Below are 72,089 nucleotides of genomic sequence, written 5' to 3'. Positions count from 1 at the left end.
AGGTTTATGTGTCTGGCTGTCCAGGGGCAGTTGCGGGCAAATTATACAGCAAATAACTCTGAAAAGCCTCAGCAATGTCTAATGTAGATGTCTTAAGCTGGTTTTGAGAGTTTTTAATTCTAGCAATGAATGTGCGTTCTAGTTGTTTCTTTCATATGTTCTTGCGGCGGCTCCTGTTTTCTTCATCTTCAATGAGGAGAAATACTTGGTTCAGATGCTGTTGATGGTAAGCAGTTTGAGCATCTGAAGCCGATCAGAAAGACAGCGAGGTACTTTGCATCGCATCCTGGACTTCAACTTTATTTCCTATTTGTTGATTATCTGAGCGTATATAAGCCATCTCTTGAAGAACAGGGCCCATGGCATGGGCAAGAGCCCTTTGAAGGAACGATCTGATGATCCGGTCTCCTCCCAACACAGCTAGTTCTATGTCTGTATCTCCCACACTGTGGTGGTAGGAGTCGTCTCCTGCCTCAGAGTCAGCATTTTATCCTGTTCTGAGCAATGCTTCTAGGAGAGAATTACTTAGTAATACAGCATCCAATGGAGCACTATGGTATCTGACAAAGGAAAACTCTGTAGGCCTCCATATGAAATTGCAGAGGTACAGTAAGGCCCAAATAGAAATCTGTGGGTGCTCTATTATGGCTCCATACTATTCGAATGTTGTACAGATCAGTAATATGGCCATTGGCAGAAGGACTTACATTATTGGGGAAAAGAGTAGAATGGAAAACATGATTTGTGTGTTCTGTGCCTGTTCCCATATACTGTGATGATACACAGTGATACAATGGTAATGTTACAAGCAGCAGGTCTGTTCCTGTAGGTATTGTTATATCCTAGCTATTAATTAGCAGCTGGGACGGTTGCTAAGGTAACTGCTGCACAGCTAAATCATCAGCGCAGGTCAGATGGGCACACTGATTTAAGCCACTGAGGTTCGTTTGGAAAAATGGCCTAACTGGTCTGCCTTACCTTAAGAATCCCTGGCCTCAGTATTAGTGTGTTGGTGATAGCGTATGTTATGTGATTGCTTGTGCTTCTTTGTACTAAGTGCAAGATCATATAAACTACGCCATCTAAGTACTAAAAAGGCTGGGATCTGAGTTATCTCTGATTCTGGCAATTAATGTGAAGTGTCAGCTGTAATACACAGCTGACACCTCACAAATTGATCAGAGCTTTTCATGCTGCTAATTTTGGAAAACTAAGTGTTAAGGGCTCTTTTACCTTCCCTGAAATGGGTTCACTGTAATGAGCGGCAGGTCTGTTGCTCGTCATCTCCTGGCTATTAAACAGTAGCTGCTACAAAGCCGATGCATCAGTGCAGGTTAAATGACAATACTGATGTGAGCCACCTAGACTCATTAATAGATAAACCTGATTTGTCTGCGTCTGCTTCCAAATCCCTGGCTTCAACATTATGGTGTTGGTGATACTGTATGTTATGTGTGTTTGGTTGTGCTTCTGTGTACTCTGTGTGCAAGATTGTGTGCTACCAGCCTTGTCTTACGTTTTTCCAGCTCTGTCTTGTATTTCCTCAGTACTTGTTTGCTTCAGTATTTAGTCTTGTTTAGTTGTTCAGGTTCATCCTATCTCAAAAGTTCTCTGTTCTGCTTGCCTTGTTTGACTAGGTTTTGGAACCTTTTAGTTTTAGTATTTTCATCGGCCTTAGTTTCTAGTGTTATTCCGGGTGTTGCGTTAGGGACAATATGTGCAGATCAGAGACTCCATTAGGGACAGTGTTTGGGGGCAATGAGGGTAAGTGGTGTCTGATGGGGTCAGTGCTTAGGGATATCGGACGAGCTAGAGTTAGGGTCAGCTTGTTACCATCACCCATTTGTTACTATCATTTGACTGTTATTATTACCCATTATCTGTTTGTTACCATCATATAATTGTTATCTTTACCCATCATGCATTTGTTCCCATCATCTGTCTGACATCATCATCATCTTGTTACCATCTCTGTCCTCAATCAATGAATTCCTGTTTCTTGTATTCCTGATGCCTGCCTGTATTGTGATATGTGCTTCATATTTTTCTTTACTTCAACATTCTGGTTGGCTCAGAATTCGACCCTACTGTAACTCCTAGGGATAACTGAGTACCGGAAGACACTGTTTTCCCCCAGTTCTGATGTAGCCAGTTGGCGTCACAATAGATAATAGTCCATTAGATCTATATAGTAGTCTACATGATCTGTGTACAGAAAAATTCTGAGAAAATACAGGTTGTCTGGTCTCAGCATGCCTTGTAGCTCCCTTTGCCACACAGAATGGCTGTGATGTCATCTGTAACATCTATGGCCACGGCCCGTCGTTCTGACTTAACCCTTGACGGCCGTGGCCATGGACATCCGAGTTGCTTACAGCGTCGTCCTCCTGTGAGGTGCCGGCACTCACTTCCGGATATCGAGACTGTCTCCGGAGGGTGCGCGCGGTGGTTCCCCCCATTCTTTATCTTGTTCCTCATCAATGACAAACATTGTCTTGAACCTTTTAATTGGAATGGGCGCCTTGTCTGGAGACTTCCATTCATTGACCATTAGTTTCTTAGTGATGGCGTCAACGTTGAATGCCCTAACTTTTTTGGACAATCCATCTTTCCCAATGCCATATTCATCTGAACAAATTAATTTAAGGAGTCTGGACATCTTCTCTATAGAAAAGAGATTAATCTCCTCATTATCATCACTTTCAGATGTGGAAGTATTAATTTCACCAATGACTTTGAAACCATCCACAATGTCTGACTCCCTAGGGGATAACACGCATTCCCTCAATGGTCTAGACCTGTGGGGATGAGATTGAGAGGATTCCCCTGATTTTCCTCACTCACGGGAGAAGGTTACTTTAAATTCAGAAATGGAGTCATAAACAACATATTCAATCTATAGTAACATTTCTCTATTGGACATAGTCTGGTCTTCTATGGGAAATTAGTTGGATCTGCAATCAGCGCAGAAAAGATATTTGCTATCATCTGGCAGCAGAATATCACATGCCCTACATGACAGATGCCTGTTTTTCCCAGCAGATTTCCTTGCAGATCCTCTATCCCCAGAGCCTTGACTAGACTTCAGCGGATAGAGAATGTGCAGTCAGGATAGCTTCTAGAAAGTAATTGTTCAAACATACAGTAACTTTAGAAAAAAACAAGGAACACATGTACCTTACTAATGTAAGTGCAATACCAGGATCAGTCAGGACGAGCAGTCATAGAGGAGCGTCCCCGGCTGATTTAAATAGTCCCCCCTTCTTTTATGTCCTTGTCATGGATGCCCCATCAGCAGCCGCAAATCCGCACATGCACGGCCGCTAAGAGTATAGAAGAACAATCCGGCTACAACAAAATGGAGCACCAGCGCATGCTCAGACACGATCTGACCCGGAAACACAGCTGGTAAATCTGCAGCTATGTTTACAATAAAATTTTATGGAGTATTCTTTTCTTAGGTTCTGACACAGACCCAAAAAAAGAAACCCCAGAACTCCTCAAACCACCTACACATGCACCCATAATAAACAAGCAGAAATTGGAATAATATTTAGATAAATTAAAATATACTTCCCAACCCTGCAGACACCACCTGCCCTTTCGGAGAAAGGACAGAAAAAACACAATGTGACCACTGTGATACTAGCTCTTATAGATTAGCCAATTAATTCAAGTGATTGATTCCACCCGTCCTGTCTTCTAGGTGGATAGAATATCCCCATGGGTGCTGCTACTGAGAACGTCAAGGAAAGTTAAACTGTGCCTGGTCCTGAATACTCAAAATACCCTGGACCTGAATGAGTCACATCTCGTTGCCATTTTCACTGTACTTAGCTAGTGATGGTCCTGCTTCAGGTGGCTGCAAAGATTATTTTTTCAGCTTCAGAGATGAAATTGAAATAGCAGCAATCTGTACCTTTATTTCCTTTATAAAATGTAACCATTTGTTATAGATTGTGTAGCACAGAAACGTCATTGCTTCTTCAGCTATCCAGATGTGGTTCTAGTTAAAGGGGTTGTCTCGGCATGGGGCGGTTTTCATGCTGATGACCTATAATAATAATAATAATAATAATTTTTATTTATATAGCGCCAACATATTTCGCAGCACTTTACAGTTCAGGGGGTATATTGTACAGACAATATCAGACATTACATATTGACAAAACTCATTTACAATTCAAACAAGAGGAGTGAGCACCCTGCTCGCAAGAGCTTACAATCTATGAGGAAATAATGGAGACACAAAGTGTAAAATATGCTTAAGTACAATGGTCCAGCCATCTTTTACACACACAAATGAGGTAGTACACATAATGCTGCATAGGCCGGTCACCAGCCAGTGCCAGTGTATGACAGACATGAAGTGTATTAGGGTGCAAGGTGTGTGGGGGATACTGCTGAATGAAGGAGCCTCATTACTAATGTAAAGGGGGGCCAGGGAAAGGAATTAGATTAGGAAATGTTACACGCCTGTCTAAAAAGATGTGTTTTCAAGGCACGTCTAAAACTGTGGAAGTTGGGAATTAATCTGATTGTCTGGGATATTGCATTCCAGAGGATCGGTGCAGCAGGAGACGGGTGTGAGATGTTCGGATTATGGCGGATGTTAATCTGAGGCCGTTGGTAGAACGTAGAGCGCAAGTAGGGTGTTAGACAGAGATAAGGATGGAGATGTAAGGTGGTGCAGCACTGTGGAGAAGCTTTGTGGGTAAGAGTAATAAGATTGAATTTAATTCTGGATGGTATGGGCAACCAGTGCAGTGACTGGCAGAGGGCAGAGGCGTTGGTGTGGCAGTTGGTAAGAAACATGAGGCTGGCTGCTGAATGAAGGATCAATTGGAGAGGGGAGAGTTTAATGAACGGAAGACTGATTAGTAATGAGTTACAGTAATCAAGACGAGAGTGAATCAGAGCAACAATGAAAGTTTTGGCTATTTCCTCAGTAAGAAAAGGGCGGATTCTGGCGATATGTCTAAGGTAAAAGTGAGAGGAGCGTGACAGTGATTGAATGTGTGAAGTTTAGGAAAGATCTGAGTCAAAAATAACCCGAAGACAGCGGGTGTGCTGCCTAGGACTTATGGTAGTGCCACACACTAAGATGGAGACATCAGGTTAAGGTAGGTTAGTAGATGGTGGGAAAACAATGAACTCTGTTTTAGAAAGGTTCAGTTTCAGATAGAGGACATGATGTTAGAGACAGTGGACAGACAATCGCTGGTGTTTTGTATTAGGGCAGGGGTGATGTAATCGGAAGAGGTATATAGTTGAGTGTCATCAGCGTAGGGATGGTACTGGAAGCCAAATCTGCTGATGGTTTGTCCAATAGGTGCTGTGTAGAGAGAAAACAGAAGCAGACCTAGGACTGATTCCTGGGGAACCTCAATAGCAAGGGGAAGTGGAGAAGAAGTAGAACCAGCAAATGACACACTGCACGAGCGGTAAGAGAGATAGGAAGAAAACCAAGTGTGAGCTGTGTCTTTAAGGCCAATAGAGTGGAGCATGTTAAGTAGGAGTTGGTGGACTACAGTGTCAAAGGCTGCAGAGAGATCCAGAAGAATCAGTAGAGAGTATTTGCCGTTAGATTTAGCCGCCAAGAGATTGTTTGAGACTTTAGTAAGGGCAGTTTCTGTGGAGTGTAGAGTGCGGAAACCAGATTGTAAGGGGTCAAGAATGGAGTTAGCAGCAAGATATCGGATAAGGTGAGAGTAGACCAAGCATTCCAGGAATTTTGAGATGAAGGGGAGATTAGAGACATATATGATTAGAGACGTAAATGATCGGTGGAGGTCCGACACCCGAACCGCGCACCGATCAGCTGCTCTGGCTACCTCCAGGCACCGGATGTTTTTGCAGTGTTTAGAGCCGGAAGCAGATGGCACCATACACTGCATAGTGGCTGTGCTACAAAACTGCAACTCTGCTCCTATGCACTTGAATAGGAACAGAGCTGCAGTACTACAGCAAGGCCGCTATACTGTGACCTGAACCATCTGCTTCCGGCATAGACATTCGGTTCCCAGAGGCAACCGGAGAAGCTAATATCCTTCTTTGTCATGATTCTCTCCTGTCTCATACTACAATAAAAACTTTAAGAAATGTATATAAATAATAATTCTGTATGTGTCCCAGTAGATCATCCATTCCCCTCCATCCCACTCAGTTCAGATAACATCTCTCTATAGCATTAAAGGCAACTAGCTACCAGATGTCTCCTCCACTTTGGGGTCTGCTGTAGGAAAGCACAATTTGTAAACCCCTCTCCGTCAATTAACCCTAACACCTCAGCCACCTGCTAGATAAAAATGGAAGGAGCCAGAAGAAAATAAACACCTGTGTTCTTTGCAAGATTTCTAGAGGAGACAGTCTGTTTTTAGGGTCATATAGAAGATCCTGCAAACTGATAAACTGTGACTTGTTTCCAGTCCAGAACTTGAAATGTTGGGGAACAAATGTTTAGTACCTTGTTTATCTGCTCTGGTGCAGCAGACAGAATTGGGCAAATGTAATAATACGGTCTAAGTTTTAGACTTAGTAAACTTAGACAAGGCATTTAGAAAATGCGCCAAATAGATCACTGTAATGCATGTTGTATGATAAATTTGGCACATCTTACTAAACATACTGAACACTTTTCTCTTCCTTATATCACCTATTAGTTAGCTAAGTTTGCGCCAGATTTCTGCGCTAAAATTTGAACACTTGCCGCTTTATGTTACACCACACCACATTTCCCACTTAGCCATGCCCACTCGTCGAGCACAGCACAAAAAGTGTCTAACACTGTTATAAATGTGGCGCACAGCCATCCAAAATATGGCTCAATTTAAGAAAGAATTCTGGCGCGTGTTGAATATTAAATCTGCCTCAATATGAGCAGAATTAATAATTATTAGCATTCTGCGCTATGACTGCAACATAAATTAAGGGGAATATATCATGAATTTCATTTCGGTTCCAATTTAGCTGAAATATGTAGAGGAGAAATACTCTATTATGGTTTTCTAAATGTAGATTTTTCTTTTTTTTTTTCCAAATCTTCCCTCCACATTGCTGAAACACGCACCCTTCCTGCATTGTCTGAATCGACAGTGCAACAGGATGTGTCTGCATTATGACCACCACAATGAATGGGAGTTAATTGACAGAGAAAGATCCATAGAATACCACCGTCTCCAGGAAGTGTTTGAGTACTTTTTTTTCCCCCCATAGTCCAAGGAATGGAAGGTGAGCTGCAAGCATAGCCTGTTTGTATAGTGTTTGTATCCGGCATTGCTGTTATCTAGGCTTCTAGCAGTACAAATTAGCTGTTATCTGTCATTAAATTCTCACACTCGAATAATAGTGAGATCACTCTGCTGAACCTACCCCAGTCTACAGAGCAAAACAGAAAACAGAAAATTTTGTGTGTGCTCTATTGGATAGTGAGAAAGCAGAATATTTTAGTGTTTTTGTTTTATGTGGATTTTTTTTAACAAATAAAGAAAATGATGTATTTTTCCAAAAACATGTTTATAATAAAAACCTGATTTAAAAATATTGAATTTTCTGAAGATACATTCCCTTTAAAGTGCACATGTTCTTAAAATATGGGTCTGGTATAAATTTCATTACACAGCATTTTTTCATTAGTGTTCCTAGACCAACATATGACATGAAATGTGTTGTGATTTCTCTTGTGGTGAAATTGCAATATTTTAGGCCACATCTGCTATGTGTTTTTCCCATGAAACATAATATTGTACAGTATTTCTATTAACTAAGAAAACAAGAGTATTTTCTTAGAAAACTATTAAAAATGTTTTTTTTTCCCTGAAATTATTTCTTAAGTAGTGACTGACTTACTAGCAAAAAAATCTAGTATAATGAAATTTGCTTAACCCTTTCATGACGGTGTCTTCTTGCTTTAACCCCTTGGTTGCCTCAACCGATTTTCATTTTTGTTCCATTCTCCCCGCGTTCTGCTTTTAATTTAATAAGACCAGACATGATGAAAAACAAAATGGAATGTATGCATATAAATAGGAGAGTTTCAAATTGGATATGTGATTATTTGAGAGGGCGCCCACAGTATGTGCGTAGTGTCTCTTGTAGGTCACAGATTGAAATTAGTGATTTGGGGGCGCCTCAGGGAACTGTACTATCACCCTTTTTATTTTCGTTATATACGTCAGATTTTACATATCGTTCAAAAAATTTTCATCTGCAGAAATTCATTGATGACACTAATTATGGGGGCAGTAAAGAAAGGCTGGGAAAAAGAATATAAGGATTTGATATCGGATTATGTAAGTTGGAAATGAACCAAAGAAATTATTATTGATCTATTTTTGATCAGGAAGTGGAATGGGTGAAATCGTATAAATATTTGGGAATATATTTGGATAAAAAGTTTAATTGGATAGAAAATACAGAGAAGGTGTAGAGAAAGGTAATAAGTCGGTTATATTTCTTAAGGAATTTGCGCTCTTTTAATGTGTGTAACAAACTCTTGATAACGTTTTATGATTCTGTGGTGGCGAGCGTTATATTTTATGGTGCGGTCTGTTGGTGAGGAAATATTAGGAGCGCAGAGATGAATAAGTTAAATAAGGTCATTAAAAAAGGAAGATCTATCTTGGGTGTTGGAGTACCGATGTTTGAGGATATTTTAAGAAAGAGAATGTTAGTGAAGATTTATGCGATTATGTCTAACGAGTCGCATCCATTACACAATATTTTAGATGAGCAGCGCAGTTGTTTTAGCCAAAGACTGCTACAATTACGGTGTAGTAAGGAGAGATTTAGACGATCCTTTATGCCTACTGCAATTGCACTTTATAATATGTCTGTGATTAAGAATTAGCATGAATATACTGTATGTTTTTATGTTTTTATTTAGATTTATATATGTGTATAGAATGTTTGTATTATATCTTATGTGGTTATGTATTGTAAATAGGGGAGTTGTGACAACAAACGAATTTCCCTTTGGGGATAAATAAAGTTTTACCTATCTATCTATTCCAAAAGCCATAACGTTTTTATTTTTCCGTCGACATAGTCATATTAGGGCTTGTTTTTGTGGGACAATGTATGTTTTCAATGCCGTTTAATGTACCATATATAATGTACTGGGAAACTGAAAGGAAATTTGTTGTGTGGAGTAGGGAATAAACCAGCAATTCCTAAATTGTTGTTTGGGTTTTACAGCGTTCACCATGCGGTAGAAACAATATGTTAACTTTATTCTGTGGAAAGAGGGGACAGCCCTGTCTCGTTTTGTTAAAAATGTTGAAGCCTTTATAAAGAGTGCCATTAACCCGAATGTTTGAGCGAGGTCAGGAGTAACGGGACAACACAGCTGGTACGAACCGCTCAGGGAATCAGTTTGCAATGTTTTAACCATAGAAGCCTGTCGAAGGCCATTTCTATGTCAGTACTTAGAAGATTAAGAGGGATTTTGTGTTCTTTAGTCTGGTGGATCAAATGCAATAATCTGGTGGAGTTGTCCCTCCCCTTCCGACCCGCACAAAACCTGTCTGCTTGTGTCCAATAATTTGTGGTAATAAAGAGCTAGTTTGTTGAGCAAGCAGTTTAGAACGAAATTTGACATCTGTGTCGAGCAACAAAATTGGTTGATAACGGCTGCAGAGCTTTTTATCCTTTCCTTCTTTAGAGAGGATAGCAATATGTACTTCTACAGCATGGTGGAGAAAGGGATCGCCGCGCAACAGCAAATTAAATAGCGTCACAAGGTGGGGAAGCAACTTTTTGTAATAAACAACAGGAAGTCCATCTGGACCAGGGCTTTTCCCATTAGGTATGGACTTGAGGGTATCCAGAATTTCTTTGGGGAAGAGAAGAATGAAAACTTGATCCTGGGAGGATATTTGGGGGAGGTGCGACTGAGACGCAACAGGTTTATGTGTCTGGCTGTCCAGGGGCAGTTGCGGGCAAATTATACAGCAAATAACTCTGAAAAGCCTCAGCAATGTCTAATGTAGATGTCTTAAGCTGGTTTTGAGAGTTTTTAATTCTAGCAATGAATGTGCGTTCTAGTTGTTTCTTTCATATGTTCTTGCGGCGGCTCCTGTTTTCTTCATCTTCAATGAGGAGAAATACTTGGTTCAGATGCTGTTGATGGTAAGCAGTTTGAGCATCTGAAGCCGATCAGAAAGACAGCGAGGTACTTTGCATCGCATCCTGGACTTCAACTTTATTTCCTATTTGTTGATTATCTGAGCGTATATAAGCCATCTCTTGAAGAACAGGGCCCATGGCATGGGCAAGAGCCCTTTGAAGGAACGATCTGGTGATCCGGTCTCCTCCCAACACAGCTAGTTCTATGTCTGTATCTCCCACACTGTGGTGGTAGGAGTCGTCTCCTGCCTCAGAGTCAGCATTTTATCCTGTTCTGAGCAATGCTTCTAGGAGAGAATTACTTAGTAATACAGCATCCAATGGAGCACTATGGTATCTGACAAAGGAAAACTCTGTAGGCCTCCATATGAAATTGCAGAGGTACAGTAAGGCCCAAATAGAAATCTGTGGGTGCTCTATTATGGCTCCATACTATTCGAATGTTGTACAGATCAGTAATATGGCCATTGGCAGAAGGACTTACATTATTGGGGAAAAGAGTAGAATGGAAAACATGATTTGTGTGTTCTGTGCCTGTTCCCATATACTGTGATGATACACAGTGATACAATGGTAATGTTACAAGCAGCAGGTCTGTTCCTGTAGGTATTGTTATATCCTAGCTATTAATTAGCAGCTGGGACGGTTGCTAAGGTAACTGCTGCACAGCTAAATCATCAGCGCAGGTCAGATGGGCACACTGATTTAAGCCACTGAGGTTCGTTTGGAAAAATGGCCTAACTGGTCTGCCTTACCTTAAGAATCCCTGGCCTCAGTATTAGTGTGTTGGTGATAGCGTATGTTATGTGATTGCTTGTGCTTCTTTGTACTAAGTGCAAGATCATATAAACTACGCCATCTAAGTACTAAAAAGGCTGGGATCTGAGTTATCTCTGATTCTGGCAATTAATGTGAAGTGTCAGCTGTAATACACAGCTGACACCTCACAAATTGATCAGAGCTTTTCATGCTGCTAATTTTGGAAAACTAAGTGTTAAGGGCTCTTTTACCTTCCCTGAAATGGGTTCACTGTAATGAGCGGCAGGTCTGTTGCTCGTCATCTCCTGGCTATTAAACAGTAGCTGCTACAAAGCCGATGCATCAGTGCAGGTTAAATGACAATACTGATGTGAGCCACCTAGACTCATTAATAGATAAACCTGATTTGTCTGCGTCTGCTTCCAAATCCCTGGCTTCAACATTATGGTGTTGGTGATACTGTATGTTATGTGTGTTTGGTTGTGCTTCTGTGTACTCTGTGTGCAAGATTGTGTGCTACCAGCCTTGTCTTACGTTTTTCCAGCTCTGTCTTGTATTTCCTCAGTACTTGTTTGCTTCAGTATTTAGTCTTGTTTAGTTGTTCAGGTTCATCCTATCTCAAAAGTTCTCTGTTCTGCTTGCCTTGTTTGACTAGGTTTTGGAACCTTTTAGTTTTAGTATTTTCATCGGCCTTAGTTTCTAGTGTTATTCCGGGTGTTGCGTTAGGGACAATATGTGCAGATCAGAGACTCCATTAGGGACAGTGTTTGGGGGCAATGAGGGTAAGTGGTGTCTGATGGGGTCAGTGCTTAGGGATATCGGACGAGCTAGAGTTAGGGTCAGCTTGTTACCATCACCCATTTGTTACTATCATTTGACTGTTATTATTACCCATTATCTGTTTGTTACCATCATATAATTGTTATCTTTACCCATCATGCATTTGTTCCCATCATCTGTCTGACATCATCATCATCTTGTTACCATCTCTGTCCTCAATCAATGAATTCCTGTTTCTTGTATTCCTGATGCCTGCCTGTATTGTGATATGTGCTTCATATTTTTCTTTACTTCAACATTCTGGTTGGCTCAGAATTCGACCCTACTGTAACTCCTAGGGATAACTGAGTACCGGAAGACACTGTTTTCCCCCAGTTCTGATGTAGCCAGTTGGCGTCACAATAGATAATAGTCCATTAGATCTATATAGTAGTCTACATGATCTGTGTACAGAAAAATTCTGAGAAAATACAGGTTGTCTGGTCTCAGCATGCCTTGTAGCTCCCTTTGCCACACAGAATGGCTGTGATGTCATCTGTAACATCTATGGCCACGGCCCGTCGTTCTGACTTAACCCTTGACGGCCGTGGCCATGGACATCCGAGTTGCTTACAGCGTCGTCCTCCTGTGAGGTGCCGGCACTCACTTCCGGATATCGAGACTGTCTCCGGAGGGTGCGCGCGCCCGCGCGTGCACAGCCTTAAAGGGCCGGTGCGCACATAATTGCAGTAAGTCTACAATCTAGCTCAGAATGCTCTGGGCTATAAAAGGGGCTCTGCCCTCTTGTTCCTTGCCAGAGCATTGTTTGTTACCCAAAGTTTGTTATGCTAATGGTCCCCTAGTGTCTTCCAGCTCCCTAGTGTTTCCTGTTCCTGTATCCTGTATCCTGTTCCCGTGCTAAACTGATCTAGTGCCGTGCTGAGCTGTTGCTGTGTTGTGCAGCGTTCCATGCCTGTTCTGCTACGCCACGTCTGATGTCTACCTGCCGCCTGGTCCCAGCCGTGCCTGCCTTACTACTGTCTACATTGCCTCAGGTATCCTCTCTGAAGTATAGACTCTGTACTTTACCTGTTTGGCCAGCTGCCATCCCGCTACGTGGTATGGCCCAGTGAGTTTACACCCCGCATCGTGACAGTACGCTCTGGCCATGGACTCTGCATGTCACCCTCCCAAGCCATGCAGGCAGACCTGCAGGATCTCTGAGCTAGACAGGATCAACTTCTTGTGGCAGCGGACTCCATGGAACAGCAGCTAGGGACGCTAGCTGCTTCTCTTCCTGCCTCTATGCAAGCTCCTCAGATCGACCCTCCTGCTACACATCCTGGCAGTTCCGGCTCGGATCCTCGGTTCTCACTGCCATTACCTTCTCGGTTCTATGGAGACGCCAGCACGTGTCGGGGGTTTCAAAAGCAATGCTACATTTTACCCTGCAGACCCGAGTATTTCCGTCGGACAGAACCAAGATCGCCTTCATCATGTCTCTACTTGCCGGCAAGGCCCTGGCATGAGCAAACCCTATCTGGGAACGTCAGGGACATGAGACTTCAAGGGGTTCGTGCGGTTATTCTGGACTGTTTTTCGAGGAGCCAGGGCCGGTCTCGTTGGCAGCCACTGCTATCTTCAACCTTCGCCAAGAGGACACCTCCGTGGGCGAATACACCATCCAGTTCCGGACCCTGGCAGGAGAACTATCCTGGAACAATGAGGCCTTTGTGGCATCCCTTTGGTATGGTCTATCGTCCGAGATCAAGGACGAACTGGCCGCTCGAGATCTGCCACCTGCCTTGGACGACTTGATTCTGCTTGCCACTCGGGTGGACATAAGGCTGAGGGAGAGATCTCATGAAGTTCGTCAGGAGAGACAGCTTCCTAAGCTGGCGCCCAACTTCTAACAACCGCACTTGACCCCTTCTAATGCTTTGCCCGAGGTTCCGATGCAAGTGGTCTGGCTAAAATTGTCCGTCCAGTAGAAACAGCGCAGGCGCACCTTTGGACTGTTTATATTGCGGCCCCGCTGGCCATGTCGTTCGTCTGTGTCCTCACAAGCCAAAAAACCCCAGCACCTAGGTTTGGTTGGAGGGACAACCCTGGGCGTCACTGCATTTAATCGAGAACTCTTCCAAACTGTTCATTCCCGTAACCATCACTACTGGCGAGAGGTCCCATCCGGCCTCTGCCTACCTGGACTCTGGCTCTGCAGCCAACTTCATCTGCCAGGACCTTGTGGATCTTCTTCAGTTGCCTACTGTTCCTCTGGAAAGGCCGTTGATCGTTGACTCGGTAGATGGACTGCCATTGCCTGACCCAGTTGTGTTTGTGACTAAGCCGCTAAGACTCCAAATAGGAGCTCTTCATGCTGAGTTCATCTCCCTGTTTGTCCTGTTCAAGGCCGTCAACCCCGTGCTGCTGGGGTTGCCTGGGCTCCATCTACATGCCCCAGTCCTGAAGAGGTTCTCCAGTGGGGTCCGAAGTGTCTTGACCGCTGTCTGGTTCATATCCAGCCACTGCAGTCTTCTCCACTTCAGTCATTGGCTGGGCTGCCTTCTTGTTTCTCTATGTTCTCCGATGTCTTCAATAAAAAGGAAGCTGAGACCTTGCCGCCACACCGAGTATATGATTGTCCGATCGACTTGGTCCCTGAGTCGTCTCCTCCTTGCGGTAGAGTGTACCCTCTCTCCTTGCCAGAGACCCAGTCTATGTCGGCCTACATTAAAGAGAATCTGGAGAGAGGCTTCATTCGTAAATCCTCATCCCCGGCCGGAGCTGGGTTCTTCTTTGTCAAGAAGAAAGATGGATCGCTATGACCCTGCATTGACTACCAAGGCCTCAACCAGATCACGGTGAAGAACAGGTAACCATTGCCTTTGATTTCTGAACTGTTTGATCGCATGCGGGGGGCAATTTTTTTTCCTAAACTGGACCTGCGGGGGGCCTGCAATCTGATCCGGATTCGTCGAGGTGACGAGTGGAAGACTGCTTTTAATACTCGTGATGGGAACTACGAATACCTAGTTATGCCCTTCGGCCTATGTAACGGCCCCGCAGTGTTTCAAGAATTTGTCAATTACATTTTTCGTGATCTCCTTTATGTTTGTGTTGTGGTGTATCTCGATGACATATAGATTTTTTTCCCCAGATCCAGTAACTCATCAAAGTCATGTCCGCCAGGTGTTGCTTCGTCAAAAGGAGAATCATCTTGTCGCCAAGCTGGAGAAGTGGGTGTTTGAGAAAAAGTCTCTATCCTTCCTTGGCTATATCATCTTCGATCAGGGCCTCAAGATGGACCCTGAGAAGGTAAAGGCTGTCCTGGAGTGGCCACACCCCCAAGGCTTAAGGGCCATACAACGCTTCCTGGGATTCGCCAACTTCTACCGGTTGTTCATTCCTAACTTCTTATCTTTGACTGCTCCCATTTCTACCCTCACTAAAAAAGGTATGAATGCCAAAGTGTGGACTCCGGAGGCAGAAGCCGCAGGTGGACATTTCCTCTGTTGGTGCTGGTGCACTGTTGTTCCAGAGAGGTTCGAAAGGCAAGGCTGTGGTATGTGGCTACTATTCCAAGCTGTTTTGTTCTGCAGAGCGCAACTACTCGATTGGGGATCGGGAATTACTGGCCATCAAGCTGGCTCTGCAGGAGTGGAGACATCTACTGGAGGGCGCAGTCCATCCTATCCTTGTCTTCACGGATCACAACAAATTGACCTACCTACAGACGGCCCAGCGGTTGAATCCTCGTCAAGCCAGGTGGTCGTTGTTCTTTGCTCGGTTCCGGTTCGAACTCCACTACCGACCTGCCGACAAGAATGTGAGGGCTGATGCCTTGTCTAGGTCTTTTAAAACTGAGGACACTATGGAGTCTACACAGAATATTATTGATCCTTCCAGCATCTTCTCTGTGAACCCCCTGCAAGTTAGAGACATTCCTCCGGGAAGGACTTTTGTACGTCTGGCAGACAGAGGAAGAATCCTTCGCTGGGGTCACAGTTCTAAGCTGGCAGGTCACGCGGGTGCTCATAAGACTCAAGATCTAATCGCCTGTCAGTTCTGGTGGCCCACGCTGCCCAAAGTCGTTATGGACTTTGTCTCCTCATGCACAGTATGTGCAGCAAATAAAGTTGCTCACTCCAAACCTGCTGGTCTGCTCCAACTACTGCCCGTGCCTGATGCCCCCTGGTAGCATGTCGCTATGGACTTTGTCACAGATCTTCCTCCTTCTGTGGGTTGCAGTGTGATCTGGGTGGTGGTGCATTGATTATCTAAGATGGCTCATTTCGTTCCCTTGACCGGTCTGCTACGCGATTAGCTGACCGCTTCATTCAACACATCTTCCATCTGCACGGCTTGCCCCTACATATTGTCTCGGACCGAGGGGTCCAGTTCACCTCGAAGTTTTGGAGAGCACTCTGCGGTCTCCTCGGTGTAAAGTTGGACTTCTCTTCGGCCTATCATCCCCAGTCTAATGGGCAAATCGAGAGGGTTAACCAGATTATGGAGAACTATTTGCGTCACTTTGTTTCCAGGTGGCATGATGACTGGGTGCAGCTGCTCCCGTGGGCGGAGTTCTCTTATAATAACCACACTAGTGAGTCCACCACTTACAGTCCGTTCTTCATTGTCTATGGCCAACATCCTCGTATACCTCTTCCTGTCTCTACTATGTCCCAGGTGCCTGCAGCTGATGCTACCTTCAGGGACTTTCTGCAAATATGGCAACAGACCCGATCTTCTATCCTGCTGGCAGTGGACCGCATGAAGAGAAAGTCAGATACAAGAAGAAGGGCTCCTCCTCAGTTTCTTCCAGGTACAAAGGTCTGGTTGTCTTCAAGGAATATCCGGCTGAGGGTGCCGTACTGCAAATTTGCTCCTAGGTTCCTCGGACCCTTCGAAATCCTGCTACAGATCAACCCGGTATCTTACAAGCTGCGGCTGCCTCCTACCCTCAATATTCCTAACTCCTTCCATGTCTCCTTGCTGAAACACGTGGTCCTGAACCGCTACTCCAGGACTCCTATTTCTGCAGTGGTTCCTGGCGGCTCATCTGGGACTTTTAAAGTAAGGGAGATTCCGGCCACCAAGAAGGTGGGAGAAAGGACGTTTTATTTAGTGGATTGAAGGGGGTTCGGTCCAGAAGAGAGGTCTTGGGAGCCAGAGGAGAACATCGATGCTCCTGTCCTCATGAAGAAGTTTCTCTCCCGCTCTGGTCCAAAGAAGAGGGGGCGTAAGAGGGGGGATACTGTAACGTCTTTGGCCAAGGCCCGTCGTTCTGACTTACCCCTCGTGGCCATGGACATCCAAGTTGCTTGCAGCGTCGTCCTCCTGTGACGCGCCGGCACTCACTTCTGGATATCGAGACCGTCTCCGGAGTGCATGCGCGCCTGCGCGTGCACGGCCTTAAAGGGCCAATGCGCGCATAATTGAAGGAAGTCTGCAATCTAGCCCAGAATGCTCTGGGCTATAAAAGGGGCTCTGCCCTCTTGTTCCTTGCCAGAGCGTTGTTTGTTACCCAAAGTTTGTCATGCTAATGGTCCCCTAGTGTCTTCCAGCTCCCTAGTGTTCCCTGTTCCTGTATCCTGTTCTCGTGCTATTCTGATCTAGTGCCGTGCTGAGCTGTTGCCGTGTTGTGCTGCGTTCCATGCCTGTTCTGCTACGCCACGCCTGACGCCTACCTGACGCCTGGTCCCAGCCGTGCCTGCCTTACTACTGTCTACATTGCCTCAGGTATCCTCTCTGAACTATAGACTCTGTACTTTACCTGTTTGGCTAGCTGCCATCCCGCTACACGGTACGGGCCAGTGGGTCCACACCCCGCATCGTGACATCATCAATAATATCACCGACTCCATAGCAACTTCCTAAATGCAGTACCAATGCTCAATATGACAGCTATGTTTAGAAAATTCTTATGACAGGGAATAGACTAGTTGAACAGGAGGCTGATGGCAATGTGAGCTAATAAATTAGTAAATTATTGGCAATTTGTGAATTGAGTGATGTGGGTGCTGGAGGGGAGAAGAGGAGTGGAGAGTATATATTTTTTTCTTTTTATTTAACTACGGGGAATAGACTGATAAAGGGGTGGCAAGATAGGGACCCAGCATGGGCCTTTACCTTGCTACACCCCATAGAGTGAAATCTATGCCAGCTAGGAGCTTTTTTTTGCAACTTTTCTATGCATGTTAACTGGTGTAGAAAGGTTAATAAATTAGCCCCAGAGTTTTTAAGGGAGTAAGTATGGAGTTCTTTTTAATTTTCTGTATTATATAATCAGGCAGGACCAGATCAAGAAGTAGTATGACTTTTTTCCCATATATTTTATTTACTTAAAAAAGGTTAAATTATACATATTACATATTATTACATATTATTGTGAGTGTAAAGTGTGTGCAAAATTATTTTTAATGATTAGTGAGTAATAAATAGAAAAAAACACACCTGTATTTCGAGAATACAGTTAACAAGGTGATAAATCCCAGTTTATATACTTATGAACAATAATATTCTTTGACATTATGATGTGTGATGTCTGTAAATCATCTTCATTAGCTAGGAAATATGTCTTATACAGAGCTTCAGGCCAACTTGGAGTCTGCACCTGGACTTTTTGCATTTTGCATCTTGACTTTACCTAGGCCAGCATAAGAAATCTGAGCTCAGTGAGGTTTAATGTGAATATGAATGATGTCATTTAAAGATCTGTTCATGACTTCACATGAAATGAATCACTCCATTAGCTAATCGATCTTCAGACATACAACTCATAAGTTAAAAAATTTAATCACAACTGTATATAAGCAGACATGCACTGTCTGTTCAATAATCATTACTTGCCCTGGAGTAATAATGGGGTGTTCTTCTGGTAGGCTCCTCAGACCTGTCCTGTCAGGTATCCATTGCGTAGTAAGCATTACAAATCATATTTAGGGGGAGTTCATACAGTGTTTTTTGTCAGTAAGAAAAAAAATCTGCCTCAAAATTACTTGAGGAATTTTGAGGTAGATTTTGAATTGCCAACATTTTTTGACGCTTTTTCTACGCCACAAAAAACAGAGACAGATACCGCTCAAAGAAAGAGCATTTGTATCCCAAATTATAAGTTTAGACTTACGATATCACTTTAATGGTGACTTGGATCTTGAGGCCTTTTGCCAGATGCTACATTGCTCATACAGGCAAGTCTATATATTTTACACTCTCTTTACCTGATGCCAGCACAGTGTTTATAGGAGAACAGAAACATCTTAGGCCTTGTTCACATCTGCGTTGGAGGCTCTGTTAGGGGCCTCTGTCGCAGATCCGGACGAGATTAGCGGAACCAATAGTGCAGAATGCTGCACTATGGCTTCCAGTAAAACCATGGACGGAAAGCCGACAGAACCCATTGACTTTAATGAGTTCTATCAGCCGTCAGTGGTGTCCCTGGTGTGTTTGCACACACATATATATATATAGAGAGAGAGAGAGAAACCATAGTACGCTGTAACGGCACCAGGACTTCAAAGTAGATGAAAACAGGGTGGCTTTAGTCACCTCAAGACAGCGACGTTTCAGTTCAACAGGAACCTTGCTCAAGCTTGCGGGGGGGGGGGCTATGGTTGCTATGGCTGCCTTGGGGCTTAATGAATGCCCCCAGTTGCGCCCCCAGGTCCGCCATCTTTGTACACCTATTAAGCCTTGCCTCCGGCAGGGCTTAATAGGTGCCTGTCAGAATCACGATATACTGCAATACATTAGTATTGCAGTATATCGTGCAAGCGATCTAATGATCGCTGGTTGAAGTCCCCTAGGGGGACTAATAAAAAAAAGTAAAAATTAGTTAAATAAAGTTTTTTTTGTGTAAAACAAAAAATTAAAATGAAAAGTTGAAAAAAAAAACCTTTTCCCATTTTCCCCCTAGAGCATAGTAAAAAATTAAATAAACATAATTGGTATTGCCGCGTCCGTAAAAGTCTGAACTATTACAATATATCATTATTTAACCTGCACGGTGAACGCTGTAAAAAAAAAAATTGTAAACGGCAGAATGTCTATTTTTTGGTCACCTAATCTCCCACAAAAAATTAAATAAAAAGTGATCAAACCGTCGCATGTACACCAAAATGGTATTATTAAAAACTACAGCTTATCCAGCAAAAAATAAGCCCTCATACCACTTAATCAAGGGAAAAATAAAAAAGTTGTGGCTCTCGGATTTTGGCGACACAAAATAAATTTTCTTTTTTACACTTAGGTTTTCACATGTAAAAGTAGTAAAATATAGAAAAAACTATATATATTTGGTATTGCCGTAATCGTATTGACCCACAGAATAAAGTTAACATGTTGTTTTAATTGCACAGTGAATTCTGTAAAAACGGCGCGCAAAAAACCATGGAGGAATCGCTGTCTTTTTCATTTTCTACCCTACAAATAATTATTTTGCCGTTTCCTAGTACATTGTATGGCATAATAAATGGTGCTACAAAAAACTACAACTCGTCCCGCAAAAATCAAGCCCTCATAGTACTATATCGACGGAAAAATAAAGATGTTATGGCTTCTGGAATGTGGGGAGGAAAAAACTAAAATGAAAATCTGAAAGTTGTTTACGACGGGAAGGGGTTAAATAGACAGGGGTGTGTCTTTCCAAATCATGTACAATCAAATGAATTTACCACTGGTGGACTCCAATCAAGGTGTAGAAACAAAGATGATCTAGAGAGATGAGAGGCCACCAGAGCTACATTTTAAGTATCATGGCAAAGCGTCTGAATACATCCATGTGAATTTTTAGTTTTTAACTTATAATAAATTTGCAAAAATGTCTAAAATTTTGTTTTTACTACGTCGTTATAATAGTATTGAGTGCAGAATAATGGGGAAAAACTTGATTGTTTTTAAAATTTTAGCACAAGGCCTCAACATAACAAAATGCGAAAAAAAGTGAAAGTGTCTAAAGATTTTCCGAATGCACTGTAGTCCCTAATAATGGACACTTCATTAAACATCATTTGAGAATATTTTGAGGAAAAATAATTTCCCTACAGAGATTAAAATAAGCATTTCTGGTTGTTTTAACAAATCCTAAGGGTATTTTCACATGCTAAAGTAAAAACGGCTCTAAAATACGGAGCTGTTTTCAAGAGAAAACATCCTCTGATTTTCAGACATTTTTAAGCATCAAACTTTTTCTTGAGCCGTTCTATTGACACAATGAAAAACGGCTCCAAAAACGGCTCAAGAAGTGACATGCACTTCTTTTTAAGGGGGTGTTTTTTTACGCGCCGTTTTTTCAAACGGCCAGGTAAAAAAACACCCGTCTCAACGAAACGCTGTTTTTTCCATTGAAATCAATGGGCAGATGTTTGAAGGCGTTCAGATTCCGTTTCCTCAGGTGTTTTTTGAGGCGTTTACGCTCCGAAAAACGCCTGAAAACACTGCGTGTGAACATACCCTAAGGCAGAATGCACACATTGTGTATTACGTGTGGATTTACCACGCGCATTTTCATGCGGCAAATCCGCAGCGTAATACAGTACCAGCAAAGTAATGAGATTTCAAGAAATCTCATATACACAGTGCAGATTTTTTTGTGCGTGCAAATTGACCTGCAGTGCGTATTTTAAAATTTGCAGCATGTCAATTTATCCTGCATTTCCGCTTGAAAATTGTATTTGACTAGTTTTAAAGAAAAACGCATCATAATACGCAGAATAAAACCGCACCTATTTCCGCATCAAAATGTAAATACCGCAACTAAAAATGCATCAAAAAACGCACCATTAGCGGTTTTAGCTGCAGAATTATATGCGTACACCTGTGGTTTTGGTACGGATTTTCCGCATCAAATTACACAACGCCTTGCATGTAGCCTAAGGCTAAGTTCACACTTGCGTTGTATAATCCATTACTCTTGATTCATTTTTAGATTAGAATAAGGATAAAAATGGATCCGTTAAAAATTCCATTGAAATAAATTGAATTTTTAATTGAATCCATTAGCGTCCGTTCGCGGCCATTATGTTAGTCATACGTTTTTTTGACAGAGAGAAAAGTGCAGGACATTTACTTCTTTTAGAAAAACGAATGTCTAACAGATGGGTTATTTTTATCATTGGTGTCAATGTAAAACGGATACAAACGGATTGTAATACGTTTGCATCCGTTATTTTAATTTCAATGGTATTTTTAAGGGATCCATTTTTATACTTATTCTGATCTAGAAACAGATCAGAGTAACGGATTATGCAACACAATTCTGTACTGCCTAATTAAAACATAGTGAATACAATACATATAATCCACAAAAATCACTGCATGCACACACATGTGAACAAATTTGTACTTTTAGTACAATTAGTATAAAGTTGGGACCAGGCTTCCAATCCTCCTTTTTCTTAGAGATTTTTTTTTGCCACCTTTTTGGGGTACAAATAATGTATTGTATAATCTTTTAGTAATATTTTTGTGGGGGAAAAAAAAATCCCTATTGGTTTTTTTTTGTGTTCGTTTCTATGGCATTCACAGTATGGTATAAATGACGATAACTTAAAAATAAAAACAACAACATTTGTTTTTATGTTGCCACATTCGGAGACCCATGCATTTTTTATATTTTTGTCAAAAGTATGTGAGATCTTGTTTTTTTGCGAGATGAGCTGCAGTTTTTATTGCTATCATTTTTAAATTCATACGATTTTTAAAGCTTTTTTTTATTTATTTTTTTGCGAGGCGGGATAAATAAACAACAGCAACTCTGGCATTGCTTTTAATATTTTTTACAGCGTTTACCGTATAGGATAAATAATGGGATAATTATATATTTCTGGTCGTTACAGATGTGGCGATACTAAACAAGTATTTATTTTTTTTACGGGAAAAAAACATTTTATTTTCTTTCATACACATTTATTTATTTTTTAAAATATTTATTGACCTTTAGTTTAATTTTTTTTTAGTCCCACTGTTGGATTCCACCGTGTGGTTGTTTGATCGCTTGTATAATACTGTACACTGAAAGCAAAGTGATAGGCGTCCCATTAGGCCCTGTCCCTGATAGAAGCAAATAGGAGTTCAAAGATGGCAGACATAAAGGCCTTTGTTAGGCCGCCAGTTGCTATAAATACCTATCAGCATGCCGTGATCACGTTGCATGGGGCTCAGAGGGGGTGACAGAGGGAGCCTCCTCCCTTTGTTTAACCGCTTAATTGACATGGTTGCTATTGACAGCAGCAAGTAGGTGTCAATTTTACAGCTAACACCAGCTGCTTATGCTGCGGGCTTAGCTCTTGAGCTCGCCCATGTGGATTTCCTATGAAGATCCTATGAATATCAGACCCGGACTCCTCATCCTGTCTGACTACCTCAGAAGTATGATGGACCTGCAACAGAAAACTCCAAAAATAACAGCCTTTCATTAATAAAAGGTTTACGGTTTTATATTCCTTTCAGGATCAATAGCAGAGTGGGTGCTGTCACCTATGGTGGACGTCGGAATTTCCAAGCTATCCAGACGCATGATGGTTCCATCCGAAGACTGAACAGCACTTAAGAAAGTGGGCCTGGCCCTGTAGCACAGTTACATGTTAGTGGCAGCCATGGTTGCTATTGCATTTTTGGCAGTAACACTCAGCTTCAGGAGAACATGCAGCGTTATGTCTATAGGAATGACCTATTAAGAGTTTTCAGAGAAATCTCTATGGCCTCTGATTTTCTTTGTGCAAGATTGGCAGTAAGAACTATGAGCCTGGCTATGGCAGGTTGTAGGGCCCTGGGCTTAAGCTTTGGCATGTGGGTGTTGCTTCTAAAGGTCTTCTAAACTATGAAATATCAGACTGGCAGGTTATTCGTTACCCAACTTGATGAGATGATGGAGGACTTGTCCGACAAAAATGACAAGTCTCTCCCAGGTCCTTCCAAGTCTAAGTGGAAAGGTTCATGTAGAGGTTCAGGTAATTCATCCTTTCATTCTCCAGACCCAGATAGAAAGATGTCCAGGGCTCCTTCAAACCATAGGGGTCCATGACGCAAGTCTAGAGGCAGTGGTAGAAGTTCTACCTGTAGCGTCCATGGCCGCGGGCCGTCGGGTTTACTCACCTCCCGACGCCCGCAGCCATGGATCTGTGAGCGCTGGTCCCCATCTCCTTCCTAGGAGACGCCAGCGCTCACTTCCGCTCCGTTCGGCTGTGTCCCGTACGGTGCGCGCACACGCTCGTGCCCGGCCTTAAAGGGCCAGCGCGCGCAAATAGGAGGAAGTCATCATCATCAACTGCCACAATTTCCTGGTCTATAAGAAGGCCCCATGCCTTCTAATCCTTGCCTGAGCGTTGTTCGTTTTCCCAGTCTGTCTTGCAAATGGTCCCTTAGTGTTTCCCGTTCCTGTTGTGACCCGTGCCTTGTTCCCCGTTCCTGTTTCCCGTGCTGCTCCTTAGTATCAAGTCGTGCCACGTCCTGTGTTATCTGCCACGTCCGGAGGAATCCGCCACATCCTGTGTCATCTGCCACGTCCAGAGGAATCCGACCCGTCCTGTATCATCTGCCACGTCCGGAGGAATCTGCCACGTCCTGTGTCATCTGCCACGTCCGGAGGAATCAGCCATGTCCTGTGTCATCTGCCACGTCCGGAGCAATCAGCCACGTTCTTTGTCATCTGCCACGTCCGGAGGAATGGCGCAACTTGCGGCTCCAGTATCATCCGCCACGTTTGGCGCTATCTGCTGCACCCATCTCCATCTGTGCCAGAGCTGCGGCCACCGTCTGGACTATCCAGGTACCCTTGTGCGGGACATTGTATTTCTGGGGTGTCCTGTTGTTTGGCCAGCTGCCTCCCCGCTACGGCGGTACGGCCTAGTGTGTCCACTACCCGCTTTGTGACACTACCTCAGACTCTGGCTAATGCCAAAACTTCTGACTCGGTTACCATTCAGCTCGAGGGCAGGCTCACTCACTTTTACCATCAGTGGCACCTTCTTACTCAGGACGAGTGGCAAATTTCAGACAATTATAGATCTCTAGTATCCAAATGAATGCCTTTATAAGGAAGAAAAAGTTCTGAATATAGATGATTCGCTCAGTGATCTTGTTAATTCAACAAGGTGACTTCATGGATGTGCTAGAACTAAAAGATGCATATCTGCATGTGCCGTGACAGTGTCATCTTGAAGTTTCCTAAAGGTATTATCAGTAGAGCATCCGGGCTCTCTCGGATACTTTCAGTTCTTCACTCAAAGTTTAAAAGATCTTTACCAAGTTCGTAGTTGTTGAGCCTATCCCACTTCTCTGTCTTTCTTCCTATCTGACTGAAGGGTGGATTATTTAAATCTGGGTTGGTTCTGTCGTTTTTGCTTGTGAATTTCCTTGCTGCATGTGTTTGATCAAGCTACTGACTATACCCTGTACCTTTGACTATTTTGACTTTTTTGAACTGGACCTCGAATTGTCTCTGGATTACCTTTTGCTTTTTTGAAATGGACTTTCTGTTCACGGCTGGTATTGACCTCTGCAATTCCTGATATCCACTAGCTTTGTTATTTGGACTTTCTGTTTACCATCTGGCTGCTCTTATGTTATCTGTTCTGGTTTTGCCTGCATTGCACCTCTTGTCTAACACAGAACTCTGTTAAAGCAACCTGTGTTTTATGCCGAAAAATCCAACCTGCCTTGCGGTGGGCACTTGCGAAAACCATAGAGTAGCCTTAAACTCTGTTGATCAGAGTTGTGACGGATTTGGGGTTGCGGATTTACTTGTACTCTCATTCCTGACAGTCTCCAGCATCCCTTTGGGGAATCTCTCACATAGCAATTACATAAATTTCCACCCTGGGAATTGCTCAACCTGTGATTCCATAACATATTCACAAGCCATTTAAAATGATCTTTTTTCACTGTGGAACCCATGCATGACCAGGTGGAACAGATGCACAATCTGACTCAGCTGGTACAACATCTGGCCGTAAAGATTCAACATCATGAAACTGTGCAGGCCGAAGCAGTCATTCCAGTTGCAACTCTGGTTTAACCTAAAGTGAACTTACCCGATCGTTTTTCTGGTCAGCGTAAGTCTTTTGTTAATTTTCGGGAGAGTTGTAAATTGTATTTTCGACTAAGACTAAGACCTTTCTCCTCATGAACTGAGCAGCAGCGAATTGGTGTCGTCATTTCGCTTTTGCAGGGAGATCCTCAGACCTGGGCCTTTTCGTTGAGACCTGATGCCCCTGAACTTTTTTTCTGTGGAGATCTTCTTTGAGGCTTTAGGTCTAATATATGGAGAACCAGATATCACTGCAGTAGCTGAGGCCAATCTGTTGTGTCTCCAGCAAGGACGACGTCCTGTTGAAGATTATTGTTTGGAATTTAGACGGTGGTCCGTCTCTTCACAGTGGAATGATGCTGCACTCCGATGTCAATTCCGCCGAGGCCTTTCTGAAACCTTGAAAGATCTCCTAATAAATTACCCTCCGCCCTTGACTTTAGAGCATACCATAGCTCTTGTGGTGTATCTTGACCGCCGACTACGAGAGCCCAAAAATGAAAGATCAGCAATGGCCTCTCTCCTTCCCTGCTCTGAGGTCCCTTCGTCTGATGCACAAGAGCCCATGCAGTTGGGCTCCACTATGTCTTCTCAAGAATGGAGACTTTTTCGGAAACGCAGAGAGCTGTGTTTCTATTGCAGGGACGCTGGTCATATACTCAAGAACTGTTCCAAATGTCCAGACCAACCAGCTCCGGAAAACTTCAGAGCCTAGATGGTCCCTGGGAATTCCATCTGGGCAGTCAGGTTTTTTCCACATGTTCTCAAAAAATCCTTTTGCCTGTTAATGTATGGTTTAATAATGTTTGTATTTCTGGTCAAGCTTTTGTAGATTGTGTTTCTGCAGCTAATTGCTTCGATTTTCAGGTGGCAAAAAGATTGTCTATCCCCCTTGTTCAGCTGAGTACCCCGGTCAAAGTATCTGCTATAGATAATACCCCTCTCTCTCAGAAGTCGGTTTGGAAATGGGTACTGATCCACTCAAGAAACTCCTCCTCCAATTCAGGTAGAAGGAGATATGGAGTTTGAGGTTCAGAGGATTGTGGATTCCAGAAGGGAATGTCTCTGGATTACCCTTTGCTTTCTGATTTGGACGTTCTGTTCACGGCAATTCCTGATATCCACTAGCTTTGTTACTTGGACTTTCTATTTAACCAGGCTAAAAGGCACGATGGTACTTCCCTTACCTAGACGACTGACTGATCAGGGCCGTTTCTGCTTCCGTTCTAGCAGAGCAGTCAAGAGAGACAATCAATTTCATAACACAACTACAGTAGGATGGATCGTTAATTGGGAGAAGTCACATCTAACTCCCTGTATGTTAATATCTAGTGTTTGTGGTTAACACAGTGATAATGAGACTGAGTCTGACCCCAAAAAGTGCGGAATCAATCAACGCACAGGTCAGGGAGCCAGTGACTTTTTGCCAGACCATGAGTCTCATGGGTTTGTAGATGGCAGCTAAAGATGTGGTTGCTTGGACGATGTGGCATATGTGGACCCTCCAGAAGAAGCTGCTGGCTAGGTGGGATAGACTTACAGACTTCCTAAGAGAATCTTTCCTTTTGTCAGGGGTATCGAGTAGATCCCTAATGTGGTGGTTGGCGTTGAAGCCTAACAGATCCATATCTCCTCCCTAATGGGTCATCTTGACAACAGATGCATCCAGTAAAGGGCACTTATATGATGAGAGTAGCAGTCCAGAGAAGAACTTTTTATCCAACAGAATGGAGTTGAGATCCGTTGCCAACGCATTGGTGCACTACCTAGTAGATAATTCCCGGTCAGAGCCTTGCCGACGCTCTGGCCAGGAATTCCGCTCATAGAGGGAGACTCTGACGTCACTGTCCATAAATGGACAGTGAAGTCAGGGGCTCCTCCTAGAGCAGAATCTTCGCGTTGCCGAAGCCCTGGCTGGGGATTCCGCACCTGGAGGAGCCCCGGCGTCACTATCTAAATTTGAACAGTGATGTCAGGGGCTCCTCAAGGAGCGGAATCCCGGCCAGAGCGTTTGCTATGCTCTGGCCAGGATTCCGCCCCTTGAGGAGCCCTTGACATCACTGTCCATATATGGATACTGTCACCAGGGGCTCCTCCAGGAGCGGAATCCCAGGTCAGAGAGTCAGGCCAATGCTCTGGCCGGGGATTCCACTCCTGGAGAAGTCCCTGACGTCACTATCCATATATTGGCAGTGACGTCAGGGACACATTCTGTAGCGGAATCCCCAGGCAGAGCGACTGCAACGCTCTGGCTGGGGATTTCACTCCTAGAGGGAGCCCAAATGGCGCTATCTACAGGGGGGTGGCTATCTACATAGTGGGGTGTGTGTGGCGCTATCTACCGGGGGGTGTGGCGCGATCTACAGGGGTGTGTGTGGCACTATCTACATGGGGATCTGTGTGGCACTATGTACAGGGTGGTGGGTGGCACTATCTAAAGGGGTTGTGTGTGGCACTATCTACATGGGGATCTGTGTGGTACTATCTACAAGGGGGTGTGTGGCACTATCTAAAGATGGTGTGTGTTTGGCACTACCTAAATGGGGGTGTGGCACTATCTACAAGGGGGTGTGTGGTATTATCTACAGGGGGTGTGTGTGGCACTATCTACAGTGTGTGTGTTTGTGTATGTAACAAATACGCCTGTTATATACCCGGACAGTGTTACCTGAATGCCAGCGGTCACATGATGTGTATGTGGTGGGTCACATGACTGACACTATCTTTAGTCCATTCAGTTATCTTATGGGTACATTACTGTGGACTAATCTGTGGGCTATCTAATTTTTTTTTAGAGAGACAACAGCACTGATATAAGAAAGGTATGTGAGCAGAATTTTAAATACATGTATATTAGAAATCTGTATGATCTCCTATTCTATAAATAAATTAATAGAAAAAATAAAAAGTGGACAACCCCTTTAAGTTATAAACTTGTGTGATTGCATTGGCATGAACCCCTTGCTCTTCTCCATTCTTTTTGTCAAGCAGTGTGAATGCCTCTTTAAGGAGGTGTTTTAGCATGAATGCAATAATCATTGACTAGCACACCTTACACAATAGTGCACATGAACTGTCCCTTTATATTTTTATGCTGTGCCAAGATGTTATTTAAATGTTTTCATTTACAGGTATTGTAACTTTAACCCCTTAACGCACCACGATGAAATTATACGTCATGGTGTGGGTGGTGAAGTATGGAGCGGGCTCACGCTCTAAGCCTGCTCCATATGCTGCTGTTGTCAGCTATGTTTTACAGCGAACACCTCTCACTAATGGCGCTCTGATCCTGGCTGTTTAACTACTTAGATGCTGCGGTCAATTGCGACCGCGGCATCTAAGCCGTTAGAAAGAGGGGCGGCCCCCTCCAACAGCCCATCACCCTCCCTGCGGAGTTCCGATGATTGTTATGGCAGCCTGGGGGCCTAATGAAAGCCCCCAGGTCTGCCTTCTTTCTGCTCCTGCTTTCATTACTGTACCATTCTTAATGGGGTTACATGTCAGGGTCAAAGGCCACACACTAAAAACTGCCCGTCTTACACCTCATTGTCACTTCACTTCTACTTACATTTGTAGAATGACATGTACAGAAATAAAGATAAACAGAGAACACATTGTAAAGAAATGTCCATGCTCCCAAAACAAGGATTGAAGGGAATTGTAGTGGAAGGGCAGTATCTAGATATAGCTCCTGAAACTTAAAAGGGTTTTCATGAATTGCAATATTAATGGTTTATTCTAGGATAGGATATGTTAGACAGTGATGTCAGGGAATTTAAGTAACGTTAAAACCAAGCACATCATTGTTTCGATAAGTTTGATGTGTCACATGACCCTCTTCCCATTGAAAAAACTAAAGTTGGATACAAAATGTCCGACTTCAAAATGGCCGCCATGGTCAACACCCAGCTTGAAAAATTTCCCCCTCCCATATACTAATGTGCCACAAACAGGAAGTTAATATCACCAACCATTCCCATTTTATTTAGGTGTATCCATATATATGGCCCACCCTGTAGATTACAGCAGTGTTTTTTATTTAGAAAAACATCATTTTTGACGGAGTTATGATCTGCATTAGCTTTATGCTAATGAGTTTCTTAATGGACAACTGGGCGTGTTTTATTTTTTGAACAAGTGGGCGTTGTGGAGAGAAGTGTATGACGCTGACCAATCAGTGACCAATCAGCGTCATACACTTCTCCTTCATTTCTACACTTTACAACAAGGCAAGCGTAATCTCGTGAGATTACGCTGTAAACTGTCATTTAAAAGGAGATTACGCTTGCCTTTCTGTAAATCTCACACAAACGTTAGCGAAGTGTGAGGATTCTGAATAGACATCACGTCCTGGCTGGAGGTAATGTATATTCACTGTCAGGACACTTCAGTAACGTTAGTGTGTATGTGACAGCACATAGCGATCTGTAATGGATTTGCCATACACAGGTTCTGTGCCGACGCCCGGGGTTAATCAGCCTTCATCAGCTCCAAGGTCTGCTACAGTGACGCGATCTGTTACCACTCAGGCTCGCAGGCTGAGGAGAGGGAGAACCTATCACAGCCTGGCCTGACGATTATGCTCCCTCCCTTTTGTCTATTTATACCCTCACTTGCAGTTGTTCCTTGCCTGTGATTGTCTTGTTTCCTGGCTCTGCGATTCCTGCTATTTACATTATTGACCACTGTTACTTTTTGACCCTGGATTGACTGACTTTTCTCCTGCTCTGATTTTGTTACTACGTACTCTCCTGGTTTGACTCGGCTCGTTCACCACTCCTGTTGCTCACGGTGTTCCGTGGGCAACTGCCCCTACTTCCCCCTTTGCTTCTGTGTGCCCTTGTCTTGTGTTGTCTGTCTTTCACTTATTGAGCGTAGGGATCGTCGCCCAGTTGTACGCCGTCAATTAGGACGGGCCGTGCAAGTAGGCAGGGACTGAGTTGCGGGTAGATTAGGGCTCACCTGTCCGTCTCCCTACCCCGATTCGTTACCCGATCTAGTTAAGATTACTATGTGCTGTGTAAATAAATGGGGAGAAGTGTATGACGCTGATTGGTCACTGATTGGTCAGCGTCATACACTTCTCTTCACAACACCCACTTGGTCAAAAAGTAAATCACTCCCAGTTGTCCATTAAGAAACTCATTAGCAAAAAGCTGATATAGGTCATAACTCCGTCAAAAGTGATCGTTATTCTAAATAAAAAACACTGCTGTAATCTACATTAAAGGGCCGATCACATTATGTACAAGATAGGCCACTTATAATGTGGTGACAGAGCCTCTTTAAGCATTTCAAAAAATGTCCGGAATTTCGGCCGGAAAAACGCAGCAGAATACAGTAGCAGCATAGTGGATGACATTTAACAAATCTCATCCACTTGCTGCCTAAAATTTCCGAGCCGAAATTTACCTGTGGTGCGTATTTTTCCGACCGCAGCACGTCAATGCAGCATTTTCATAGGAGATGTCTCCATCTCCTAACATTGAGAAAAACGCAGCAATTTATGCAGCATTTTTTTGCCGCAAAACCCGTAGAAAATGGTGCATTTTTGCCGCAGCAGAAAGCCTTTGATTTTCAACGGAATTGCTGCAGAAATTTTCTGCAGCAACTCCGTTGTATGTGGACAAGCCCTTACGGTGTTGTTGCCTCGCCAATTGGATTCCAGACCCAAGAACCAGTATCGTTAAAAGGTGTCTATGGACTTACTGGTTTCATTAATAAAAATGTTGGCCATATTAAATGTGTTTTATGAGTCTGTGTGATTTCAAGAGAGAAGGTGGAGATAACAATAGTCAAAGCAAGAAAAGAAGTGGCCGGAACAATGAGCGAGCAACGCTTACCTTTCAAAAAAAACACAAAAAAAAGGCCATACTTACTAAATGGGTTGGTAGACATCAGTTACCAACAGGACACAGACAAGTCAAAAATGCCACAGAGGGAGAGGGCTGAGGTGCATTAAATACTAATATCCACTCCAACTAGTCTTGAGGGGAGTGGCTGCTCAGTGTTATCACGGCACACATCCAAAGATTCAAATAATGTGCCAGTTGCAAGGTACAGCGTGTCCTGCCGGATCACAGTCTATTAGTTACGCCCATACTATTAGATCAGGTGGGCTGCCCTGCACGCCACACCAGACAATGGCACACTAAACTCTCCCAACATTATAAGACCTGGCTGCATCCTGAAAAAAGTGTATACAGTAAACGTATCCATGAAAAACATGAGGTATTAGTTATTATTTTGGCCAAAGTACGCAAGCTCGCAACCCAGCGTCAAGGGTCCTCACCATCTTGCGAGTCCGTACGCTAGAACTTTTCGTTCTCTACATAAAAGCAATACACAGAAAAAAGGGGGACATAGATATACTCAAAAAAACACAAAAAAAGGCTTGCAATTTAATTTGTATGGGAACATCCTGACTGTTCCTTATCTCCCATTTAGGGAAAAAAGGGTTTGCCAGCCACTAATCCTTCCTATTAAAATAACATACACGCTTGGCTGTTCCAAATATGCATGTTGTGGGGGTCGATAAACATCTTATCTTATATGTATTCCCAACTTAAAGGGGTTTTCCCACGAGGGACATTTATGACATATCCACAGGATATGTCATAAATTTCAGATAGAGGTGGGTCCCACTTCTAGGACCTGCACCTATCTCTAGAACGGGGCCCCTAAACCCCGTTCTACCTCTGTGTGTGTCGACTGATTTCCGACCATGAAGGTGAAAACAGTGTAGCTTGCTGAGCTACGCTGTTTTAGTAGGCCCCATAAAACTGAATGGTAATTACGTAAACAGTGTTGCTCGCATGCTATGCTGCTTCCGTAACTGCTATTCACTACTATGGGAGTTACAGAAACAGCGTAGCTCAGCGGGCTGCGCTGTTTTCGTAACTCCCGACCATAAAGTCAGGAAGTGGCCGGGAGTCAGCGACAGCAGACACAGCTAGAACGGGGATTAGGGGGCCCCGTTCTAGAGTTAGGTGTGGGTCCCAGAGGTGGGACCCGTATCTATCTGACATTTATGACATATCCTGTGGATATGTCATAAACGTTCCTTGTGGGAAAACCCCTTTAAATGCTGTTTTGCATATTTCAGGCATTGACTGTGATAACATTGCTGTTAAAGTTTTCTTCTAAAAAGTCTTCACTGAAGATCATTTTTCTACAACCACTGCCGCAGTATATTCAGGAGTTAAAATCATATAGTTCCCACTGATATTATAACCAAATACCAAATACATTACAGTTAAGGGGCCCATTTCAAATGTCTTCTTGTATTGGATGTAGTGAATTGATCAGCAATGCTGTCAACCACATTGAGGCTGGATTTCCAAATTGCAGATGCACCACGATCAAGGTGCACCTGCGGTACGGTCAAAAGCATTTCAACATGTAGATCGGCACGGTTATTAAATTTAGTTCAGGCAAAAGCAGTTTCATTGTTAATGGCCATGCGGTTTTGCAGCTAAACAGAAGTGATGCTATAAACGTCTCAGTTGGAAATAACTCTGAGAAATTGAAATAAAAATAATTTGTATTGATATATATATATATATATATATATATATATATTAAAACACGTGTGGCTTTAAATAATTAAGGACTCTTAGTATAAATCACACTATGCTAATATGGACCAAATATATAAGCTTTATTTCTATACTCTCCCTATATAGTAGGAAAGAGAGATGTGTATTTGCTATAGGCAGGGAGACAGCCAGAAGACTTTGAATTTGGCTGTTTCCTTGCCTATCGCAAATACACATCTCTCTTTTCTTTTATCCAGGGAGAGTATAGAAATAAAGCTTATACTGTATATGTGGTCCATATTTGCATGGTGTGAATTATACTAAAAGTCCTTAATTAGTTAGAGCCACACAGGTTTTAATATATATATATCAATAAAAGTTATTTTTTATTTTAGTTTCTCGCTATTCCGGTGAATTGTACTTATAAAAGTGGGAATCCGTTGAAATAATTTCAGTGATAGTTTAAATGCGAGAAAGTTCATTGGTAAGTCATTCTCTGGGTTACATTGGTGGAACAAAGGCAGAAGTAGTGGAGCGATTGAAGGTAGAAACAGAAGTCTCGTAATCATCTATCCGGGTCAGAATAAATCAATGGAGTGCAGCATCAACGACTACCTCAAAAACATAGTAAAGAACTAGCCTGGGGTCGGAACTGAGAAATACAGCAGCCAAGCACAGCATAAGCAGACACAAAGTAATAAAGTCAAATTAGTCGATGTCTGGAAACCTAGAAGATTAGTAATCCAGAAGAGGTGCAGAGGGGTCACATATTAAGTTGAGACAAAAAATCTGTAAGGTACAGGGTATAAACCACTATAACTGGCACCAGCAGCAGGCCAGATCTGGTTCTAAATAAGGTGCTCTTTTCGCTGATTGTAAGAGCTGTCTGACATCCTCGTTGGCTAACCTGGATAAAATACCTGTGTTTTGTCCTCCCATTGATCCTTGGGCAAATTCCCATATTCTTTTTGTTTCTCTGGAGAGGAAAGTACTGCACAGGTTCGCACCACCCAATATCAAAAGGGTTGGGACAACCGGGGCTTGGCCCCCTCTCACCAAAGGCCCCAGAACTGAACCATGATCTCCCACTATGGCCTGGAAACACTTTGCTCAGCAAAGAAAAAAGATAGTGGAATTACATTATTAGTACAGATATATTATCACTATGCATGTAAAGTCTGATTCACATCACATCTTTTCCTTCCATCGGAGATATACGTCAGGAGGAGTCCCGACGTATACCTCCGACGGAAGGTAGCGACATATACCACTGTATAGGCTTGTGCCCAGGGAAACTCCTGACATCACTGTCCATATTTGGACAGTGATGTCTGGAGCTACAATCCTCGAGTCCCCAGTCAGAGCATTGCAAGCTCTCTCGCTGGGAACTCCAATCCTAGGGTAGCCATTGACATCACTGTTCATATATTAGGGTAAAATTGCTGATGCTCTGGCTGGGGAATCCGCTGCAAGAGGAACCCCCGACGTCTCTGTCCATATATGGACAGTAATGTTAGGAACTTTGAGATGTTGGAATCATCGGCCAGATATGGAGCTTTCCCGACGTACAAGCTAAACGTAGGGCAAAAACGTGATGTGCACAGTCCATAAGCCCCAAATAAGATGAATTGCATTCACATGTTTTTTACAGTTCGCCTATATAACTTTAAATCATGTATTTATTTATTTATTCATTCATTATAAAAAGCACAGATTTTGTTTTAAAAAAACATGGTATATGTAGATGTCTGTTCTGGGAATTTTTAGACACTGTTTGTAAAATCTTACGTGGAATTTTCAAGTTTCTTTCAGCACTAACTGACTTCATATGAAGACAGAGCCTGCTGAAGCTGCTCATAAAAGAGTTTTAGACTTATATATATGAAGTTGCATTGACTGGTGACATCCTGAACAAAAGCAAGTAAGGGTCTGTGCAGATTTGCGTCTGAACCAACGTCACAGATCTGGTCCAAAATACTGGTCCAAAATATTGTTGTTCCAATGAAACGACGGACACAATGAGGGAAACCGGATGGAACTCTTTAAAGTCAATCGTGGAGATTTATCAAGACTGGATTTTCCTATCTTAGTCTTAATAAACAACTTGTTAGAGTAAGATGTGACACATTAAGAGTTGTAAGCCTTTTAATAAATGTGTTGCATCTTTCAATTGGCCGCTTCACTGCGCCTCTGTTGGCTCGTCTCGTGCGGGTGACGTCACTCACGCGTGCTTGCTTGGGATTGGTCAGCTGGGCGCCGTGCCTCCAGACGGTGGGAGGGGTCCAGGACTATATCAGGTTGGCGTTCACTCGGCTCGTGTTCGACCAGCTGACTAGTGTCGTGCACGAGCCGGGTGAATTTTAATGGCACGCAACATGTGCTAACTGGCCTATCTGTGTTTTTAATTTAAATAACAAATATTGTGACCCCTGATGACGCGCACTACCAACTGAGGGCGCTCAAACGCGTTGGGACACAGCTATAGGGACACAGCTTTAGTGGCAGGGATTACCAGGTGTATATTATAACATAAAGGGACCTCTATCTTATACGCAAGTGCAGATACATACGGACAACTGCCGTATCCACTAGCGTTTCCCTACTGGTTTAACTGCTTTCGCCTTATACAGTTCTCTTTGGCTATTCAGCCCATTTTTTGTGTTGATGACTATAATAAATATCAATTTTAATCGTTCATTAAGGCAGTGATATACATTTTGTCATTTAGGTGAACTTACATCAAGCAATATCAGCACAACGCTTTATGTGCAGTGGTAATTCTTTTTCAATTGGCCGTGTGTCTCAATTGTTGTGTAACAACAGGATTATGTGACAATAAATAGTATTATAAGTGACAGCCAGCACGGTTTTACTAAGGACAGAAGTTGTCAAACTAACCTAATCTGTTTTTATGAAGAGGTGAGCAGAAGTCTAGACAGAGGGGCCGCTGTGGATTTAGTGTTTTTGGACTTTGCAAAGGCATTTGACACTGTCCCCCATAGACGCCTAATGGGTAAATTAAGGACTATAGGTTTAGAAAATATAGTTTGTAATTGGATTGAGAATTGGCTCAAGGACCGTATCCAGAGAGTTGTGGTCAATGATTCCTTCTCTGAATGGTCACCGGTTATAAGTGGTGTACCCCAGGGTTCAGTGCTGGGACCACTATTATTCAACTTATTTATTAATGATATAGAGGATGGGATTAATAGCACTATTTCTATTTTTGCAGATGACACCAAGCTATGTAATATAGTTCAGTCTATGGAAGATGTTCATGAATTGCAGGCAGATTTAAACAAACTAAGTGTTTGGGCGTCCACTTGGCAGATGAAGTTTAATGTAGATAAATGTAAAGTTATGCATCTGGGTACCAACAACCTGCATGCATCATATGTCCTAGGGGGATCTACACTGGCGGATTCACTTGTTGAGAAGGATCTGGGTGTACTTGTAAATCATAAACTCAATAACAGCATGCAGTGTCAATCAGCTGCTTCAAAGGCCAGCAGGATATTGTCGTGTATTAAAAGAGGCATGGACTCGCGGGACAGGGATGTAATATTACCACTTTACAAAGCATTAGTGAGGCCTCATCTAGAATATGCAGTTCAGTTCTGGGCTCCAGTTCATAGAAAGGATGCCCTGGAGTTGGAAAAAATACAAAGAAGAGCAACGAAGCTAATTAGGGGCATGGAGAATTTAAGTTATGAGGAAAGATTGAAAGAATTAAACCTATTTAGCCTTGAAAAAAGACGACTAAGGGGGGACATGATTAACTTATATAAATATATTAATGGCACATACAAAAAATATGGTGAAATCCTGTTCCTTGTAAAACCCCCTCAAACAACAAGGGGGCACTCCCTCCGTCTGGAGAAAAAAAGGTTCAAGCTGCAGAGGCGACAAGGCTTCTTTACAGTGAGAACTGTGAATCTATGGAATAGCCTACCGCAGGAGCTGGTCACAGCAGGGACAGTAGATGGCTTTAAAAAAGGGTTAGATAATTTCCTAGAACAAAAAAACATTAGCTTCTATGTGTAGAAATTTTTCCTTCCCTTTTCCCTTCCCTTGGTTGAACTTGATGGACATGTGTCTTTTTTCAGCCGTACTAACTATGTAACTATGTAACTATGTAACAAACGCGGCCATGCACCATCCACTCTTCCCTTATCGTTCTTAATAAAAAAATTATGCTATGTACCGTTCCTCTTCGCTTGTCCTCTCCGGGTCCCCTTGTGCTCCCCCAACATGCCACGGCTCATACAATGTTGTGACGCCAAACAGCGTCTGGGCCTTTTATTTGCTGCCTCACACCCAATGTCCTGACGCTTCCTGGCATCAGTACCTTGTATGGGTCACAACATGCCAAGGGAGCCTGACGGGAACCAGAGGGGAGAAGCGAAGAAGAGTGGTAAGGTAAGCATACATTTTTGTTATTTTTTTCATTGTTTGATGGGGAAGGAAGGGTGGGTAGTCTAAATGGGGGGCAAGGTACTGCGACTGGCACAGGCCTCTTCCTTGCTACACCACACTATGCTGTACATAGAGGTAGAGGCTATGGTGTCGATTTCCGCTATAATTTCTGGCGTAAAATATAATAATTTTGGCCCATCCCCATATGGTAACCCACATACCCTTTTTCACAAAGTGACGAGGGCCACGTAAAATGCACAAAATGCCTCGATGGAGTCTCTGTGCTATACCAAAACTCCATGTACTTAAACTAACGTTGAATACAAAGTACTACACTGGCACAATTAAACAGGACCTGTCACCTCTCCTGACATGTCTATTTTAATAAACACCTGTATTTCCTAAGTTGATATCTTTGGCCCCACGCTTCTGCAGTTATTCCCAGCCTTTGTAGCAATACAAATAAATTCAGACACCAGATCCATTAATTAATTCAGACCCCAGACTCAGATACAAATGAATGTGGCTGCCGCTAGCACCAGGGCCCCCTCCGGTGCTAGCGACGCCACCGGGCATGAGGGAGCCCGTGCGGTCATGTGCGGTTCAGGCAGCCATGGGACCCCCGGGAGCCTTGCGACCCGAACCGCCCTAATGATGATCCACCACTGATTGCCTAAAGGTTTACCCAGACGTATGCTTAAAAAAACAAATTGCCCTATTCTCTCATAAGTGATACAGAAAATAAAACCGCATTCAGCTCACCCGACTTCAGCAATCCAGGATCCGGACCAGTATTGGATTCCACAGGTGCACGGCTCCCCCCTGTAGGTAGAAACAAGGCAATCCTTAATGAAAAAAACGTCAGCACACCCTGGTATTATCCAAATTATGAATGATATTTTATTGCTTCATATCACAGATTCAAGTCATCATCCCGAAACAATCGTTAAATAAGGAGCTTATGCATTTTGAACATTGCTATAAGTAAGAGAGCATCAAGGTCTTGAATCGGCAAGCTATGCCATTAACTATTGTTTCAGGATGATGTCTTGAATTTGGGATATGAAGCAATAAAATATCATGTAAACTTTAGATAATACCAGAGATTGCTGATTTCTTCATTGCGGATTGCTGTATTCTCTGACATAGGGTCAGTGTAATACCCATGGCCGTGGGCCGTTAGGTTTACTCACCACAGCCACGGATCATTGAGCGCTGGCCCGAATCTCCTCCTCAGGAGACGCCAGCGCTCACTTCAGCTTCACTCTGCTGTGTCCCGAAGGGTGCACGCGCACACTCGTGCCCACTCTTAAAGGGCCAGCACGCACACCTGAATTAAAGAACCAAATTAGCCCATGAGCACCCTGGACTATAAGAAGAGCCCTGGCCCTTCCTGCATTGCATAAGTGTTGTTGTCGTTTACCTATGTTCGTCTCTGCAAATGGTTCCTTAGTGTTTACTACTTCCCAGTGTTCCCGTTCCTGCTACCTGTATCCTGTGTCCCGTGCTATCCAGAATTAAGTGTAGTTTAGAGTTGGAGTCGAGTCGTGCTCTGCGCTACGCCTTCCTGGTTACACAACATCTGGTGTCCGCCTGCTGCCAAGGTCCCACCCGAGCCTGTCTTCGCTACTGTCAGAGGTACCACAGGTACACCTATCCGAACTATTGACTTTGACTTGTACCCTGTTGGCCAGCTTCTATACCATCAAGGCGATACAGCCCAGTGGGTCCTCGCACCCAATGTGTCAGTCAGATGTGCCCACCAGAATACCAGAGGATATGGACCCAGGCTCTGAACCAATAATGGGTCCCAAGTTTTCAGCAAAGACAACCCATTTTGAAACCAATGACTTGACATGGTATATTTTCTTATTAGTTGATTCACAAAATAACCTATTTGACCTTATCGATACACATTGATCATCCATAACATTAAAACCATTGACTATTTAGTTACAATGGCACCTTTGCAAGAGGTGGGATATATTAGGCAGCAAGTGAACAATCAGTTATAGAAGTTATAGTTGATGTATTGGAAGCAGAAAAAATGGGAAAGCATAAGGATCTGAGCGACTTTGACAAGGGACAAATATTATGGCCAGATGACTGGATCAGGGAATCCCCAAATCGGCAGCTCTTTTGGGCTGTTCCCATTATGCAGTGGTTAGTACCTACCAAAAGTGGTCCAAAATAGTACAACCGAGGAACTGGCGACAGGGTCATGGCGCACAAGGCTAATTGAAGCACGTGGTGAGTGAAGGCTAGCCCGTCTGGTACAATCCGTCAGAAGAGCTACTGTAGCACAAATTGCTGAAAAAGTTAATACTGGATATGATAGAAAGGTGTCAGAACACAGATTTCATGGCAACTTGCTGACCGGTCAAAGTTCCCATGCTGACCGCTGTCCATCGTCGAGATCACGTACAAAGGGCATGTGTGAGCATCAGAACTAGAACATGGAGCAATGGAAAAAGTTGGCCTGGTCTAATAAATCATGTTTTCTTTTACAACATGTGGACGACCGTGTGTGTGCATTGCTTAACTGGGGAATAGATGAAACCAGGATGCACTATGGGAAGAAGGCAAGCTGGCAGAGGCAGCGTGATGCTTTATTAAACCTTAGGTCCTGGCATTCATGTGGATGTTACTTTGACGTGTACCACCTACGTAAACATTGTTGCAGTCCTAGTACACTATTTCATGGCAATGTTGTGCCCGAATGGCAATGGCTACTTTCAGCAGGATAATGCACCTGCCAAACTGAGAACAATTTCTGGAATGGTCTCAGGAACACTTTAAGGTGTTGACATGTCCTCTAAATACTCCAGATCTCAATCCCAGCATGTTGGGATGTGATGGAAAAATAAGTGTGATCCATGCCCCACCTTGCAACTTACAGGACTTAAAGGCTCTGCTAACGTCTTGGCCAGAAAGCACAGGACACCTTCAGAAGTCTCCACACCTCGACCAGTCAGAGCTGTTTTGGTGGCATGACGGGGACCTTAACAATATTAGGAAGGTGCTTTTAATGTTATTGCTGATCGGTATATGTCCTGTGCGTGCAATAATATCAACAAACTTTACAATGCAACAAGAATTGGACATGCATTTGTTCAGTATAGATAAAGGATGGACCCTCAGAATAATTTTCTCCCGTGGCCCAGGGGACCCCAGTCTGACCCTGCTGTTATGTGATTTGCACTTCTCAATTTTAGGAACTGAACGTAATAAAACACCAATATCTTAAAAAACATACATGGTTTTTAAAGGCTAAATACAGATATTTCACTAAAAAACATAATGTATAAAATATGTACAATACAGTGTATTTTTATTTATTTATAACCAGACTTGATTATAATATGGTGGCATGCCTAAAATTGTGTCATATTCTGAATGATAAAGCTGATCAGCACATGGCTCCCTGCAGCAATGAATTTAAGAGGCCAGCATGTTCACCTAGGTGCTCAAATGTCTAGGCTGCTTTGTGGGTTAACTATTGTAGTCACTGGTGCATATATATTAGGCAGACAGCATTCATAAACTTCGGCATTTTGCTTCTGTCATAGTCTGACCAGGGAGTGACACAAAACAACTGAACAGTCAGGAAAAAAGAGGTAAGCCTAAACCTAAAACATCAGCTGATGAGGAACAATGGCTAATGGCTATGATGAGTATATTATATGCTTAAGAAGCGGATTGTGAGTGTAACAAGAGTAGAGTTGATGTAAGAGGCAGTTAAACCACAAAGGACAGGATCAAAAACATTCTGCTAGAAGCCAAGAGTTCCCACTTTAAGGTGAATCCTAAGAGGCATCAGATAGTGTAAGGAAGAACATCTACATTCCACAAATATAAGGTAAATTTTTCACAACATTCTAACTAGTACTGTAAGATTTGGAGTTACAACCCTCATTATTTTAAGCATGGTAATTGATGTTTGTTCTTAATTCATCTATAGTAGTTGTTGTTGGAGAGAGTCCAGGTTTGGAGGTATAGGGAAATATTTGTAAATTGAAATGATATGTAGAACTGTCATTCACGTGACAATGGTTATGTAAGTCATTTTGTGAGATGTTGATCTTTAATAGATATGCATCATTTATGTAGCAGCAGATACACTCAAATTGTATCAGTGAGACTTAGAGCTTATTTTTACAGAATATGAACAGGATAGTCAGTCTGAAAGCTAATGCCATATATAAAGGGTGCTGTTCTTCAATTATGTATTGGCTAACATCTAATTAGTCTTTCTTGTTTCTATATCTTTGTTTTGAAATTTTAGTCATTTTTAGCTGTCTATCGTGGAGTCTTAGAAAACACCACCTATTAATACTACCTATCTATCTTTTTCTTTCTTTCTTTCTCTATCTCTCCTCTATATATATTCTATATATACTGTAAATACTGTGTGTATATATATATATATATATATATATTTACAGTATTTAAACAATAAAATGTATATATTACTTTACTAACAATGACGATTTAATGGACACAACAAGTTTAAAGCTATGATTAAAAAAAAATCTTTATCTAAGGGTATAGCTGGAGGGCAAAAATTATCATTGTCTATTCCAGGTTTTAGAGTCATACACCAGAAACAGCTGTTTGAATGCCCTTTGATCCTTTATACTAGAACATAACATACTTATTGAAAATGTTATCCAGATGAATGTTCATATTGGAAAAGTCATAACATGTGAATACATTTGAGAAATCATACCTGATTTGAACAAGTTAATATGTGTTGTCTATGTTCCCTTTAGACTAATTCCACTACCCACACACACATAACCCAAATTCATAGAAACCTAAAACAATCAAGGGCTTTGTGTTGTAAACCATTTGGGACTATGGAAAATAAGAAATTATATGATGTAGTGAGTTCATTCTAGCTTGAGTTGACTGTGATGTAAAGACTAAAACATCTGGTCCTCTGTATGGGGCTTAATGTTCTTAGTACACTGTAGTCATTTTACAGGGCAATGTGAGACATATAAAGTAAGGCCTACATGAAATTCCAAATCAAATGATGACTTCATAATGGAAACTTAGTTTACGAGCTGGAAATGGTATTCTAGGGCTGGGGTGACCACTGTCATCATGTAAATAACATTCTTTATTATCATTTTTAAGGTCGACAATGGACACACATATCAGTAGTAGAACAGTCATACTTTTTATAATCTTGACTGTTGTTGAAAGTCAAGTTTATGACTATTTTGACCTGGAACCTTCAAATTTTCTTTCCAATGACTGTCCAAAAGAATGCACTTGTCCTTTTAGCTTTCCACGAGCTTTATATTGTGAAAACAAAGGTTTGAAAGAAGTTCCTTCCATCCCATCAAGAATTTGGTACTTATACCTGCAAAATAATGAAATTGGGGCCCTTAATGGAAAGCAATTTGCAAATGCTACACAACTTAGGTGGATCAATTTAAGCAAAAATAATATCACAAGTAAAAGTATTGAAAATAATTTCTTTAAAGCTATGAAGAATTTACTTTACATATTTTTAGAGGACAATGATCTAGATGGAGTGCCTGCGCCATTACCAAGCAGCCTGGAACAACTTCGTTTAGCAAGGAATAAAATCTCAAAAATTCCTGAAGGTGTTTTTAGCAACTTAGAAAACCTCACTTTACTGGATTTACACCAGAACAAGCTCACAGATGGTTCATTTCAAGCTGATGCATTTGCAGGACTCAAAAGTTTGGTGCAGCTCAATGTAGCCAAAAATTCTCTCAAGAAAATGCCAACAGGCCTTCCTTCTAATACTGTGCAATTGTATTTAGACAACAATAATATTGAGTCAATACCTAATGACTACTTTAATACCGTAGCAAAAATGTCTTTTATTAGGCTAAACTACAATAAATTATCAGACAAGGGCATACCAGCAAATGTTTTTAATGTCACTTCCATCTTAGACTTGCAGTTGTCACACAATGAAATAGCAACTGTGCCCATTGTTAATGGCCATCTGGAGCGTCTTTATCTTGATCACAACAAGATTAAAAGTAAGTACACTTTTGTTACTGTATTGTCACAAATACTTTTGGATAAAACTTTAATAGTACCAGATGTAACGGAAACAGTAGGTCTAGTGAATACTGATATGCAAACAGGTGCAATGCTTTAGGCCATTGAATAATGCCAGACAATTTACTTTCTAGAAATGCAGCTACGCAAATGGACTTACTGATAATTTTAAGGATTTGATAACACATTAATATTGATATATTTTCTTATTGTCACAATTACACAACAATACACCACAAATCATTGACAATTCATACAACTTACAGTACAATTTTAATGCAGTTGATGAAATTTATCTCAAGAAAACCATGTATTCCTTATCTAGTGTAGCTGTTGGTAGTATAGTCGCTGGGTGCCTGGGGGTCTCAAAGGTCTCTCCACCACATAAGAAGGCACTAGTATTATAAATGGCACATGGTGGGGTTGGCCTGTTACATATTGTGCATTGGGGTCATGATTTGCGTACCCCATCAGGGAAATGTGGAAGGCTTATGGCATTTAAAATAAACGTTATCAATTAATGTTTTATATCCTGTTGACAGTTATCTGATGATGTCTGGCTACTACTGTAGATTACTACTACCAAATATTTTATATAAATAAAAAGCCAGACAAGGTACATGGTATCCATTCCTGCACCGTCCCCTAAACCTGAATTATTGTGATGTTATTATGATGTATTAAAGAGGCTCTGTCACCAGTTTATAAGTGCCCTATCAGCTACCTATTCTGATAGGCGCTGTAATGTAGATACCAACAGTTTTTTTTTGTTTTTTTTACAAAACGTTTATTTTTGACCGCGTTATGACGATTTTTTGTTTTATGCTAATTTGTTCTAAATGCCCAACTGGGCGTTTTTTTTACTTTTGACCAAGTGGGCGTTGTAAAGAGAAGTGTATGATGCTGACCAATCAGCGTCATACAATTCCCTTTATTCATGTCCAGCTGTAATCACAGCACAGCGTTATCTCCTGGAGGCGATGTCTGGTCATTCTCCCGATACTCCGGTAAAGTTACTGTGCGAGTACTCGCGAGATCACTCGTGAGATAACGCTGTGCTGCGAGTACAGCTGGACATGAATGAAGATAAGTGCATGACGCTGATTGGTCAGAGTCATACACTTCTCTTTACAACGCAAACTTGGTCGAAAGTTAAAAAACGACCACTTGGGCATTTAGAACAAATTAGCATAAAACGAAAAATCGTCATAACTCGGTCAAAAATAAGCATTCTGTAAAAAAAAACAAAAACTGTTGTCATCTACATTACAGCGCCTATTAGGTAGGAGATAGGGTATGTATAAACTGGTGACAGAGCCTCTTTAAGTTTTCTTACTGTTCAGTTATCCTACTACAAATGCCAATTCAGCGCTCCAAATATAATAGGTAAAGTTTATTTAGTCTAGCATTCAGTATTTCTTGTTTTTTTCTATTTTTCACAATGTAACTTACAGTATTGCCAATGCTTCATAAATATTACACTACTGCGTTTTATCAATTGCCCTGTATCTCTGTATGTAAAGTTTCAAGGTGTGGCCCTCTGCAAGGTGGTGAAGCAAGAGATTGGTTGCAAAACTCAACTTTACTTAGACCGGAGCTATCACACTACTGGCCAAAGCAAGAAAATACATCAGTTTGTCTCAATATGAGAGGCTCCCAGTTTAGACACGGTCCAAGCAAATGGCCATGACGCTCTAGTATGCGGCAAATAGCTGACTACTTATGACTATTTTGGCTTTCTGTGTGAAGGCTTCTGCCGGTCCCCACCACTGCTTACATGTCTCATGCACCCATGGGGAGGCTCCAGCCCATTACCAGCAACTCATGCCAGGACCTCTGACACTGGCCCAACAAAAAAGTGTATTGACACTTTCAGCTTGACATCTCTTTAACCCTCCTGAAGCAGGTCTCCAACACACTTTCTTACGCATCATAGTCCAGGTAGCTACAAATTTTCCACCCAACACTAAACATTTACTGGTGAAGGCAGCAGTTCTATACATTAGGTGCCACCCCCAGTGTATTAACACATCGTTTCTACGCTGCATGTCACCATCCTGTTATGGCACAGCAAAACAGACAAAATGGTGTCTCAGACGTAAATCCTGATGCCAAAAGCTTTAGATGCAAGCCAGCCAACAATTATCACTTTCTTGCATACTAATAAAAAAGTTATAATGCAACGTTATAACACAGAACTATTTTAGCATACCAGCCATGGGGGTACTTCACCTCACTGAATAACTTACTAGGCTGCTATTTCATTCTTGAGCCCATCATCTAAATAATTTCAGACAGATTAACAGCTCTTGCACAAGACCGAAATCGGGCTGTGAAAAACGGTCCGTGTGTCGGCTTGATTTGCCGGCCTGACCACGGTAAAGGTAAATGGGACTCCTGACATCATAGACATTTCTAATGTTAAGGCCTCATGCCCACTTCAGTTTTTACCTTCAGGGTGCTATCCGTTTTTGTCACGGATAGCACCCTGAGCCCATTCATTTAAATCGGGCCATGCACACTGTTTTAATGGAACAATGCGGCTGTTCCATCAAAAGTAGTGCAGGTCCTACTCCTGCCCGTTTTTGGCGGAACAGTCTCGGCCTTTGCATTGAATTTGGTCCGTGAAACAACGTACTGCATACGGAAGCCATCCGTGTGCAGCCCGTGTGTCACGGGACCGTCATTAACGGCCGTACAATGGCCAACGGAAGTGTTCATGGGGCCTTTGAGTCTCTTCCTCCCCAAGGAACTGCTGTTCCATATTGTATCATTTTGTTCAGTACGGAACAGCAGATTCCGTGGGGAGGCAGGGACTCCTAGCATCATAAACGTCTATGATGCCAGGAGTCCCGTTCACCTGTATCGTGGTAAGGCCAGGATATTCAGCCAACCCTTGGACTATTTTTCACAGCCCGATCTTGGTCGTGTGCAAAAGCTATAAGTGAAAGTGAAGTTCAGCTGAAGCCTTTTATGAGTGTATTTAGACATTGCAGTTGAGTTGCGTTAAAAAACACAACTGCATTTAAAAACGCATCAAATCGCAGTAAAAAATGCAACTTCAACAACTGAATATACCCTTAAAAGGCTTCAGCTGACATTCCCTTTCAATCAACCTGAATATAATCTATGGCAAGGGCTGCATGGCGTTACCTGCACGATGCTGTAAAATAAGAGCATTACAACTCACAACCTTGGAGTTTTCCTATGGAATAAAAAGTTGCAAGCAGCTTTGAGACCACCGCAAAAAATCTGACATGGTCAGTTTTTTTGTCAATTTTACCAATATTTGGAGCGGAGCCCTAGCCTAAGGCTAGATTCATGCAAAGTATGTGGTTTTTTTTAGTCTTTTTTGTTAAAAATAAAAACACAGCAATCAGTAACCCCCCTCTATGATGTATATATGACCTAATTTGTATGAGACAACCCCTGTAATAGTTTAATTGAGGTAACGTTTCTTTCTTTATTTTGATAATGGTGACTGTGAATTAATAAATCAGATGACCCAAAGCTCCATAATTATCGAGTGTTACCACTAGTATGTGTTTGCAGCATGCTTTATGTTAAAACGTAGTAAATATGATAGATCAGGCTTCGTTCACATCTTTATTTGGCCCTTCCGACTGGAGTTCTGATCAGTTTTTCATCAAAACAATCTGGCACAGAATATGGAAGTTATAGGGCAGATGTGAAAAAAGCCTAGGTCAGATTGGACGGATCCTCTTCATTTCCATAGGACACTATGGTGTTAAAGTGCATCAGTTTGCATCAGTCTTTATCAGTTGTGTCATGATCAATTTTTTTAGAGGATCCATCATGACTATTTTTTAAAATCATTCTGTTGATATTAAAGTTATCCACTTTTCAATCAGTTTAAAAAACAATTACTGCAAAAAAAAAAAATAATAATAATAATGTCGCCCATTGTTCGTTTAGTAGAGCTCTATGGGTAACGTTTAAGAGACCTGGGGGAATAAACACTGTCATCTGACTTTGTATATGGAAGATAGAAGAACTTCCTGTGTTGAGCAAATTAAATTCATAGTACACCACTCATCTGTAGTCATTCTCATGTAAGTCTATCAAGAAGGCCATAACCAGCCAGGCAATAGTTGAAGCATCTGGGCCCTGATTCAAAATCTGTAAAAGGAGCCCCCACTTACTATCTGCGATTTATAATACGGGTGCCTTCTTATATGGAAGAGGGGACCGTTGTCCTCTTAGGTACCAGGCGCCGGTGTGACTGAGACCTTTCCACCCCCTATAGCCATACTTCCCAACTTTTAAGTACCGCCAATACCCTCCCATACACACCCAGTTCTGCCTACACAGTATCATGCTCACATAGTGCCTGCCCACAGTATAATGCCCCCATAGAACCCCCACACAGTATAATGCACCTATAGCTGCCCTCCACAGAGTATAATACCACCATAGTGCCTTCCACACAGTATAATGCCAAATAGATTCCCCCACACAGTATAATGCCCCCATATCTGCCCAATACAGTATAATGCCCCCATAGATGCACCCATACAGTATAAAGCCAACACAGATGCCCCCATAAGGTTTAATGCCAACATAGATTCCCCATACAGTATAATGCCCTCACAAATTCCCCCATACAGTATAATGCCCTCATATCTGCCCCCATACAGCATAGTGCCCCCCTAGCTGCCCCATACAGTATAATGCCCCCATAGCTGCCCCCATATAGTATAATGCTCCATAGCTGTCCCATACAGTATAATGCCCCCCCAGCTGTCCCACAGAGTACAATGCCCCTATCGCTGTCCCCATACAGTTAATGCCCCCTTAGCTGTCACCATAAAGTATAATTCTCTATAGCTGCCCCATGCAGTAAAATGCCCGTATAGCTGCCCCATACAGTATAATCCCACCATAGCTGCCCCCATACAGTATAATGCCTCTTTAGCTGGCCCCATATATTATAATGCCCCCTTAACTGCCCCATACAGCAGAATGCCCCCACAGCTACCCCATAGAGTAAAATACCCCTATCGCTGCCCGCATACAGTATAATGCCCCCTTAGCTGTTACCATAAAGTATAATGCCCCTATAGCTGTCCCATACATTATAATGCCCCCTTAGCTGCCCCATACAGTATAATGCCCCCTTAGCTGACCCCATACAGTATAATGCCCCACAGCTGCTCCATACAGAATAATGCCCCCATAGCTGCCTATACAGTATAATGCCCCTATAGCTGCCCCATACAGTATAATGCCCCCTTATCTGCCCTATACAGTATAATGCCCCCTTAGCTGCCACCATACAGTATAATGCCCCTTATTGTCTAATAAAAAAATAATAAAATAAATACCTACCTAGCCACATTTCTACGGTGAGTGGAGGAGATTAATAAAAAAGTTTATACTTACCCCGATTGTAGTCCCAGCGACACAATCCTCTATTCTGAGTGCAGCTGAGCCTCCTGGGATGACGTTTCATCCCATGTGACTACTGCAACCAGTGAAAGGCTGCAGCGGTCGCATGGACTACAGCGTCATCCCAGGAGGCCAGGCTACACTCAGAAAAGAGGGACGCGTCGTTATGACTACGGCCAGGGTAAGTATAAACTTTTTTTCTTATTGCTGCAGGCTTTCTGCAGCGGACATGAAGCCTGACGAACTGCACCACAATTTGGTGGGGTTTTTTGGATGAAGTTCCCTGTTGGTTCCAGGGTGGATACGCTATGCAGTTTTACGCAACGTATCCGCCTAGTTTGTTACTACACTTAAACTTTATTTTCTAATGCAAATTGAGCATTTAACTTAGACTGTGTTCACATTTGTATTCCGGGTTCCATTGTCCTGCTCTATAATAGAAGCCGCATGCTCCCCTTTAGCTGTCATGATTTCTGCATACTTTTTGTTATTACAACTGACAAGCAAAGAAAAATGTCTTTATGGTCTCATTCCTCCCAACATGTATGTTTAAATATTGCTATGCTGTAATACAGGCTAAAGGCTTTGTTTTTTTTTAATTTACACCTTTCAACAAGTCTTTAACAAAACCACCTGCAAATACACCCCAAGGGAAGAAGAAGATATCTATAGTAGTCCATCAGCAATCACCTCTGTCAGATTCAGACACAGAAAAAAAGGCATCTTTTCATGTCTGACAAGGCTGAACAGGGGATATTCTCTTTGATAATTCATATCCTCCAGGCTTTATTCTTACTTTCTTAAAGAAAAACACCATCTGTTTAGAGAGAGTTAAAGGAATTTGACAAAAATGCTATAATGAGAGTTCCACTGGATAGCACATAAGACATTGAAAATATTTTAAAGGAATTATGCCTCATAAACCTAGTTAAAGCATGTCTAAGGGGCACTAATTTAGGATTTTGTTGAAATATGTGAATTGTGCTGGACAAAAATGTCAAATACTGTTCTGCAAATAATCTTTCAATCATGTCTAAAGCTTTTTATTGGAAAATATTTATGTCAGAAATATAGCGAAGATTTAAATGTAAAAATAATAACTATCGATTCAGAGATAAAAGTTTTTTTAAGAAACCCAAGGCAAAATTGCAAACAAGTCCCATGAACTATTGTAAAGAATCAGTAAAAGCATCATCTTAGTGAAATGATTATTCTGCTTTTCCAAAATGTTTTCATTAATGATACATTGCAATTCCTAATGATTTTCACCCAACTTTCTAACTGGCTCATTTTACATTGTAGTACATGATACAGTATAATACCCTTATAAACACACTACTATTGGGATGAAATGCTTCAAAAGCTCCGTAAGTAAACTAAGCTAAGGTTTCGAAGAAAAAGGGTTCAAAAGTTCATGGTGCACTACTTCTTCTTGTGAATTAGAAGCACTAACAGTTCTCAATATTTTACATGTACCATTTCTATATTGTTGTTGTTTTTTATGTATACAATGAAACCTCTTTCAGCCGACCACCCAAAATTTCACAGAAAAATTGTCCTCCCAAATAAAAAATTACACAGAATACAGGTTAAAGTTTGTAAGTAGTCAGCAAACATGTACATTAGACAAACAGCCCTCCCATTCTTAGTACCCAGCATGGCTACCATCTAAATTTTGATCCCCAGCATCGTTCCCCTCTTGGTCCCTAGCATGGCCCCCCTTTTATTCCTGGTCCCCATTAGGATTTTACTTTTATTCCTAGTCCCCAGCACAGCTCCCACTCTCATTCTGATACAGTACAGTAGACCAGCATGGCTCCCCGTATTCTTGGATCCCAGTCAGACTCTGCTCCTCATATCCCCCCTCACTAGTAACCTTGACACCTAAGTGGCTACTGCAGGCTCCCTTACTCAGGCTTCCTTGTTTCAGAGCCGATGATGCGTGCTGCACCCTCCCCTTCTCTGACAGCCTTCCTCTTCCCTCTTTTCCTATGATGCTCTATGGGTCTGGAAATGCTCCCTCTGTCCCTCTGCTTTTCTCTGCCCCAATGATGCAGCGCGATGCTTGCAGCTTTTCTGCCCTGATGTGTCAAGCAAGTATTCTTCTTCTGTTTTCTCTGGTCCAGTAATCAGGTGCGCACCTGCCACCAGATCATTTACAGCGTATGTAAGTCCAATTTGTGGTCTTTTCAAAAAAATTCCCACCGAAAAATTTGCTAAAAAAAGTGGTCTGCTTATAAAGGGTCAACTTCCATAGACTATACTAGAGTGAAAAATCAGTCACAGAAAAATTTGGTTTGGATGGGTTGGGGGTCTTCTCAAAAGGGCGGTCTTTTTGGGAGGTTTCACTGTATTTATCCCAGCCAACAATTGACTTTGGCAGACTGACAAAGAGAGACTGACACTGATAGTGACATTCACTTAAGGGCTGATGCATAAAAGCTAATTATGGCTCTGTACAACCTCTGAGTTGTATAGAGGCATTATACAGCACTTTGGCACATACTGTATAATATGATTGAATACCTTAGTTCATATGTTACATAAAGTACAAATTTGGAAGTTAAATAAGTAAAAAAAAACTCATAGGAAGAAAAATAAACACTTTATTATATATAGTGTAGTGAAGTGTAGATTTCTAATGTTAATCTGTCTTCCCTTAGTCCTAACAACAGCACAATAATGGAGTATTTCTGCCCGTGTACTAGTAGGACAGATGTAATTTTTAATTAAATTAAATGAATCACTAATTAAGTAGAGTCCCCTCCCTGATAAGGACATCTAACCCCTCCCACCATGTGTCTATTATAAATTAAAAGGTGTATAAAAAGAGACATAAAAACTGTGATTCAAATGTAATATTACCCCTCTATAAATCCCCTGTGAGGCCACATCTTGAATATGGAATTCAATTTTGGGCTCCTCATTGTAAAAAGGATATAGGAGAACTGGAGAGGGTTCAAAGGCGGGGCGACTAGATTGTTAAGAGAGATGGGAGGTGTCGCTTACACTGAAAGGCTAGAGAAATTCGTCTTGTTCCGCTTGGAAAGAAGACGTCTAAGGCCCCATGCACACGAACGTATTTTTTTCCTCCCGTAAATACTGGCGTAAATATGGGTTCCTTATCAATCGTATTCGACCCGTATTCCCCCAGTATTTAAGGATCCGTGCCTGTAAATACGGGTCCATTGTCACCAGTATTCCACCCGCATTTACGGACCCGTTTTCTCTGCACTAATGGGCAGCCCCTTCTCTCTATCAGTGCTGGATAGAGAGAAGGGGCAGCCCCTTCGGGCCGGGTTTCCGCAGCGATTGAAATTAAAAGAAGTTCATACGTACCTCGGCCGTTATCTTGGTGATGCGTCCCTCTTTTGACATCCAGTCCGACCTCCCTGGATGACGCGGCAGTCCATGTGACTGCTGCAACCTGTGATTGGCCTGTGATTGGCTGCAGCACTCACATGGGATGAAACGTCATCCCGGGAGGCTGGACTGGAGGAAGAAGCAGAGAGTTCTGGGTAAGTTAACTTTTAATACTATTAACTCCAGCGGTAGTCACTGTCCCGGGTGCTGAAAGAGTTACTGCCGATCAGTTATCTCTTTCAGCACCCTGGACAGTGACTATCCCCAGACGTCGCCTAGCAACGCTCCCGTAATTACGGGTGCACACACACGTAGCTACCCGTAATTACAGGAGCCCCATAGACTTCTAATTACGGCCTGAAATAGGACATGTTCCATATTTTTCAATGGCCCAGGCACCTTCCCGTAAGCAAACGGGAAGGTACAGGTGGCCAATAGAAGTCTATGGGCCCGTAATTACGGGCCGTAATTACGGGCCGTAATTACGGTGTTTTTACGTTCGTGTGCATGGGGCCTTACAGGTGGTCATTACAAAGAACTAGCACATAATCTGTTCTTTCCGGGGACTCTAAAAAGGACCAGGGGACATTCATTGCGTGTGGAAGAAAGACGTTTCAGACATCAATTTAGGAAAGGATTCTTTATAGTAGTCAAACTATAGAATGCCCTACCCCAAGAGCTAGTAATAGCAGATACTGTGTCAACATTTAAATAAAGGCTAGATGCTTATTTATTGATGAATGGCCTTGAGGGTTATAACTAATCTAGCAATGAGTGATGGGTAATTTATTGAGAAAAGTTGAACATGATAGACCTGTGTCTTTTTTCAACCTATGTAACTATGTAACTATCTAAGTTGTAGCATTAATTAGGGTGAGAAGCTTGTGCTTCTGCTGTTATGACTAAAAGGAAAACAATTAACGTTAAAAATCTACACTTCCCTTGCGTCCTACCAGCAGTACATTAATGGTGTTTTAGAAAGAAGTAACCCCATAGGGAGGGCCCACTTGTCTGGTGGAACTAAAAATTGACCGCTCAAGAGCCGTTTTCTCTGAGAACCAAAAATGTAGCCTATAATGGTTGATAAATATTCTGTGGGAGCTCCAAGCTGCACTGCAAATATTTATTCAGCCCAAGAGGTGGACACTGCTCTAGTAGAGTGGGCTCTAGAAAAATGAGGTGAATCAGAGTTAGTTCTAACAATGTAAGCCAAACTAATGGCTTCCAGAGCAAACCATTTGTCCACAGAGGACAGAAAAAAAATACAAGATGAGATGTCCTTTTGTAGAGAGGGGCTCTAGTTAATTAGTGTTAAATTTAACTGAATTAAAAATTCCATCTTTCCTACCAGTACACAGGGGCAAAAATACACCATTATTTTGCTGCGAGTAGGACGTTAGGGAAGCTGTATTTATTCATGTTTAGTGTAACGACAGGGGGTAGGGAGACGGACAAGTGAGCCCTAATCTACCCGCCACTCTGTCCCTGCCTACTTGCAACGACCCGCCCTAGGCGACGGGGTACAACTGGGCGGCGGTCCCTGCGCTCAGTAAGTGCACGACAAACACGACAAACATACAAGGAACACAAGCAAGGAAAAGGGGCCGTTGCCCACGGCAACACCGTGAGCAACCAGAGTGGTGAACGAGCCGAGTCAAGCCAGGAGTGTGCGAGGTACAAAACGAAAAGCAGAAGAGTAGTCGGTAAGCCAGGGTCGGTATGGAGCAGGATCAAAAATAGCAGGAGCTGTAGCTGGGCCAGGAACCACAAGGAAGGAAACCAAAGCAATAACAAGCACCGAGGGACAGGAAGTGCAGGCTTAAATAGACCGAGGGCGGGAGCTAGCTGAGTCTGGCCAGGTTACGATAGGCTCTCCCACTCCTAAGCCTGCCAGCCTGAATGGTGGAAGCAGGAGTCAGTCTCAGGGATGTATTCTCAGGTGCTGACTGATTAATTCTGGGAGTTAACCCCGCAGTGCCTGGCAGATCCTTTACAGTACCCCCCCTTTTATGAGGGGCCACCGGACCCTTTCTAAGTGGACCTGGCTTACTGGGGAAACGCAGGTGGAACCTCCTGACCAATACCCCAGCGTGAACATCCCGGGCGGGTACCCAAGTCCTCTCCTCGGGCCCGTATCCTCTCCAATGGACCAGGTACTGGAGGGAGCCTTGGACCATCTTGCTGTCCACAATCCTGGCCACCTCGAATTCCACCCCCTCCGGGGTGAGGATGGGAACAGGAGGTCTCCTCGAGGGAGCCAAGGACGGGGAGCAGCGTTTGAGGAGGGAGGCATGAAACACGTCGTGTATCCGAAAAGACGGGGGTAACTCCAGCCGGAAGGAGACAGGATTGAGGACCTCAATGACCTTATACGGCCCAATAAACCGGGGAGCAAACTTCTTGGACGGAACCTTGAGACGCAAGTTCCTAGACGACAACCACACCAGATCCCCGACCATAAACAGGGGGTTAGCAGAACGTTTTTTATCAGCCTGAGTTTTTTGTACGCTCTGGGACACCTCTAGGTTTTTCTGAACCTGGGCCCAGACTGTGCACAGTTCCCGATGAACGACCTCTACCTCAGGATTGTTGGAACTACCAGGTGAAACGGAGGAGAACCGTGGATTAAACCCAAAATTACAAAAAAAAGGAGAGACCCCAGACGAGTTACTGACCCGGTTATTAAGGGAAAATTCGGCGAGGGGAATGAAAGAGACCCAATCAAATTGACAGTCAGAGACAAAACACCTTAAGTATTGTTCTAGAGACTGATTAGTCCTCTCCGTTTGGCCATTGGTTTCAGGATGGAAGGCAGAGGAGAAGGACAGATCAATCCCCAACTTCATACAGAAGGCTCTCCAAAACAATGAAACAAATTGTACCCCTCTGTCCGAAACAATATTGACAGGGACCCCATGGAGACGCAGGATGTGTTTGACAAACAAGGTAGCCAACGTTTTGGCGTTGGGTAGTTTCTTGAGGGGCACAAAGTGGCACATCTTACTGAAGCGGTCCACCACCACCCACACCACCGACTTGCCTTGGGATGGAGGCAAATCGGTGATAAAATCCATGGAGATATGTGTCCAAGGTCCTGGGGAATGGGCAACGAACGCAGTAAGCCCGCTGGTCGGGACCTGGGAGTCTTGGACCTAGCACAAACCTCACAAGCGGCGACGTAGGCCTTAACGTCTTTAGGCAACCCAGGCCACCAATAATTTCTGGTAATTAGGTGTTTGGTACCCAGGATGCCTGGATGGCCAGATAGTGCGGAGTCATGATTTTCCCTAAGTACCCTTAGCCGGAATTGCAGGGGAACAAACAGCTTGTTCTCAGGAAGGTTCCCGGGAGCTGCACCTTGATCAGCAGCAATTTCAGAGACTAAATCAGAATCGATCGAGGAAATGATTATACCTGGAGGCAAAATACAAGCAGGATCTTCCTCCGAAGGAGGGCTGGCCATGAAGCTACGCGACAGTGCATCAGCCTTAATATTTTTAGACCCAGCCCTATAGGTAACCAAAAAATTGAATCTGGTAAAAAATAACGCCCATCGAGCTTGTCTCGGGTTTAGCCTCCGGGCAGATTCTAGGAACACCAGATTCTTGTGGTCGGTAAGGACCGTTACCTGGTGCCTAGCCCCCTCCAGGAAGTGGCGCCACTCTTCAAATGCCCATTTAATGGTTAAGAGTTCACGGTTGCCAATATCATAGTTACTTTCAGTTGGCGAAAACTTCCTGGAGAAGTAGGCACAGGGGCGGAGATGGGTGAGGGACCTGGTACCCTGGGACAAGACAGCCCCCACTCCCACCTCAGATGCGTCAACTTCCACGATAAATGGCTCCATTTGGTTGGGCTGAACCAGCACCGGGGCCGAGACAAAGCACTTCTTAAGGACCTCAAAAGCCTGGACAGCCTCAGGAGGCCAGTGGAGGAGATCAGCACCTTTGCGAGTGAGGTCCGTAAGGGGCTTAGCGATGACCGAGAAGTTAGCAATAAATCTCCTGTAATAATTAGCAAACCCCAAAAAACACTGTAACGCCTTCAGGGAGGCAGCTTGGACCCATTCCGCCACAGCCTGAACCTTGGCGGGGTCCATGCGGAATTCATGAGGAGTGAGGATTTGACCCAAAAATGGAATCTCCTGTACCCCAAACACACATTTTTCGGTTTTGGCAAACAGTTTATTTTCCCGAAGGACCTGGAGCACCTTCCTGACATGCTCCACGTGGGAGGACCAGTCCTTGGAAAACACCAGTATGTCATCAAGGTACACTACCAGAAAAATCCCCAGGTAATTTCTCAAAATCTCATTTATGAAATTCTGGAAGACCGCAGGGGCATTACACAACCCAAAGGGCATGACGAGGTATTCGAAATGGCCTTCGGGCGTGTTAAACGCAGTCTTCCACTCATCCCCCTCTTTGATGCGAATAAGGTTATACGCCCCCCGTAGATCCAATTTAGAAAACCATTGGGCCCCCTGAACCTGATTAAAGAGATCAGGAATCAAAGGAAGGGGATACTGGTTCCTTACCGTGACCTTATTCAGGCTACGGTAGTCAATGCATGGCCTAAGACCACCATCCTTCTTCCCCACGAAGAAGAAGCCAGCACCTACCGGAGAAGAAGAGGGACGAATGTAACCCTTGGCCAGGGATTCCTGGATATACACTCTCATAGCTTCACGTTCGGGACAAGAAAGATTAAATATCCTACCCTTAGGAAGCTTAGCTCCTGGTACCAATTCGATAGCGCAATCGTATTCTCTATGAGGAGGTAACACTTCGGAGGCCTCCCTAGAGAAAACATCAGCGAAGTCCTGAACAAACTCGGGTAGCGTATTCGCCTCCTTAGGGGGAGAAATAGAATTAACAGAAAAACATGACGTACAACATTCATTACCCCATTTGGTTAGCTCCCCAGTATTCCAGTCAAACGTAGGATTATGCAACTGCAACCAGGGAAGACCTAGCACCAAATCGTACGATAATCCCTGCATCAACAGTACAGAGCATTGCTCCAAATGCATGGAGCCAACAAGGAGTTCAAAAACAGGGGTATGCTGTGTAAAATAACCATTAGCAAGAGGAGTGGCGTCGATACCCACTACCGGGACAGGTTTAGGCAAATCAATAAGAGGCATAGCAAGGGACATAGCAAATTCCACAGACATGATATTAGTAGAGGACCCTGAATCCACGAAAGCACTGCCGGTAGCAGACCTACCACCAAAAGAGACCTGAAAGGGAAGCAAGATCTTAGTACGTTTCATATTTACGGGAAATACCTGTGCGCCCAAGTGACCTCCCCGATGATCACTTAGACGCGGAACTTCTCTGGCTGCAACCTTACACTTAGGACAGTTGTTCACTTGATGCTTGTCGTCCCCACAGTAGAAGCAGAGACCATTCTTCCTGCGGAATTCTCTACGTTGTTGGGGGGACACGGAGGCCCCGAGTTGCATAGGTATCTCTGAATCTTTCGGGGAGGAACGAAGCAACGGAGCTTCGGGAGGTATCATGGGGGAGTCGGAGGAGAAAACACATAAACGTTCACGTTGTCGTTCCCTGAGACGTCGGTCAAGTCGTATCGCTAAAGCCATAACCTGGTCTAGGGAGTCACAAGAGGGATAGCTAACTAGCAGGTCTTTCAGGGCATTCGACAGACCCAACCTAAACTGGCACCTTAAGGCAGGGTCATTCCACCGAGAAGCTACGCACCACTTCCGAAAGTCAGAGCAATACTCCTCAACAGGTCTCTTACCCTGACTTAAGGTCACCAGCTGACTCTCGGCAAAGGCAGTCCTGTCAGTCTCGTCATAAATAAGTCCGAGAGCAGAAAAGAAACAATCAACGGAGGAAAGTTCAGGGGCGTCAGGAGCCAAGGAGAAGGCCCACTCTTGGGGCCCTTCCTGGAGCCGGGACATAATTATACCCACCCGCTGGCTCTCAGAACCTGAGGAATGAGGCTTTAAACGAAAGTAAAGCCTACAACTCTCCCGAAAGGAGAGAAAAGTCCTCCGGTCCCCTGAGAACCGGTCGGGCAACTTGAGGTGGGGTTCAAGAGGTGCGGTGAGGGGAACTACCAGGGTAGCATCAGGCTGGTTGACCCTCTGAGCCAGGGCCTGGACCTGTAGGGAGAGACCCTGCATTTGCTGAGCCAGGGTCTCACGGGGATCCATAGTGGTGTCAGGGACCAGGGGTAGACTAGGTATGGGCTTGTTATTATGTAACGACAGGGGGTAGGGAGACGGACAAGTGAGCCCTAATCTACCCGCCACTCTGTCCCTGCCTACTTGCAACGACCCGCCCTAGGCGACGGGGTACAACTGGGCGGCGGTCCCTGCGCTCAGTAAGTGCACGACAAACACGACAAACATACAAGGAACACAAGCAAGGAAAAGGGGCCGTTGCCCACGGCAACACCGTGAGCAACCAGAGTGGTGAACGAGCCGAGTCAAGCCAGGAGTGTGCGAGGTACAAAACGAAAAGCAGAAGAGTAGTCGGTAAGCCAGGGTCGGTATGGAGCAGGATCAAAAATAGCAGGAGCTGTAGCTGGGCCAGGAACCACAAGGAAGGAAACCAAAGCAATAACAAGCACTGAGGGACAGGAAGTGCAGGCTTAAATAGACCGAGGGCGGGAGCTAGCTGAGTCTGGCCAGGTTACGATAGGCTCTCCCACTCCTAAGCCTGCCAGCCTGAATGGTGGAAGCAGGAGTCAGTCTCAGGGATGTATTCTCAGGTGCTGACTGATTAATTCTGGGAGTTAACCCCGCAGTGCCTGGCAGATCCTTTACATTTAGTATACCTTTGTATTTTAGAGACTTTGTTGCATAATTACATTTTGTAAAATGTCAGCTTGAAGGCCATTCGTCAATTGAAACCCTCAGCAATCTCAAGAATGAGGGTTTTTGTCCTAACCAGGTTCCTGGTTTCAAACAAGTGATAGCAGTACTCTGACAACTGCTTTTTCATAATGCCCATCCATATCTGTGTGGCCAATTTTCCATTGAAACCCACATCGAAACCCAAGTTGGGATTAGGACATGATCAGTGATTGTCCATTTTTATCTAAGCAGCACTGGAAGAAGTTGAATGTATCAACGAAATAATCTGATCAACAATCCCATAATTGTAAGGCTTTGTTCACATCTGCTCTAGGGTCCCGTTCTGACGTTCCGTCTGAGCTTTCCGTCGGAACGGGACCCTGACTGACACAAAAGGAAACTAAAGGTTTCGGTTTCCATCACCATTGATTTCAACGGTGACGGATCCGGTGCCAATGGTTTCCGTTTGTCACAGTTGTGGAGGGGTTCCATAGTTTTGACGGAATCAATAGCGTAGTTGACTACGCTATTGATTTAGTCAAAATGACGGAACCCTTGCGGAACGGGACCCTAGCGCAGATGTGAACGAAGCCTAACACGGCAGAGATGGAGGCAGCAGTCAAAATAAACAATCCCCAACTAAAGAGCCTTTATCACACTTATCAGGACAGTCATCTTTGTAATAGCCTCAAGCAATTTAACCTGACCTGAGCCCCTATAGTGGGGGCTATGATGAAATTTGTCATTTCTTCACTCTAGAAATAGACAGAGAGGCCAATAGAATTTATGCTCATATAAAGATATCTTTTCCAGGTTGGCCTGGTATATGTTTAAGAGATTTTTTTAATTTCTACACGAAGGAACTTGATAAAAGATTGAAATTTAATTTTATTTAAGGTGTTGACAGGGCGTTAAAAAAAAATATTCTAATATAGGAAATGTGATTGAAATAAAAATAAGTAACAATTACTCACCTTTTTAAACCTGCTTCTATAATGCTCCAGTGGTTTTCGCCGGTCTTTCTTTAATTTACTGCAGTGATGGTGTGCCGTATATCTACAGGATCGCTGAAACCAATCACTGACCTTAGAAATAATGCTTGACTGTACAGCACGAGACTGTGGAGACCTGTGATTGGCTGCAGCTATTACACAAATTTACGGCATGTCATCGCTGCAGAAAAGTAACCAAAGACTGGCGTGGACCACCAGAGCGTCAGCACTGGAGCGGTTGGGGATTTAATAGGTGAGTAATGGTTATTTATTTTTATCACATTTCCTGCTATTAAAATCATTTTTTAAACTCCTAGACAAACCCTTTGAAGCTTAGATGATGTCTATTTTGGCCTTCTTTTGTTTGTGCCTTCCCTGGATTCCTTAAAGGTAGCCTATCATGCACATTATGCTGCCCTCAGTGAGGGCAGAATAATGTAGTGACAGTCACGCTCATTTCAATGGTCTGTTACTTATCTGCTAATTCGAGATGGTTTCTGAGGAACTTACATGAACAGCCTGAGCAATGTTGGCAGAGATAAGTTCGGAGTAATAATGAGTTAATGCTAGCTCCACCTACTTCCTGATATCCCCGCCCATTCTCCACTGATGTCTCTTTATACGCAGTAATATAGAGATATCTGTCAATAAGCACAAAGTGGGGGAGCTAGCGGCAGCTCATGAATACGCCAAACTTATTTCTGACAATGCTGTCCAGGCTCTTTATGCGTTTTTTTTAAAATACTCTCGTGTTTTTACAAAGTGTTGCAGATATAAGCCTATGGTCATTAAATTCAAAACCAGATTACAACTGAAACATTTAACAAACCCATGCATTATTTCAGATCTGTTTCTTTTAGCTGAATTTAAAAAGGGAAAAAAAATAAAATAAATGCAACAAAAATGTGTGATGTGCACTCGTCCTAAAACTATCCTTTCCTTTCAAGTTACTAAGAATTATATTCAATAACTTATTAGTTGTACATTATCTGTTTCTGGGACAGATACATTTACCCCTACAGATCTTCTAACTGAAGGTCAGATTTATTTGCTTCTTCGTTCCCACAGATGTTTGTATTTCACTGATCTACAGGGTGTTAAGAAAGTAAATACAGGACCAGTGCTCAGTAATGGCATTGATAATGTTTTAGATGAAAAAAGCTGTGTTCACTCTTTTCATGGAGATAAGCAGGAGCACATATTGCACATACCCACTTTTCAGGATCTGCAGTATCAAAGCATTTTCAGTGGTGTGCCTCCAATAAGGTTTGCCCAGAATCTTATCTTTTAATGGGTTCTTAAATTTGTACAGTATGAGTTTGAAAAATATCATCAATAAATAATGGACTCATAGATTTCATCTATCTGACAACACTGCAGATTGCGTTGTGAACATAGGCTTTCAATGTTTAAAGATAAATTCCAATTTGGAGGGTTTGAGTTTGATAATGTGCTCAAGTAAATACAGTATATCTTACATTTCTGCATAATCTGGAGGTACTCTGATCATGGGGGATCTGATATTGCTGATTAAACTCCTGAAGAAGTGTTTGATGTCTTGCACTGCAAGGTACCCTTCAAAATTTATTAATGGCGAACAAAGGGCTATCTCAAGAAGAGCACCTTCCCTCATCGCTCGGTGAGCCCTACTCGTAAAAAACATCATGGGCTTTCTATAGCCAACAACCCCTTTAAATATTATATATATACACACACACACACACGCACGCACACACGCACGCACGCACGCACGCACGCACACACACACACACACACACACACACACACACACACTGTATGGACAAAGTATTAGGACACACTTCTTAATCATTGAATTCAGGTGTTTCATTCAGTCGCATTGCCGCAGGTATATAAAATACAGCACCTAGCCATGCAGTCTGCCTTTACAAACATTTGTGAAAGAATTGGTCCTTCTAAAGTGCTCACTGAATTAGAGTGTGGTACTGTAATAGGATGCCACCATTGCAACAAGTCAGTTTGGGAAATGTATTTTTTTACTAGATATTCCACCATCAACTGTTAGTGACATTATTGCAAAGTGGAAGCGTTTAGGAACCACAGCAATTCAGCCACGAAGTGACAGACTATGTAAAGCTGTAGGGTTGGCATGTGCTGAGGCGCATAGTGCATAAAAGTCCTCAACACTCAGCTGACTCAATAACAATAGAGTTGCAAACTTCCTCTGGCATTAATATCCGCACAAAAACTGTGTGCCTGGAGCTTTATGGCATGGGTTTTCATGGCCAAGCCTCTGCATGCAAGCCTTACATCACCAAGCACAATGGCACGCTTTAGATCAGGGGTGGGGAACCTTTTTTCTGCCAAGGGCCATTTGTATATTTATAAAATCATTTTCGAGACATACAAAATTATCAACTTAAAAATAAGCCTGCTATATGTGGTCAAACATTGAATTAACTCAACCCCAATGTAATGTCTGGAACTGCTTCTCTTTGGTGAGGCGTGTGATGTTAGTCGGTACTGATGAAGTTGCTACTGCGTCGGGCAGTCTGGAGCACAGTCGACTCTTTGCAATGGTACGTTTTGAAAAGAAGTGCTCGCAGCAGTAAGTTGTTCCGACTTACTTAAAGGGGTTTTCCCATCAGGGACATTTATGACATATCCACAGGATATATCATAAATGTCAGATAGATATGGGTTCAACCTCTGGGACCCGCACCTGTCTCTAGAACAGGGCCCCCTAAACCCAGTTCTACCTCTCTGTGCTCCGGCTGATTTCCGACCATGAAGAAGAAAACAGCGTGGCTCGCTTAGCTACACAGTTTCCGCAATTCTTATAGTAGTGAATGGCAGTTATGAAAGCAGCAAAGCATGTGAGTTACGCTGTTTCCATAACTACTATACAGTTCTATGGGATTTACGGAAACAGCGTAGCTCAGCGAGCTACTCTGTTTTCTTGTTCAACGTCGGACATCAGCCGAAACACAGAGAGGTAGAACGGGGTTTAGGGGGCCATGTTCTAGAGATAGGTGCGGGTCCCAGAGGAGGGACCCGCATCTATCGGACATTTATAACATATCCTGTGGATATATCATAAATGTCCTTGATGGAAAAAAAACAACTTTAGTCACCTGACCTCACTTCATCCTATCCTATGTCTACACTAGAGCTAAATTTCTACATTTAGCCCTCAGCTAAGTTTCTAAATTTTGGAACTGGTCTGGTCCACTCCCGGGCCAGTATGCACCAGCCTTACTCAGACTGCTGCCCTCCTCCTAAATGTGAGCGAGTAGGGCTGGCTGAGCTAAGGAGGGAATGACACGGCAGCAGCAGCCATCAGAGTTAGGTCAGGGTGCGCTGTGATAGAAGTGGACCAGTCCAGTTACCTGACCTCATGTCAATGACGTGAGGTCAGGCTACTGGACTGTGCCGGCCCGGGAGTGGACCGGGAGTGAACCAGTCACTGACTCTGGTCTGGTGACCGGACTCGTCCACTCTTGGGCCGGCATGCAATGACCTCACTCAGACCACCGCCACCATAGTTGGCTCCGTCCGCCATTCTCCTGCTCCTAAATGTGAGTGAGTAGGAGAGCCATGGAGGGATTGACATGGTGGCAGCGCCGATCAGAGCGAGGTTAGGGCATGCTGTGACGGGAGTGGACCAGTCCAGTCACCTGACCTCACGTTACTGACCACACGGTGACTGTACTGTGTCTGCCCGGCAGTGGACTAGTCCGGGCACCTGACCTGAGTCACTTGACCTCACGTCACTGACTCATGTCAGGTTACGGGATTAGTCCACTCTCGGGCTGGAATGCACCGACCTCACTCAGACCGCCGCCGCCATCGCCATACTTGAGCCGAGTAGCGAATGACGTGGTGGCAGCGCGGTCTGAGTGGGTACGGGCTGGACCAAATGATCTCGCGGACCTTACACGTTTATTTGGTTAGATGTTCCCCACCCCTGCTTTAGATGGCGTAGTGTAAAGCATTCTGCCACTGGACTCTGGAGCATTTGAAACGTGTTCTGTGGAGTAACAAATCACCCTTATGTATCTGGCAGTCTGATGGACGAGTCTGGGTTTGGCGAATGCCAGGAGAACATTACCTGCCTGACTGCATTGTGCCAACTGTAATGTTTGGTGGAGGAGGGATAATGCTATAAGGTTGTTTTTCAGGGGTTGGCCTAGGCCCCTTAGTTCCAGTAATGAGAAATCTTAATGCTTCAGCATAACAAGACATTTTGGACAATTGTATGCTTCCAACTTTGAGGTAACAGATTCGGTAAGGCCCTTTTCTGTTCCATCATTACTGTGCCCCAGTCCGCAAAGCAAAGTCCATAAAGGCATGGTTGGATAGGTGAGTTTGGTGTGAAAGAACTTGATTGCCTCACACAGACCTCAACTTCATTAAACACCTTTGGGATGAACTAGAACGGAGATTGCAAAGCATGCCCTCTTATCCAATATCAGTGTGTGACCTCACATATGCTCTTCTGGATGAATGCGCAAAAAATTCCCACAGACACACTCCAAAATATAGTAGAAAGCCTTTCCAGAAGAGTGGAAGATGTTTTAGTTGCAAAGGGGGGACCAATTCCATATTATTGCCTCTGGATTTAGAATGCAATGTCATAAAAGCTCCTCTTGGTGTAATGTGTATATGTCCCAATACTTTTGTCCATATTGTGTATGTATATGGTAAGGCTGAAGCAGGAAAAGTATTGGAGGGGGTGTATATCTCACTCAGTTTCTTGAGATGGGTGAGATAAAAGAATTCAGGACAGTTGGGTTTCCTCAGCAATTCTCGGTGGCTGAGGCTTTTGTAAAATGTGTGTTCTGGAACTGGATTTCTATGGAATGGCAGGTAGGATTGGTATTAGGAACAATCATTCCCTTTCCCACTCCAGTATGGGCGTCACCCCTAGCTCAGTTAGAAAAGGAGAAGCTACTTGATTCTTTATTGAGTGATAAAAGCTCTGCAGTTATTGCAGAGAGGGTCAGAGCCCAGGAATCCAAACAGGTATAGCATGGAAAGCCTGATCCAAGGAACAGTATATTCATGGTTTACCATAGGTGAGGAAACCTGCTGTTTAGTTAGTGCCCAGATGGGCAAGGTGTTTGTTTTGTTTATATGCTACAAGTCTTGCATGCTGAATAAGCACTTATTTATTTTTGGACTGCAATAAAGCTAAGCGTGGACTTTAAACTTGAACGGTATCTACATTTTCATTGCCAACGGCAACCCCCCATATGCACAGATCCGACAATTGGTGTTCCGGATGTCAGCAATGGATGCCGTTGACAATGAAAATTTAGAAATCATTCAAGTTTAAAGTTCATGCCCTCCAGTACTTTCCAGCTATGGACATATATACATATACTTGCCTGTACTCAAGTCTTTGCATGTCATACTTTTTAAGTACTCTACATAAAATACCATATACACATGGTGCCCAAAATTCCAAAAATGTTTATTATTATTATTTGTTTTTCAAAATCATGAAAAAGTATAGTTTCTAGCCCTTGCAAAATAATCAGAGTAATTTGAAGTGTAAATATGTTTAGCCTACTGGTTGCAAATTTACTTATGAAAATATTTCCACAACATTACATGAAAACACTCCACTTTTGCCAAAATGTATTCTAAAATACATACAGTACACTGCTTGATATTTGCTTAATGTATCACTTCCAATTCTTTGTAGATTGCAATTATTAAAATTCATGTAAAAAAAAATGTAGAATAGTGTTAGTCAAGATATTCGTAAAATAGCTGACACCTCAAAATATGACATACTATAGCTCATAAAAGATTGGAATAAAACATTTTTTGTTAAATTGTTTTGTGTTTTCCAGACATAAATGGAACAATAATCTGTCCTAATGTAGTCAAAGAAGACCATGACCCACATTTTCCACATGGACCCCGTCTTCGTTATTTACGTCTGGATGGAAATGATGTTCAACCACCAATACCACTGGATCTTATCATTTGCTTTAGACTTCTTCAGGCCATAGTTATTTAGGTACCTACAATTGCATGAAAAATTGAAATTGACAAGATAAATGTAGTTAATCTTAAATTCATTGTGATCAATCAAGGTATTTTTATATGAATTTAATTGGGTGGGGTCCACATATTTTTGTAAAGTAATGCCACTATTTTCTGGATAATCATATATAAGCACATCTAAAGCAACTAAATAATCTACTTTTTGGAAGTATCTGTTCCAGGTAATGTACTACCAAAAAGTGTGAGCTTGGCAGAAGATTATGCTATAAACAGTGGAATTCTAAGTGTGTAGCCCAGAATGTTTTGTTGTGTACTATTAAGCATTATTAATAATCTTGATATTCCTCAAGTAATGCATTAGTGATATTTGTAAAATATTTTTCTTATTTAATCTTTACAATGTTCATGTATTAATGACATGAGTTTAATACAGATGCTAGTATTAAAGCAATATACAACTGACTGACTAGGTGTTTTACCATGATGAACTGAACATGGAAAGTATACACCACTGTAATTTAATAATAGATGTTCATGTACCTCTACTGTCTATTTTATTTGTGATATGTGTAAATGGTGACATATATAAATCTGTAAAAAAAAATAAATATTAAAGTAAAAGAAAATACATTTGTTATATTCTCTTTTATTTATCAATTTTAAGCCCTGTAATACAAAATCAAGTGTGCACAAAATGGTACATCTCAATGATACAGAAGTATACAAAAAATGCAAACAAATATGTAAAACTTTGATGAAAGTGTGTTACAACAGAGCAGAATGAAAAGTAGGCAGCATATGCCAATAGCATATAAACAAGGAGACAGTTAAGGTCTAGTAGTGGGGCACTAGGAAGGTGATCATTAGTGAGCAGAACTATGTGGGCATACATGACCAGAAAGCTATAGCTAACCATAACAATTAGACAGTGCTAGAATAAGGGTTGGAAAACAGAAGTGACTACTGGTTTAGGTGTTCAGGGAAGGAAAATTTAGGAAATGGTGGCCACTCTTGTAGAACGGCTGGGTACCTTGAGGACTAGTTGCAGAATATTTATTCAGAGATCATGAAGGAGAGTCCACTTCTGAGTAAGTATGCTGGGAAGTCTAAGTGCTCACAGTAAAGCCTAGAAGATCAGTGGGCTCACATAGAATCAAAAGTTCCTGGTCATTGTGCACCTGAAGGACAAAATGTTGACCCCCACCTGTAGGCAATATTTTTCTCTTGAAAATAGGGATAAGGGGGTGCAGTGTTGCCCTCTCCATGATCAGGGGACTGTAGAGTGCGTACACTCCTACCGGGGGGAAGTGGCTTCACCTACTCACCTTCCCCATTAATGGCCATACCTTTTTCCAAACCCCCTGTCCCTCTAATAAGACTCAGACACTTGGGTTGGATAAATTTGGCCACAGCAGCCATTTTATTTACAAACAAACATCAAGAACACCAATTTACAAATAATAATAACAATGGAAGGGGAGTCCTTGGAGCTACAAAAGTCTGTCACGAAACAGCCCACCTGCATAGTATTTTTCTCCCAGCCGTCACCCTACTGGCTCAGGGGCACCGTTATACCTGCAGTTGGCTGACCTCAACCGCAACCACTCCCCGGGACACCACCCAGCGGGAGCCCAAATTGACCACTCCTCGGGACACCACCCAGCAGGAGCCCAAATTGACCACTCCTCGGGACACCACCCAGCAGGAGCCCAAATTGAGCAGACTACCAACCATAATAAATTGGGGAGGGACCATACCCCCTATGAATCCCCCCCCCCACAGTAATTTACCACCAACTCCAAGGACCCCCAATCCGCCACACGAACATACTTAGACACCTTTAAGTATGCGAGCCCCCACCCAACGAGAGGGCCCTTTCGATACCTTCCTGCAGGCGCAGAGTCCACAGGTCGATCCCCACGGCCATCAGGTACACACCATCACCTAGCCAATAATTACCCTGGCCATCCTCGAAGTCATAATGACGCACGAAGACCCCCCCGTTTCTCACCACGAAACCCGAAACTGCCCGATTAACCTTAACCCTGGCTTTATTCAACCGCTGCACCGATCTAGCATGCCGCCAAACCTTCCGCGGGACAATCTCTGACCACACCACCTCAATAGCCGGGAAAACGGACCATAACCTGAGTAGATCGTATTTTATATCCCTGATCAATTCCCGAAAAGGACGACTACCCAAATCGTTACCCCCGACATGCAACACCAAGACATCCGGGGCCCTGTCCATCAGCGCAAACCGATGCACGTCCGGCAACACCCGACTCCACAGCATCCCCCTACTCCCCAGGCACCGCACGACTACATCCTCCCGCCGAAAACCCAACTGCCGCCCGTCTGGACGAACATCCGCCCGCTCCGCCCCCCAATGAACGTAGGAATGCCCGACGATCCACACCAATCGCCCCGCTGGTCCTGAAAAATAAAACCACTGATTAACAAAACGAGTAAGGATGCAAGCGAAACATGGAGGAGGAGAGAAAAACGATGAGGGGACCTGGAGGGAGTGTAGAGAAGGAGGGATTACGACTGGACTATCATATAAACTGAGGGCGCACATACAGCTGGAAGCGGCGGGAATCCCATCGACCTATCTGCTTTACCACTTCCTCACCCAACCCCCATGCCACCGCCTCCGTCGCTGCCCCAATCCGAAAAGAATGGGGGGAAAACAACGCCTCCTCCAGTCCCAACTTCCGCAGACACCTACGAAAAACCCACGTAAACTGATACCGGGACATAAAGGACCCATCCTCATGACACAACAACTGTCCCCTACGCACCGTTGAGACCACTCTGAACCCCGCAAAGCAGGCGACTGGGCACATCCTGACCCCCTTGGCCACCCCCAACACCACTCTCTTACCCCGACCCCCTTGATCCGTCTTAGACCGCCGGATCCAGAATTCCACACTCCGATCCGTTACCAACACATCTTCCATTCTCAACCCCCCAGGTCTCCTTGTGCTGGGAGCCACCAGCTCCCTGACCCTCAGGGCCCCAAAAAATGCCCACGAGAATGCCAACCTATACAGGGTCACCTCGTAGCTGGAAAAACAAATGTCACACAACACCCCCCACAACTGTTCCAACAACATAAACGACACAGGGCGCCGCCGATCCGGCAACATCCTCCCTCTCCTGTACCCCCTCAGGGCCTGGCCAACCAAAAAACTTTTTGTAACATCTGTGTACCCCCGGACCTTAAAACCAAAAGCCAGGGCTGCCACAAAACGATTTACCTTGGACACTGACCAGCCCGCGATAGAGACTTGCCCCAGAAAGACTAACAACGCCACCACCCGATCATCATCCGTCACTACACCCTCCAGAACTGCCAACCAACTCTCCCACTCCCGCCACGCCGAATCATAAGCAGCCCAAGTACCCTGCGCAAGCGAAGCCTGAATCAAACCTCCTGCGGCTCGTAACCCAGCCCCCACAACCATTCCGGGCAAGCGATCCCGTCCTCCTCCGCGTCCGGAGCCACCATCCTGAACCGCTCCCACTGCAAGCGAGAAAGAGAATCTGCGATGTCATTTTTGATCCCTGGCACATGAACCGCCACAACCCAAGCGTTCAAAGACAAGCAACGTAAAACCAGGTGCCTCAACAGCCGGACGACCGGGGGGGATGACGCTGACACGTTGTTAATAGCCCCCACCACGCCCAAGTTGTCACAATGGAACCGTACCTTGCTGTCCCGAAACCTCTCACTCCAAATTTCCACCGCCACTACTATGGGAAACAGCTCTAGGAATGCCAGGTTCTTCACCAAACCCAACTCCGCCCATTCCTCAGGCCACCGCGCCACGCACCACTGACCCTTGCAGTAAGCCCCAAATCCCACGCCCCCCGCAGCATCTGTAAACAGCTCCCAATCTACGCTGTCAACCACCGGGGCCATGATCAAGGACCTCCCATTATAACGATGCAAAAACTCAAACCAAACTGCCAAATCTGCCCTCAGCGCCTGTGTCAGACGAATGAAATGATGAGGGGCTGTCACCCCAGCCGTCGCTCCCGACAGCCGCCTGCTGAAAATCCGGCCCATGGGCATAATCCTGCAAGCAAAGTTAAGCTTACCCAATAATGACTGTAATGCACGTAACGTGATCTTACGCAAATGTCTAGCCCGGTCCACCTCCGCCCGTAACGCTACCAATTTATCTTGCGGGAGCCGACACTCCATCCTCAAAGAATCAATGGTGATTCCTAAAAAGACCAGACAGGAGCTAGGTCCTTCCGTTTTGTCCTGGGCCAAAGGCACACCGAACCTCTTTGCCACCCACTCTATCATGTTCAACACCGTAGCACCAACCGAAGACCCGCCTGGACCAACACACAGGAAATCATCCAAGTAATGTATGACCGACGAGACCCCCGCAACATCGCAAACCACCCACTCCAGGAAAGAACTAAAAGCCTCAAAATAGGCACAGGAAATAGAACACCCCATAGGGAGGCAGCGATCCACAAAATAAGCCCCGTCCCAATAACATCCTAACAGCCGTATGCTGTCAGGATGCACAGGGAGGAGGCGAAAGGCCGACTCAATATCCGTTTTTGCCATTAATGCACCCACACCATAGCGGCGCACCCACGCAACTGCCGCATCAAACGACGTGTAAGCCACCGAGCAAAGTTCTGGAGAAATCCCATCATTAACCGATCGCCCCCTCGGGTAAGATAAATGATGTATGAGCCTAAACTTATTCGGCTCCTTCTTAGGCACCACCCCCAGTGGTGACACCACCAGCTCCGGTAAAGGGCAACTCTCAAACGGACCTGCCATGCGCCCCAACTCCACCTCCTTCCGCAACTTATCCCCTACTACCCCTGGATACTGCAACGCTGAACGCAAACTACGCAAGGTAAACGGCACCTTGTGAGCAGGGGCAGGGTTCCGGAAACCAACCCGAAAACCATCCAACAACAAACTTGCCCTGGACCTATCAGGGTACCTATTTAGAAAGGGCTCCATGTCTTCCCACCTCACCGGTGTCCGGCCCTTGAATAGCAGCGCCCCCGGCCCCTCGTCCTTTTCCCTTCCGAAAACATTTAACCGCTCCGTGAGAGATCCCCCCGCAGGAGGTGCAGCTATGTTTGAACTTACAACCCGATCCGAACTTACACTGGCCCTCATTAAACTGCCAGCAGAACCCGGATTTTCCTCCTGTCCCCCCTGCTCCCCCCCCCGAAGGCAATGAGGGGCCGGCCACCCCGGCCCCACCCCCTTGAAAGGACTGGCCAAAACGCACTGGAGCCATGACCCGCAACCATAACCCTATGTCTTTGTTATCCCACCTAATGTCAGGTCTCACTGCCTTCCGCTGCCGGAACTGCTCATCATAGCGCAGCCACGTCTGCCCGCCGTAAACTCGATGAGCCTCTCCGATAGCATCCATATAACAGAAGAGGCCGGAACAATGCTCCGGCGTCTTCTGTCCAATTACGCTTGCCAAAATAGCAAACGCCTGCAACCAATTAACAAAAGTTTGGGGAATCAATCGATACCGACGTTTTTCCTCCTTCTCCTTCTTGCTTTCCAACCACTTCCCTTTATCTAAATTGAACTTCTCCAACGGCAACAATGAAAAAATTTCCACATATTCATCCCTCCATATCTTTTCCCTTACTTCCGGTTTCAGATGCGCCCCCAATGGGCCCTCAAAACAAACATAGACCTCGCCCTTCGCCTTATCATCCAACCGCACCTCATCCACTGCCACATCCTTTTCTGTCTGCACCGACACTGCCACGCCCGATTCCCTAGACACCACCCCAGCTCCCCATAGCGTGCTATC

General features: G+C 43.6%; 1 protein-coding gene across 1 annotated transcript; it reads left to right on the top strand.

The window, feature by feature from the left end:
* Nucleotides 1-42,763: 42,763 nt before the first annotated feature.
* KERA (keratocan) lies at nucleotides 42,764-66,274 on the top strand. The gene is made up of 2 exons (XM_075860097.1): nucleotides 42,764-43,649; nucleotides 66,105-66,274. Exons 1-2 carry the CDS (start codon nucleotides 42,773-42,775, stop codon nucleotides 66,272-66,274), a joined length of 1,047 nt encoding a protein of 348 aa, XP_075716212.1. The 5' UTR covers nucleotides 42,764-42,772.
* The last annotated feature ends 5,815 nt before the right edge of the window (nucleotides 66,275-72,089 follow it).

Source organism: Rhinoderma darwinii, chromosome 3 (genome assembly GCF_050947455.1).
Source record: "Rhinoderma darwinii isolate aRhiDar2 chromosome 3, aRhiDar2.hap1, whole genome shotgun sequence".
Classification (NCBI taxonomy): domain Eukaryota; kingdom Metazoa; phylum Chordata; class Amphibia; order Anura; family Rhinodermatidae; genus Rhinoderma; species Rhinoderma darwinii.
Note: the sequence above shows the minus strand (reverse complement) of the source record. Positions and strands in the feature narration are given on the sequence as shown.

Coding starts and splice junctions, on each gene's coding strand:
- KERA (XM_075860097.1), top strand. CDS start 42,773: ATGGACACACATATCAGTAGTAGAACAGTCATACTTTTTATAATCTTG. Junction 43,650..66,104: donor TGATCACAACAAGATTAAAA/GTAAGTACACTT, acceptor TGTGTTTTCCAG/ACATAAATGGAACAATAATC.